The sequence below is a fragment of the Oncorhynchus clarkii genome, chromosome 32 (assembly GCF_045791955.1).
Source record: "Oncorhynchus clarkii lewisi isolate Uvic-CL-2024 chromosome 32, UVic_Ocla_1.0, whole genome shotgun sequence".
NCBI classification, from domain to species: Eukaryota; Metazoa; Chordata; class Actinopteri; order Salmoniformes; family Salmonidae; genus Oncorhynchus; species Oncorhynchus clarkii.
This window is the reverse complement of record NC_092178.1, coordinates 6,198,448-6,270,536: the sequence shown is the minus strand read 5'-3', so window position 1 is coordinate 6,270,536 and position 72,089 is coordinate 6,198,448. Positions and strand designations below refer to the sequence as shown.

General features: G+C 43.0%; 2 protein-coding genes across 4 annotated transcripts in view; one reads left to right on the top strand and one right to left on the bottom strand.

Moving 5' to 3' along the window:
* Window positions 1-10,416, bottom strand: part of LOC139392267 (KH domain-containing, RNA-binding, signal transduction-associated protein 1-like) — a 22,654-nt gene extending 12,238 nt beyond the window's left edge. For 2 of the 3 annotated variants that reach the window (XM_071140127.1, XM_071140129.1), the window contains exons 1-4: window positions 10,076-10,416; window positions 7,311-7,435; window positions 3,568-3,684; window positions 2,993-3,139 (exon numbers count right to left, since the gene is read on the bottom strand). In XM_071140127.1, coding sequence (XP_070996228.1) covers window positions 2,993-3,139; window positions 3,568-3,684; window positions 7,311-7,435; window positions 10,076-10,172 — 486 coding nt within the window. In that variant the 5' untranslated portion in view covers window positions 10,173-10,416. The remainder of the gene's footprint in view (window positions 1-2,992; window positions 3,140-3,567; window positions 3,685-7,310; window positions 7,436-10,075) is intronic. The other variant, XM_071140128.1, reaches the window with a different exon arrangement.
* Window positions 10,417-31,298: 20,882 nt separating this feature from the next.
* On the top strand, window positions 31,299-66,985 carry LOC139392314 (CD276 antigen-like). Its single transcript, XM_071140215.1, has 4 exons — window positions 31,299-31,582; window positions 34,626-34,988; window positions 53,242-53,520; window positions 64,246-66,985. Exons 1-4 carry the CDS (start codon window positions 31,492-31,494, stop codon window positions 64,503-64,505), a joined length of 993 nt encoding a protein of 330 aa, XP_070996316.1. The 5' UTR covers window positions 31,299-31,491; the 3' UTR covers window positions 64,506-66,985.
* The last annotated feature ends 5,104 nt before the right edge of the window (window positions 66,986-72,089 follow it).

Sequence of the window (72,089 nt, the reverse complement as noted above, 5' to 3'; positions counted from 1 at the left end):
GAAAGGCAAAAAACAAACACTCTTCCGAAGGAGGGCTGGTTCCGAGATAAACGGCATAAATACATTTCTTACTTTTAATACTTTGACTGTTTTATGGATATGATAGGTAAGGACCTTTTGAGTTTAATTCGGGAGATGGTCACTCTTTAAACAACCGCTCTCGTGGTGCCCCAAATTCCTAATGGGTTAATAATTACATGATTAATTTAAAATCGGGTAACAATTATACACAGTTGATTCGATAAATAACCCTCATCAAATTAATGAAAGTAAAGTCACAACAAAATACTGCATAGCTACAGATATAGGATATTCATTTGACCAGTTTCTCACAGCAGGAAAATATTCCTGCGGCCAGAGGAAATGGGAATTATCGTGGACCTTTTTGTAGGGGTTGATACATTTTTAGTTAGGGCAAATTAAGTCAGAAATGTTCAAGTGGAAATTACAAACTTTAGAAGCCTCGAATACACTACAAGTTCGCATTTCCTTCTGTACAGGACATTTCCTGCAACTACAGGTTGATCAAATTAATATCCTACATCTGTAGGTTAACAATATTAAAACGAGTTCATCAGATTCCAGAATTCCAACCATAATTCTCCAGCTTTGAATCCTTCCAAAAGTATTAGAGGCAACATGGCAGTCCCCAATGCTACAGGAATGGGCCACCAGAATTGAGCTGGGGGACATTTTCTCAGAATGCTGTTACTCAAGGTCTCCACAGAAACAGATCTGGGATAACAGCAACCTCTATATGCAAAACGTTTCTAAGAATTTTTCTAAATATTAGGAGGTACCTTTTTTTTGTAGTATCAGTGCTATGTTCTTGGCCTATGCCGAACAAACGCCTTCACAACCTGTATGTGTAACCTGTTCATTTCAATGAAACCTGGGAGTAAGCAACACAGCTTCGCGAGACGTTCGCACTGCACAGTGTAAAATTCCACTCTATTTTCAAGAAATCCGCTCATGCTGGCATAGCTACGGATCCAGAGAAGCAGTTAAAAAGACAACTATTTTCCAGATGCCCCAGTGTAACTCTGCAGTTAGAGGAGTGTCTCTGGGCAGCACTGCCCTCCTCTTCTAACACAGGAGGCTTACGGATATTTAGAGCCATATGGGGGCACCCTGCTGGCACGGTGAAAGTGACCCAATTCTTTTTAAGCTGATTGTTTAGAGGCTCAGACTCGCTGCCCTATCAAGGTTGGTTATTCCAGGTGAGCAGACGCATCGTCGGATGACGTGGTGCTTGCTTTGTGTATCGTGTCAAACTGTTCAAACAGACCAATCAATAGCATTTGATAACTGTTAAGGGAACCAGAACCATTTCATCCAAATAATGAAAAAAATATGCTATTTTCTTTATGTCTTGAAATGTAGCCTGCACTTGCCTAAGAAAAATACTACAGGTTTTTTTGCAACTGATCATGACCTTGACATGGTACACTGTTTCTTAAATGGTTCTTCCTCAGCTCTTCAGGTTCCCTGGAGAGCTCTTGCCAGATACAATAACCTTTGAGTGAAGTGTGGGGTTCTTGACATGGCATCAAATGGTTCTTCAGAATTCTACAAGGTTCTTGAAAATGTATGGAAGCCTGCAGCTGTGTCCCTTTCATAGCACACAGCAAATTGGGCAGTCTTAGCTAGTGTTGATTTTTCAGTGTAACGTTTCTAGTGTTGATTCAAGAGTTAAATCAGGTGGTGTAAAAAGAACCCCAGTGTTGGTGTTAATAACCAGAGTTTAACCACACATCATATTTCCCAGCATGCTCTATTGCAGGTTGATTTTTTTAGAAGTGTTTGTTTCAATATCTGTTTCTGCAGGTACATTGATTGATTGATTAATCAATGTTATGCTTCACAAATATTATTTATTTAATCTTTATTTAACTAGGCAAGTAAGAACAAATTCTTATTTTACAATGGCAGCCTACCCCGGCCAAACCCTAACCCGGATGACGCTGGGCCAATTGTGTGCCGCCCTATGGGTCTCCCAATTAACGCCTGGAATCGAACCAAGGATCTGTAGTGACGCCTCTAGCACTGAGATGCAGTGTTTTAGACCGCTGCGCCACTTGGGAGCCCCTAAACATAAATTAAAGCATTTTTCTAAACTATTCCAATCTGTTACTTGGACTTATTGCACCCGTTGCTGAAATGCTAGTTCCAGATTAAATGGTTTATGTAGTGTGATATTTTAAATCCTACCCTGGCAGTCATTCTGATTGCATGTTGCAGGTGAATAACAAATCCAAATGTTGGATATCCCCACACTCACTTCGCAAGCCAGTATAATGTGATTTGCAGTTTGATGCAGCCTGTAAACTAGGCCCTTAAAAAAGGGAGTAAACTAGGAGTTTCAGGATACTGTATTAGGGTAAAACTAGGCCCTTAAAAAGGGAGTAAACTAGGAGTTTCAGGATACTGTATTAGGGTAAAACTAGGCCCTTAAAAAGGGAGTAAACTAGGAGTTTCAGGATACTGTATTAGGGTAAAACTAGGCCCTTAAAAAGGCCTTGTGAAATATGTATTGTAATTTCAATGACAACATTCACTTAGGAGGCCACTTGGTGAAGGCCACAAGACTAAAAAATGAATACAACAATCATGTCTCTGTCACTAGCAAACACAGCCATGGTGGTAACAGTAACTAGAAAATTCACTTGAAAAAGGGACCCTGGGAAATATGTAAATAAGGCGTAAAACCATACAGCAACTCTGGTCCTAGAGGGCCGAAACGTTTCAGGTTTTGTTTGGTTCTTCATAGAACCTTCCCATTTTGTGGTTTTTTTCAGAGATACTAAAATGGTTCCCGTACAGCACTGCTCTGAGGAACCATAGTTGGATTCAACTTGCAACTTTATTATTATTATTATTATTATTATTATTATTATTTCTTTTAGGGGCAGACAGGGAAAATAAAAGTTACGAAACAAAGCACTGGAACTTACGGAACCACCACACTTAATAAAAGTCTACTTCCACTCACAGGAAACAGGAACTTCTTGACTTCCTCCATGGCGTGTGCCATACGTAGGTAAGCCTCGGGCACGGGGGCAAACACCTCGATGAAGACATGCAGCTCCATAGACAGGTGTGCGTACTTGGCCTCGCCACCTTTCCTCAGACCCTCCTCCTGAAACACAACAACACAGGACAGTTAGAGAGTTAATTGAGGAAGACCAGCCACCTCGGTCTGGGTGTGTAACGTGCCAGGTGAGTGTAACGTGCCAGGTGAGTGTAACGTGCCAGGTGTGTCTGTAACGTGCCAGGTGTGTCTGTAACGTGCCAGGTGAGTCTGTAACGTGCCAGGTGCTGTGTGTAACGTGCCAGGTGCTGTGTGTAACGTGCCAGGTGCTGTGTGTAACGTGCCAGGTGCTGTGTGTAACGTGCCAGGTGCTGTGTGTAACGTGCCAGGTGCTGGGTAACGTGCCAGGTGCTGTGTAACGTGCCAGGTGCTGTGTAACGTGCCAGGTGCTGTGTAACGCGCCAGGTGCTGTGTAACGCGCCAGGTGCTGTGTAACGTTCCAGGTGAGTGTAACAGGTGTGCATCAGCTCACTCACCTTCGCCTTGTCCCTCATGGAACCTTTGCCCAGTACAGAGATCTTGGCCCCAGTCTCTTCCTGAAGGCGTTTGATTGTGTTGCCCTGAGGGCCAAGAATCTTCCCCACAAAGTTGAACTGGAAACAGGACAAACAAGACAGGTTTAGACCACAGAATATCTGCGAGGTTCCTTGTGTACCAGCGTGCAGGGAAGCATATGGCTGTGTGTTCTGTTGTGTTCTGTTGTGTTCTGTTGTGTTCTGTTGTGTTCTGTTGCATAAACCATAGTGTTTCAGTGTGGGTCATTAGTGGTGCATGGGTCACCCGGACCCACACATAACTGCTAATAACCCACACGTAGCTGCTAATAACCCACACGTAGCTGCTAATAACCCACACGTAGCTGCTAATAACCCACACGTAGCTGCCCGACTATACATGTGATTAAGTGGAAGTCAGAGGCCACACCCGACCCCGACCTGCTAATATAGAACATGCTCTGTAGGCTACAGTCAGAGACGGCAGAATTATTTTTTGACAGGGGAGGGTGCACAATTTTTTGACAGGGGGGGGTGCACAATTTTTTGACAGGGAGGGTGCACCATTTTTTGACAGGGAGGGTGCACCATTTTTTGACAGGGAGGGTGCACAATTTTTTGACAGGGAGGGTGCACAATTTTTTGACAGGGGGGGTGCACCATTTTTTGACAGGGAGGGTGCACAATTTTTTGACAGGGGGGGTGCACAATTTTTTGACAGGGGGGGTGCACAATTTTTTGACAGGGAGGGTGCACAATTTTTTGACAGGGAGGGTGCACAATTTTTTGACAGGGGGGGTGCACCATTTTTTGACAGGGGGGGGTGCACCATTTTTTGACAGGGGGGGTGCACCATTTTTTGACAGGGAGGGTGCACAATTTTTTGACAGGGAGGGTGCACAATTTTTTGACAGGGGGGGGTGCACAATTTTTTTACAGGGGGTGCACCATATTTTTTTACAGGGGGTGCACCATTTTTGGGGGGCCTAAATTAGATGTTTCTGCTATGAATTCCCAACATTTTTGGGAGGCTATTTGATAGTCAACTTGCCTATAATTAGATAGATGCAGCTTCTCTTCTGTCGTTACATGCTGCCCTATAGAAAACGAAATAAACTCTTGCTCAACAGAATGTCATAAAGGGATTGAAGCCTTCATTCAATCTAGTTGACGTCGATACATTTCTCTGTCATTTCTTCTTCTTTTGCAGAGCAAAGATATTTTTTTTCAGCCTGTTCCCAAAACGATTTGGCGATTAGCCTGTAGGCTATTTCGCATGCGTACAGTTAGGACCTAAAGATTAGGCTTAATGCCAGATAGCCTCAAATAATGGAGGGGAAAAACCTTGATTTAGCCAAAATATATAAAATTGCACAATAAATATGCATTTATGGATTTTTTTAAGGTATCGGTTTTTTCTTTATTCCACCCACCCTTCATCCACGCAACATGTCATGACCCTAAACACGCCTGCCCTGCGGATATAACCACAGGAACAGCGGGTTTTAAGTCAACCCACACATCACTATGGGTCATATTGCCTTTCCCAATACAAATGTGTCAGACCTTCAATCGTGTAAGGAACTGGGCAACAAAAGCATTTGAAACATGAAGCAACTGTAATGGAACAATTGTGCAAGCCGCAGACTGGTAGAACGGCTGTACAACCACACCCTGTGGTCAGGCAGCCCGTGGTCAGGCAGCCCGTGGTCACACATCGTGCAAAGTTCTGCCTACCATGTAATCACCATATAAATAGAGCTTTAGTGCTACTTAAAATAGCGAGGGGCCAGGAAATGGATTAATAATTTTTTTTTAAAACACTTCTTATTATCATTCTCTCTCCTTCTAATCAGCTGATGACTCAGAACTGGGACCCTGGGTGAACAGAATCTCTAACCGATTAGTGAACCTTACTCAAATACAACCAGAACTACTCTAGACATCAAAGCTCTGATTTAAGGAACCCTGTGTAAAGAAACTATCTTAGTTCTACTGTATCTTAGTCTGTTCTACTGTATCTTAGTCTGTTCTACTGTATCTTAGTCTGTTCTACTGTATCTTAGTCTATTCTACTGTGTCTGTTCTACTGTGTCTGTTCTACTGTGTCTGTTCTACTGTATCTTAGTCTGTTCTACTGTATCTTAGTCTGTTCTACTGTATCTTAGTCTGTTCTACTGTATCTTAGTCTGTTCTACTGTATCTTAGTCTATTCTACTGTGTCTGTTCTACTGTGTCTGTTCTACTGTATCTTAGTCTATTCTACTGTATCTTAGTCTGTTCTACTGTATCTTAGTCTGTTCTACTGTATCTTAGTCTGTTCTACTGTATCTTAGTCTGTTCTACTGTATCTTAGTCTATTCTACTGTGTCTGTTCTACTGTGTCTGTTCTACTGTATCTTAGTCTATTCTACTGTATCTTAGTCTGTGCTACTGTATCTTAGTCTGTTCTACTGTATCTTAGTCTGTTCTACTGTATCTTAGTCTGTTCTACTGTATCTTAGTCTGTTCTACTGTATCTTAGTCTATTCTACTGTATCTTAGTCTATTCTACTGTATCTTAGTATGTTCTACCGTATCTTAGTCTATTCTACTGTGTCTGTTCTACTGTGTCTGTTCTACTGTATCTTAGTCTATTCTACTGTATCTTAGTCTATTCTACTGTATCTTAGTCTGTTCTACTGTATCTTAGTCTGTTCTACTGTATCTTAGTCTGTTCTACTGTATCTTAGTCTGTTCTACTGTATCTTAGTCTGTTCTACTGTATCTTAGTCTGTTCTACTGTATCTTAGTCTGTTCTACTGTATCTTAGTCTATGCTGCTCTGGCATTGCTCGTCCAAATGTCTTATTTCCATTACTTTACTTTGGAGTTGTGTGTGTGTGTGTGTGTGTGTATTGTTGTAAAATTGTTAGACATTACTTGTTAGATATTACCTCACTGTTGGAGCTACACAACACAAGCATTTCACTACACCTACAATAACATCTGCTAAACACGTGTATTTGACCAATTTGATTTGATTTGACAAGTGACAGATCAATGTATCGGTCCACCCAGCTAAAGCCTAGAGCTTTTGAAGCCTACACAAGCCTGCAGTCTCAGGAAGAAAAAAAAAATGACTCATCACGGAAGGAAGCCTAGTTCGGCGAACCACTTAACACTTATATGTGTCATATGCCTACTAGTGATGGGAGGCGTCAATACAGGTACATATTTTGAAATAATGTTTGACGATATATATCGTATAGTTGTGACAATATTGCAATATTATTTTTTTTTGCGCTAGTTGGCTACATCTGCACTAAAACTCCAGTATTTTTCATTCATAGCTTGTTCTCCATCATTTAAACAGGGAGACAATTCGTTTTCAGTACTTTTATTTCCGTGACTGATCAAAGCTGGTTTTTCTCATGGCTCTCTCGTGTCCCTCTGCAGCAGACATATGATGAGCAATATGTTTGGAACATCGAACTGCAGTAAAATCACAGTATCGAATCACAATACATATAGAATCATGAGGAATTCTATACATATCGTATCGGCACCTTGGGGAGGGGGGGGTGGGGGGGGGGGGGGGCAAACAATAGTAAATTGGCCAACGTTTAGACACTCCTACTCTGTAATCTCGTTCGACCCCCCCCCCCCCCCCCCCCACCCCACAGTCACCCATGCAATTCAAGCCCTGCTGCTGAATGAAGGGGAAAGGAGAGGTGGAAGGCTTACCCTCGGATACTGTTTGACGGGTATGAGCACGCGTTCCTTCAGTTTGATATTCTTGACGGTGAAAAGGTCCAGATAGGAGTCTCCTCCTTCCTTCTTGGGTTCGCCTTTCTGGATTCTCTCGATTTCTACAAGGGATAATTAAATTCATTCTCACACGAAATCTTACTATGTTATAACAATTTAGATCCCATTTAATGTAATCACTGTGAAAACATTAAAAACGCAATAGGTTAAAAAAAAAAATTGGGGTGGGGGGGGTGACCAAATTCACATAGAAATGTGAGTGATAGATCTGTAGATACGATCTATGTGAGATATTTCTATGCTCTCTATTCTTACTTTTACTTTCGATTTTGTACATCAGCTTCAAACAGCTGAAAATGTAAGAATTTTGGGTTATTGAAAATATATTTCACAGCGGTTAAGATGGTACAATGATTCTCTACACACTACACTATCTTTTTTGGGGGGGGGGGGGGGGGGGGGGAGTCAAATAATTTCAGTTTATCTAAACTAGTCCAAGTTTTCCAACCAGGAAATGGCAGAGCTATTTCTGCATATTGCACCTTTAATTGCCAGACCATTGACTTGTTAGAAGTCATAGAGCCATGGAAGAGCCTTAAAGTCTATAGTACGGTACAACGGCATTCATTTCGGACCACCGCCTCACTCCCTGCGACGACAGTGTCTCAGCATGCCACATGCAAACGTGTCAACTACGCTACCAGCTGGGAGCCAGAGGTCTGCTAGCAGCAGTGTCTGGGTGGCTGCTGTGCTGCACACACATTGAACCATGTGCCACTATGCATCTATTGTTCTGTTCTTATTTAACCAGCCAGTCACAACACTACTACAGTCACGTACAGGCTCTGTAGCACGCTAGTCATATCTAGCACTACAATCTGAATGATTAGCAGGTCTGGACAAAGGTACCACAAGGGACACATCCACGGTGAGATAAACAGTAGCTACCTTATGCAACCTGTTTTACACCTGTCACATGTATATAGCCATTGCGTTCAGACAGCATTTGGTTGACATTTACATTTTTAAAAAGGTGACAGGACAAAGTCACAGCCGGGTCCCAGTCTGGGTCTTTAGGATGAGCTCGTGACAGATTATCTTTATCGAGGTCAGTAACATCAAACACGGCATCGGGCTGATTTAACCTGGCATTTCCAGGTTGCATTGTGATTCACTGCGATACAGTATCTCCATTTATCTAGCGGCAATGAAGAAGCATGCCTTCATGTGTGATCACAAAAGACACTGACTGGTATTGATAGTGTTGCACACGCGTCCCAACTACACACGCACACAATTTAGGAAAAACTGACTAACGCTTTATTTCTCCTCTCACAATTTAGGCCATCCGGCTACACAATTATCTATCAAACTAGATCCGCACCCCCATCAAATGGTAGGCTAGAGTACAGCGCTAGATTTTAATTCCAGAAGGTCCGTGTTGTAATGAGAAACACATGGGTGGAAAGGACCTATGGAGAAAACATATTTCATCATGGAAAAAGTGTGTCAGATCCAGCTGGAAGTCGAGGCTATACACCTTCCGGATACGTTTAACAACTAACTCACTGCTGTGCTTCTCCAGACAAAAACCTTTCAACGTCTTACCTGTAATATTTTGATCATCTGACTTAACAGAAGGGGCGGGTTTCCAAAACACAAATTAAGCGCAGGCCTGGACTAAAACCTACTGTAATTTCAATGAGGACTCTCCATTGAAGGTCATTTTTTGGTCCAGGACTAGACATAAACGGTGTCCGGGAATCCGGCCCATAAACACATAGCGTCTATCACTGACCGAATAGGAACAGGACACGTGTTTTTGCAGACAAACGCTACCATACATTCTTACACTGTGGCGATACAAATATTGTTACACACGCAGTTACAACGTGTCAACATATCGACACACGTGTTATAATGTATCGAATTGAAGCGGTTACAACAACGTAGCCTAGTTGTCTTTTCCACGCTCACAACTTTCGCTTCAATAGTAGGCTATACAAAATAAACAACCACAACTGGTAAGCGTTGACATGTGATTATACACATTTCAAAGTGACCCGCATCCAGCTCTGAATATCATTCTTTCTATCCAAAATAAACTATATTTTAGGCCTACTAACCAGAGAACAGCAAACATTCTTTTCAGTTTTGGTGATAGTGATTTGCTGTGACCTACTATACCACACACACACACACACACACACACACACAATAAAGGGCTGTACTGTATCTGCCAGACAACAACAAAAAAGACCCGAGAGCATCCTATCATACTCCTCTCGGGGTTGCGGACATTGGCTATAGAAAGCCCATTCGGTCCATGTATAGAGGGAGCTGCAGCTTTGAAAGTAGGATTTCGGTTAGGCTACTTCTTGCGCATTTTCAAGTGAGTTCGGTATTTCAGAAAGGGGAAGTTCGTAAACTCGACTAGAAATGGTTCCCATTCAACCATTTGTTTCCAACGCTTGCTAAAACCGTGTCTAGATCACGTGTCACACTGTAGCCGAACTGCGGTGTGGCGACGGGTCGTAGAAAGGCTATGAAAGGATGTGTTGTTTGCAGGGTTTTACAGAACCGCTATACCCGTCCCGTTTGGTGCACACAATCCAGCCAGGGTGCGTCCTTTTCAAAACGCACAAAGCAACAACAACAAAAAAACTTAACGCTATCCATAAAATATACATCCTTTTGAATGAAGGACGCGGCAAAATGTTGCTAATGACATTTGTTTTTACCTGCGGATAAAAGTTTCATCGCGTGCGTAAATGACACGTCCAGACTGTCTTTCTCCGCGAGGAGCTCCGGGAGGTATTTGCCTTCTTGATTCTCCATTTTGAGTTGGAAATCAGTTAGAAATGCGAATTGTGCAATTAAAAACAAACTTCGGGTGGATAGAAAACATAAACAACAACAGTAGAATAAACAGTCCAGTAAAATGATGTAATCAGTGCGTAAACATCCACTTATTCGTGCAGATTAATTTCGCTGCTTCGCATGTATTGCTCTCGCTGTTACCGCACGGCTGCTGACGAGGGCGGCTGGGTGCTCCTGTCGCGGCGCTTTGCCTGTTGAAAATGGAGACGGATGCATGCGACTGTCGAATAAAGAATTAACGGAAGTGAGCTCAGTGAGATAGGTTTACTGCCCGCTGCTTTGGCGCCACCCAGTGGCGATTTTGGCATATAAATCTTGGTGGGGCAAAAAAAAAAGTGTTGTGCATGCCAGCAAATCCACTACACTACACAACACAACACTAAACAATACATTACATTACATTAGTTGCACCATAACGGTGACAAACGGTGCCCACAAATGGCCTACATAAAGCTGTCCCAACTGAAGCCCCAACATCTTACCACTGCTACTCCTGTCTATCAGCTGAGGCTTGTCTGGCAGCGAAACAGTTCCTTCAGCCTCATTTAGTGTCTTTAAAAAAACATAGCTGATATGGCTGACTTGCTTAAAGAAATGTTGTTTCTAATGACAATTGAAATGTACAAACTATGGCATAAGGGGACGACAAGTGGATAAGAGGCAATCCGTAATTTTGATTAAGACATTAATGAGCGAGCTCGGACAGACATAGTCAATATAACTATTTGTTTAGCACTTTTTAAATGTACAGCGACAGAATTCAGAACATGGCCGTTCTTACAGTATTCTTCCTGTACACCAAGTCAGAAATGTAGAATAAGTAAAGGGGGCATAAAAGCAGACAATGAAAGCTCTTACAATATTCAATGATTTCATGTCTCTTAAACAGGCTATAGGCTACATGTGCACCACCAAGTCAGAACCACCAAGTCAGAACAGTAGGTGAAATTAAAAGGGTAAATAGACAAAATTATTAGGGTAAGGCACATGGGCTACTAACATCTTACTACACAACATACACTTAGTATTACTTTCTTAGCTACAGTATAATATCTCCCTGTCATATTACATCATTTATGCAGCAACATACAAGGCATTTTTGGACTCACCTTGTTGTGCTGTGCTCACTTGAACAGGAAGGTGGGCAGGGTGGTCCGTCATGGCCAAATTTTGTCGTTAAAGCCTGGCATTCTCTGGATTTATGTTGCTTTGAAGACAACTGGGAAAAAAACAAGGTTGAATCATGATGACGGCCTTGATCTTCAAGTCTTAGCTCTAGAAAGAGGCCGGATTTACAATTCCGAGTTGGATGACCATTCAATACGTATTTTTTCCCAGTTTTCTTGAACTCACTGAAGTCAAGTTTTCGCAGTTCCGAGTTAACAGCTGTTTTGAGCGCAGCACAAATCATGCTTCATTGACAGCATGGCCAATGTTGAATGTTTATCATTTTAAACTTGGAAAAGAGAAACTTAAACCCAGATTTGGGACCACACAGCCACTCCACTGTACAGCAGGCTAGTGATTGCTTTGCAATGCTTGTAGTTAGCCACTGTCACTGATTCCTTCCAAACCACTCACTGTTGAATTTGCAATTTCCAAATTGTTTTGTAATGTTTATGTCCAATGGTTGATCGAGCACCAATACGTTTTTATCTATAATTTATCTTCCTTATTTCTCTTCATATGAAGGATTTAAAAAGGATTTACCAGTAGATTGTCGACTTGATTCATGATGATGACTACTAGCAAAGATGATGAAAGTATGACGTTGACATGATCTGTCCAATCAAAGCTACTGTACATACTTTATTTGACATCATTGTATTTGTGGCCAATGACTTTGAGACTTCTTGGATGGGCACTTCCAATGTAACTCTATAGCAGCACCCAAGGGGCTAGAATTTTATAGCTCTTCCCTTAGACTTGGCGGTGACGTAGAGTGTCCCCGTGAGTGAAAGAACACTGAGCCAATCACGGCGCAACGCTCCATATTTTCTGCTGGCTTGCCCCACCAACACACAAAGCACTGAGGCAGAATGAAACACATGCATTTTGGAGCTGCCTTACTCAAGAAAACAAAAAATAGACCATGTTTGTATGCAGCGTTATTAACTAAATGATATATATTTATTTTTACACTGTTTGCAAACTTATATGTGACAGGTATTAGTGCCAAAATAACATGCAAAAACAGAAAAAAGTTTCATATATTTTTGGGGGCATATTTTTTTGCTAAAACAGGTGGGGCTCTGCCAGAATGGATTTAACTCATCGGTTCAGCAAAGGCCAAACATTGATATATAGGGCTCTGAGTGTCTTGCCGTGTGTTGCAACATTCAGAACATTTGAGATGCTTATCTTTCCTGCAAAAATTCTCTCTCTTTCTCTCTCTCTCTCTCTCTCTCTCTCTCTCTCTCATATAGTTGATGGATTGGCGTAGAAGCAGCCAGAATATCATAACAGTTGAACCACTAGATTTTAAATGTGCACATGAAACTGTCTCCCCCGGGGACAATAAAGTCAGTAAAAGTGAAGTAACTCTGCTACCAAGCAGCTGACAAGTTTCCCTACTCTACGCCTCTCAATACACCCAAATGTTAATTAATCCAAAGGGGTAGGAAAGAGAATGGAAAGACAAAAAGGTCAAAACCAGATCAGAGTCCAGGATGTACAGAGTGGCAGACAGGCTCGTGGTTAAGGCAGGCAGAATGGTCAGGCAGGCGGGTACAGAGTGGCAGAAACAGGCAAGGTCAAAACTGGGAGGACAAAGGAAAAAGGAGAATAGCAAAAAGCAGGAGTTTGGGGAAAAACGTTGGTTGACTTGAAAACATACACAACGAACTGGCACAGAGAGACAGGAAACACTAGGATAAATACACTGGCACAGAGAGACAGGAAACACAGGGATAAATACACTGGCACAGAGAGACAGGAAACACAGGGATAAATAAACTGGGGAAAATAAACGGCACCATGAGGGGAGAAAATCACAAGGACAGGTGAAACAGATGAGGGAGTGACAAAAGTATTGGGTCAGTGTCACATTTTTGGTTGTTTTGGCTCTGTACTCCAGCACTTTGGATTAGAAATTATACAATGACTATGAGGTTAAAGTGCAGACTGTCAGCTTTTATTTGAGAGTCTTTTCATCCATATCGGGTGAACCGTTTAGATATTACAGCACTTTCTGTACATAGTCCCCCCATTTCAGGGGACCGAATGTATTGGAACAAATTCACATATAAACTCAGCAAAGAAAAGAGAATTCCTAAAAATCCAAATAACTTCACAGATATTCTGAACATGCACCTGTGGAACGGTCGTTAAGACACTAACAGCTTACAGACGGTAGGCAATTAAGGTCACAATTATGAAAACTTAGGACACTAAAGAGGCATTTCTACTGACTCTGAAAAACACCAAAATAAAGATGCCCAGGGTCCCTGCTCATCTGCGTGAACGTGCCTTAGGCATGCTGCAAGGAGGCATGAGGACTGCAGATGTGGCTAGGGCAATAAATTGCAATGTCCGTACTGTGAGACGCCTAAGACAGCTGACAGGAATGTCAGTGTTCTGCCATAACCAGAGAAGAGCCCGGATCTCAATCCCATGGAGCACGTCTGGACCCTGTTGGATCAGAGGGTGAGGGCTAGGTCCATTCATCCCAGATATGTCCGGGAACTTGCAGATACCTTGGTGGAAGAGTAGGGTAACATCTCACAGCAAGAACTGGCAAATCTGGTGCAGTCCATGAGGAGGAGATGCACTGCAGTACTTAATGCAGCTGGTGGCCACACCAGATACTGACTGTTACTTTGATTTGAACCCCCTTTGTTCAGGGACACATTATTCCATTTCTGTTAGTCACATGTCTGTGGAACTGGTTCAGTTTATGTCTCAGTTGTTGAATCTTATGTTCATACAAATATTCACACATGTTAAGTGGACGTTTCTTTTTTTGCTGAGTTTATGAGTATTAAAGTACTCAAACATTGAATATTTATACCGTATTTCACCTAGTGAAATAGTAAAATAAATAAATAATGAATATGGAACCAATGACAAGATTAAGCTCGCGACTCTACAAACTGGTTGGATGCGTTTTTTAGTTTGTTTTGGTTGTGTTTCAGATCTTCTTTTTCAGATCTTCTCTTCCACATGAATGTGGATGCTACCATGATTACGGGTAATCCTAAATGAATCGTGAATAATTATGAGTGAGAAAGTTACATATATATATATATACACACCAGATATCCACAAGATATGATTTCCTCTGACAATGCAGAAACGTTGAATAAACCTTTATTTTAATTGTTGGTTTAATTGTCCCTTGCCCTTTGGACAATTAAACCAACAATTAAATTAAAGATTTATTCAACGTATGGTCTGTACTTTATCTCTTTAAATCCAAAGTGCTGGAGTACAGATCCAGAAACAACAAAAAATGTGTCACTGTCTCAATACTTTTGGACGTAAGTAAATGTAAAAATATATAAAAAAATATAGAAATATATAATATATATATATATATATAATATAATACATAATATATATATATATATAATGGAAATATCCAACAAACCTGAGCGCTGCCGGTATTCCAACCCTGGCTTGAGGGAGGTTCCTGTATGACTGGGGATGTGACCCGGAAGCCTCCAAACAATTCATTTTAGGATATATGCTGCCCCTCTGTGGTCAAAAGCAGTCATTACTTTTTACCTTTATTTAACTAGGCAAGTCAGTTAAGAACAAATTCTTATTTTCAATGACGGCCTAGGAACAGTGGGTGAACTGCCTGTTCAGGGGCAGAACAACAGATTTTGTACCTTGTCAGCTCGGGGGTTTGAACTTGCAACCTTCCAGTTACTAGTCCAACGCTCTAACCACTAGGCTACGCTGCCGCCCTGCACTTGTTCACTCCCTTTCACTCCCTTTGCCTTCAGTCCATTGCCACAGGAAGTAGAGGTGCTGCACTCCTGAAAATGCAGAATTAAACAAATATATGAATACAAGTATATACTGCATATATTTTTTTAATAAAACATTTTTTCTTACAAAAGTAGTGCCCTGGGCCTTTACTAGTACTGGTGGACTGAAATAGATATCTGTAGCACAACCCCCCCCCCCCCCCCTCCAAAAAAAAAATGCAGCATCTCTGCTTTGGCAAAAAAAAAAAGGTAATTGGAAAAATTAAGAAGAGTATCTTGTAGGATTCAATAGTTGGAATTGTAAGAGTTGAAGCCATGTACCTTTCTCTGTGATGTCGTTCTAATGGAATCCAGAAAGAACACAACCCTGTCTCTTTCTCTGTGATGTCCTTCTAATGGAATCCAGAAAGAACACAACCCTGTCTCTTTCTCTGTGATGTCCTTCTAATGGAATCCAGAAAGAACACAACCCTGTCTCTTTCTCTGTGATGTCCTTCTAATGGAATCCAGAAAGAACACAACCCTGTCTCTTTCTCTGTGATGTCCTTCTAATGGAATCCAGAAAGAACAAAACCCTGTTTTCAAACATTTACATGGAAAGGTGTGAAGTTATGGGCAAAGACACAAAACATCCACATCAAATTAAATATTTTTCTTAATCAAATCACATGGAAAACAACCACTTTCTTTGCAGTATTAGTTCACCATCCTCACAAACTACTTACCGTTTTTCTCAGTCGCTTTGGTGCATTTCTTAGATAAAAAGTGCAATTCTTGATACTACTTGTACATATTCCAAATCATCTAGTCACTTGTGCACATCATTAAAGCAATTTCTTATTCCTTTGAACAAATTGCAATTGATAATGTACAAGTGTCAGCTTTTTTACACATTATCAATTGCTCATGTCATGTTGATCAAAATATAGTAGATGGTTCTCTGTTGAATAGTCTTACCCCTCAAAACATCTAGGCATTAGTTCCTTGCTTAAGCCATTACATGCAAAATTGTTGAACTATTTGTCATAAACTGTCAAGCATAGATTTACACATTTCTATTAGACCTTTTGTACAAAAACCTGAATTGATGAATTGTGCAGGTGAAATTGACCCTCAATCATGAAGGAATGTAAAGTGTTAGTTCAACCAACAATCAACCAGTTGTCTAAATTGCTCAAAGGTGCATCTCATGAAGAATCAATTGGCAAGCATACAGTGCCTTGCGAAAGTATTCGGCCCCCTTGAACTTTGCGACCTTTTGCCACATTTCAGGCTTCAAACATAAAGATATAAAACTGTATTTTTTGTGAAGAATCAACAACAAGTGGGACACAATCATGAAGTGGAACGACATTTATTGGATATTTCAAACTTTTTTAACAAATCAAAAACTGAAAAATTGGGCGTGCTAAATTATTGTATGAAACAGCTGTACCGTGTACCATTCCAAAGGAATGAGGACAGAGTTAAGGAGCTACGGTACCAGTATCTACAGGTAAAACATATATCTATGTAACTACTTTACAGCAACATTTTATAGTGATACATAGTACAGTAAGCATAAACTGCACACATTCCCATTGCTGTGGAAGGAACATGCAATATATGTACATTTTATGTCACTCTTCCTCACCAAAACAAATTCAACTGTGTGTTCTGGGATATAGCGTATAATGGAGTTGGACTCAAGTGAACCCTCTCACAACTTTGTATACGTGGATGAGGCTGGCTTCAACCTGACCAAATGCAGAAGGCGGGGTCGGAATATCATCGGTCACAGAGCTACTGTGGATTTGCCAGGCCAACGGGGAGGAAATATCACCATGTGTGCTGCTATTTCGGAGCATGGTGTCCTAACCCATATCCCCCTTATAGGGCCATACAACACCCAGCATCTACTAAACTTTTTAGAGACTCTCTACAGGGCTCTCATCCCTGATGATGAGAGGGGTCTGTTTAGAGGGGATTTGCCAAAGTATGTGGTCATTTGTGATAATGTGAGTTTCCATCGATCAAACATCATAAGGCAATGGTTTGTGACCCATCCGAGGGTGCTCATAGAATTCCTCCCACCTTATTCACCATTCCTTAAACCAATTGAGGAGTTCTTTTCAGCATGGAGGTGGAAGGTGTACGATCGTCAGCCACACACACAGATGACCCTGCTGGCTGCAATGGATGCAACATGTGAGGACATCACAGTAGACGCCTGCAGAGGATGGATAAGGCATTCCAAAAGATTCTTTCCACGTTGCATTGGAAGGGAAAATATCCGGTGTGATGTGGATGAGAATATGTGGGCCGACAGACAGGAACATCTGGATGTGTAGAGACAGCACAACAGTGCTGCGGGAAAAGTTGTGCCTTAGGGGTGGTTTCCTGTGTTTCTTTCCAATTTAGTTTTTTTTCCCCTTTGTGCCCCTTGGGTTGTCCAGTCTTTTTCAATCAATAACCCACATACAGTATAATATGTAAATAGTACTGTTGAAATTGATATATGCCATAGAAGTGCAGCCTTGTGCATTTTCAATACAGTAACTGTCATCCAAACTGTAGCCTAAGTTTACATCGGGTAATACTGTCAAAGTACACAGTTACATTGACAACATGCCTAAACATTTTGAAGACCTTGTTCGTGAACAATGACTCAATGACTTATCATTCTGATGACACTGACATGATCATTGGCATGAATATTTACTTTTGAGAGATGTACTAAGGATTTTTAGTGACTGACTAGCTTTAGAAACACATCTATTGTATATTGCAGTTTGTACAAATTGTTCTGAGAAATGCACTTATTATTTTGCACATGTTAGGGATGATGTGAAAAATGCACGTAGTATTTTGCACATGTTAGGGATGATGTGAAAAATGCACGTATTATTTTGCACATGTTAGGGATGATGTGAAAAATGCACCAAAGCGACTGAGAAAAACTGTAATATAAATGGACATTATGTACATCATCTAGGTCTGTACCTATCACTTATCAAGTAGAGTGAATAAGTGACAGAGTGAATAAGTGATAGAGTGAATAAGTGACAGAGTGAATAAGTGACAGAGTGAATAAGTGACAGAGTGAATAAGTGACAGAGTGAATAAGTGACAGAGTGAATAAGTGATAGAGTGAATAAGTGACAGAGTGAATAAGTGACAGAGTGAATAAGTGACAGAGTGAATAAGTGACAAAGTGAAAAAGTGACAAAGTGAATAAGTGACAGAGTGAATAAGTGACAGAGTGAATAAGTGACAGAGTGAATAAGTGACAGAGTGAATAAGTGACAGAGTGAATAAGTGACAGAGTGAATAAGTGACAGAGTGAATAAGTGACAGAGTGAATAAGTGACAGAGTGAATAAGTGATAGGGTGAATAAGTGATATGGTGAATAAGTGATATGGTGAATAAGTGATATGGTGAATAAGTGATAGGGTGAATAAGTGATAGGGTGAATAAGGGATAGGGTGAATAAGGGATAGGGTGACACACACACACGACATTGCCATATAGGCCTTGGTCAAAAGTAGTAAGGAACAGTGTCACGAATATCACTGCAGGTGGCTCCCCTTCCCGTTCGGGTGGCGCTCGGCGGTCGTCGTCACCGGTCTACTAGCTGCCACCGACCCCTTTTTCCCTTTTCGTTTGGTTTTGTCTAATTGTTTTCACCTGTTCCTTGTTGTGGTTTTTGGGTTGGTGTTATTCAAGTTCAATTAGGCCGCTTGTGTTTGTGCGGGCTTGTTGCTGTTTATGTAAGAGGTGTATTTGATTATTGTTGGGTTTTCGCTGTCCGGTATATACCAGTGGTACTTGGGTTGTGTTTTACGCCTGTGTTCGGCATCACTCATTGTACGTGTTCCTGTTTTTGGACATTAAAGCATTTTCCCCTCGAATCTTCTGATCTCTGCGCCTGACTCCACACCCATCACTCTTTGAGCGTTACAGAAGCCCGCACCACAAAAGTATGGAGTCAGCAGGAGCAGCGACCACCCCTCTCCCGACGATGGAGGAGCGTGTCCTTCATCACACGTCCATCCTCCATCGCATTGGATCAGCGATGGATTCGGTGATGGAGAGGATGGACCGCTGGGAGAGGAGTGGTCTCCCTACTTCCCCTCCAACCCTCCCACCTGCAACTCTACCATCCCCTCCAGCGGGATCCGGTACCAGCGCCCTGCGTATTGCACCTCCGAGGGAGTACGATGGAGCGGCGGCGGGGTGCCAGGGATTTCTACTACAACTAGATCTCTACCTGGCCACCGTTCGGCCGGCTCCCTCGGACGAGGTCGTAGTGTCCTCGTCTCTTGTTTGACGGTTAGAGCCCTGGAGTGGGCCAATGCCGTCTGGAACGGGCCCGACTCGGCGAGGGGTCACGACCCGGAGTTCAGCCGCCGTCCTCGGGCCGTGTTCAATCACCCTCCGGAGGGCCGAGCGGCGGGTGAGAGATTATTCCATCTCAGGCAGGGGACGAGGAGCGCACAGGACTTCGTGCTGGAGTTCCGGACCTTGGCCGCTGGAGTGGGGTGGAATGACAAGGCCCTGATAGACCATTACAGGTGTAGCCTGAGAGAGGACGTCCGCAGGGAGCTGGCTTGTCGGGACACCACGCTCACCCTGGACGAACTCATAGACCTGTCGATCCGGCTCGACAATCTGCTGGCTGCTCACGGACGTTCTGAAAGGGTCCTGTCTGTTCCACTTCCTGGCCCTCCCGCTCCCATACATATGGAGCTAGGGGGGGCTGCATCTAGTGAGACTGGAGGAGGAGGCTCCTCCTGCACCAGCTGTGGCCGGAGAGGGCACACTTCTGGTCGGTGCTGGAGGAGTCCATCTGGGAGTCGACAGGGCAGGTAGAACACTTCTCGTTCACCCCAGGTGAGTCCGCACCACACTCACCCAGAGCTTCGTGTTGGTCACATGTTTTTATACATTTTTTTCCTTAAGTTTTCTCCTTCTCTCCATCGTAAGGCGCTAGTCAATTCAGGCGCAGCTGGGAACTTTATAGATCGCGGACTCGCCCAGAGGTTGAGGATTCCGTTATTTCATTTAGACCCCCCCCTTCCCCGTGCACTCCTTAGATAGTCAACCGTTAGGGTCAGGGCTGGTCAGGGAGACCACGGTTCCTCCGGAGATGATTACGTGGGGGGATCATAAGGAGCGGATTAGTCTGTTTCTTATTGATTCACCTACGTTTCCGGTGGTGCTTGGGATCCCCTGACTGGCTATTCACAATCCTATGATTTCGTGGAGACAGGGAGCTCTCCAGGGGTGGTCTGATGAGTGTTCAGGTAGGTGTGTAGGAGTTTCCATCGGTGTGACGACGGTGTAGAGTCCAGACCAGGTTTCCACCGTGCGCATTCCCGCTGAGTATGCCGATTTGGCTATCGCCTTCAGTAAAAAGAAGGCGACCCAATTACCACCCCTTCGACAGGGGGATTGCGTGATAAACCTCCAGGTAAACGCTGCACTGCCCAGGAGTCACGTGTATCCTTTGTCCCAGGAGGAGACGTTGTCTATGGAGACATATGTCACTGAAGCTCTAGGACATGGGTACATTCGGCCCTCCATGTCACCCGTCTCCTCTAGTTTCTTTTTTGTGAAGAAAAAGGAGGGTGGTTTGCGTCCGTGCATTGATTATCGAGGTCTCAATTCCATCCGGTCTCCCTACGGCCCTGCAGACTGCGGAGGCTCTTTTCACCCATGTCTTCCGGCACTACGGGGTGCCCGAGGACATCGTTTCTGATCGGGGTCCCCAGTTTACATCCCGAGTGTGGAAGGCGTTTATGGCACGTCTGGGGGTCTCGGTCAGCCTGACCTCAGGGTATCACCCGGAGAGTAATGGGCAGGTGGAGAGAGTGAACCAGGAGGTGGGTAGGTTTCTGCGGTCGTATTGCCAGAACTGGACGGGGGAGTGGGCGAGATACATCCCCTGAGCTGAAATGGCCCAGAACTCACTAAGCCACTCCTCTACCAACGTCAACGTTTCAGTGTGTGTACCAGCCGGTCCTGGCACCATGGCATCAGAGCCAGACCGAGGCTCCTGCGGTGGAGGAGTGGGTGCAGCGCTCTAAGGAGACCTGGAGGGCCGTCCAGGAGTCATTACGTCAGGCGAGTGGATGGCAGAAGAGGAGCGCTGACCGTCACCACAGTGAGACCCCCGTGTTCGCACCGGGGGACAGGGTCTGGCTCACGACCCGAAACCTGCCCCTCCGCCTGCCCTGCCAGAAGCTGGGTCCGCAGTGTGTGGGCCCATTCAAAGTCCTGAGGAGAATAAACGAGGTGTGTTATCGATTGTTACTTCCTTCGTATTATCGTATTAACACCTCGTTTCATGTGTCTCCTCAGGCCGGAGGTAGCTGGTCTCCTGCAGGAAGGTGAGGTTCCGGAGGTCCCTCCGCCCCCTCTGGACATCGAGGGGTCCCCGGCGTACACGATACGGGCCATTCTGGACTCGAGACGCCGGATGAGGGGCCTGCAGTGCCTCGTGGACTGGGAGGGGTACGGGCCGGAGGAGAGGTGCTGGGTCCTTGTGGGGGACATATTGGATCCATCTATGCTGAGGGAGTTCCATCGACCTCCATCCGGATCGCCCTGCGCCTCGTCCCCCGGTTCGTCTCCGAGGCGTCACCCATTGTACACGTTCCTGTTTTTGGACATTAAAGCGTTTTTCCCTCGAATCTTCTGCTCTCTGCGCCTGACTCCACACCCATCACTAATCGAGCGTTACAAACAGTATGCCATTTGGGACTTAGGAATATTTCAGCACCACATTCTTGTTTTAATGAGAGCTGATTGACATAGCGCCATGTTCCCTACATAGTGCACTACTCTCCTATGGTCCCTTATATAGGGACAGAGAGAGAGATAATCAAATTTTGATAAACTCCCATATCTATTGGGTGGAATACCACAGTGTGCCATCACAGCAGCAAGATTTGTGACCTGTAGCCCCAAGAAAGGGACTGTCACGCCCTGACCTTAGTTATCTTTGTTTTCTTTATTATTTTGGTTAAGTCAGGGTGTGACGAGGGTGGTATGTGTTTTTTTCTTGTCTAGGTTTTTTTGTACATCCATGGGGTTTTGGTTTGTCTAGGAATATATAGGTCTATGGTGGCCTGAATTGGTTCCCAATCAGAGGCAGCTGTTTGTCGTTGTCTCTGATTGGGGATCCTATTTAGGTTGCCATTTTTCATGTTGGTTTTGGGGGTTATTGTCTATGTGTAGTTGCCTGCGTCAGCACACGGTTTAGCATAGCGTCACGTTCGTATTGTTAGTTTGTTTAAGTGTTCTTCGTTAATTAAAGAAGAATGTATTCCTATCACGCTGTGCCTTGGTCTCCTCATTATGACGAACGTGACAGAATAACCCACCAAACCAGGACCAAGAAGCGTGAAAGGGAGGAATGGCACTTGGTGGAAAAATGGACCTGGGACGAAATACTGGACTGTAAAGGATCCTGGACGTGGGAGGAGATTTTGGCAGGAGAGGATCGCCTACCATGGAGGCAGGTGGAAACAACGCTGGAGGAACGGCGAAGTAAGAGAGGACAGCAATGACGTCGGGGAGGTAGGCCACAGAAACCACAATAAAAAAAATTGGGGGGCACATGGAGCAGTCGGCGAAATTGAGGGGTGAGTCTGAGATTGTCGAGGAGTAATTGGACAAATTGGAGGAGAGTGAACGGAGGGGAGATTATGAGACATTCGAGGAGTTGTTGATGAAATTGGAGGAGAGTGAAGAGAGAGAGCTGTTGGTTTGGCGTAGTATGAGGAGCGTGTTAGCTGTCCGATGCCACCTGTGTCAGTTCCTCGTACTCATCCTGAAACATGTGTTAAAGTTCCGGAAAAATTGATGCCGGCTATACACACCAGGTCTCCAGTGTACCTTCACAACCCGGTGAGTCCTGTTCCTCCTCCCCGCACTCGCCCTGAAGTGCGTGTCACCAGCCCAGTACCACCAGTGCCGACACCACGCACCAGGCCTCCAGTGCGCCTCCAGGGTCCAGTACGTCCTGTTCCTCCTCCCCACACTCGCCCTGAAGTGCTTGTCACCAGCCCGGTACCACCAGTGCCGGCACCACGCACCAGGCCTATAGTGCGCCTCGGCAGTCCAGTACGCTCTGTCCCTCCTCCCCGCACTCGCCCTGAGGTGCGTGTCCACAGCCCGGTGCCACCAGTGCCGGCACCACGCACCAGGCCTACAGTGCGACCTCGGCAGTTCAGAGCGTCCGGCAACAGTACCCAGTCCAGAGCGTCCAGCGACAGTACCCAGTCCAGAGGTTCCAGCGACAGCTCACAGACCGGAACCTCCAACTACGGGCCACAGTCTGTGGTCTCCAGCGACAGTCCCCAGTCCGGAGTCGCCAGCGCTGGCCCCCAGTCCAGAGTCTCCAGCGACGGTCCCCAGTCCAGAGTCTCCAGCGACGGTCCCCAGTCCAGAGTCTCCAGCGACGGTCCCCAGTCCAGAGTCTCCAGCGACGGTCCCCAGTCCAGAGTCTCCAGCGACGGTCCCCAGTCCAGAGTCTCCAGCGACGGTCCCCAGTCCAGAGTCTCCAGCGACGGTCCCCAGTCCAGAGTCTCCAGCGACGGTCCCCAGTCCAGAGTCTCCAGCGACGGTCCCCAGTCCAGAGTCTCCAGCGACGGTCCCCAGTCTGGAGTCTCCAGCGACGGTCCCCAGTCCAGAACATCCAGCGATGAGCCACGCAGCGACGGTCCCCAGTCCAGAACATACGGCGATGATCCACGCAGCGAGGGTCTCCAGCCCGGGGCCTACGCCGAGGATCCGCAGTCCAAAACTTCCGACGATGATCCACGGGTCAGTGCTACAAGAGCGGATTAGTGTAAACAAGGGGGCGGCGTCCAGATCCAGAGCCACCACCGAGGTTAGATGCCCACCCAGACCCTCTTTATATAGGTTTAAGTTTGCGGCCAGGAGTCCACACCTTTGGGGGGGTACTATCATGCCCTGACCTTAGTTATCTTAGTTTTCTTTATTATTTTGGTTAGGTCAGGGTGTGATGAGGGTGGTATGTGTGTTTTTGACTTGTCTAGGGTTTTTTGTACATCTATGGGATTTTGGTTTGTCTAGGTGTATATATAGGAAATGGGACCTAAATAGGATCCCCAATCAGAGACGACAAACAGCTGTAAAACCTTTTGAGGATCTGGGGACTCATGCCAGATCTTTTCAGTCCTGAGGGGGCATAGGTTTTGTCATGCCCTCTTCACGACTGTCTTGGTGTGTTGAAATTTCAAGCAGAACTATGACTAAACAGAATACTATTATGTTACTGTATGGATGTATGAATCTTATTATAATCATAGTACTGAATATAATGCGTGTAATTATAATCAAGAATTACAACAAAGACTGTCTGTTCCTTGGTAGAAACAAATGAAGTTATCATCAGACTGGCTAGAACGCTGTGTTCCTCACGGGACATCTTATCTCTACACAGAGAGACCTCGGGCTGGTAGTAAATGATCTAACAGGTGGTGGACGATGTGGGAAGGCTTGTGAACTATACTGCCATTGTATCGGACAGGAGGAAGGACCGTTTAAAACTTATGACGTCATTTTTAGTTTATAACCTGTTGTAAATTGTACCATGATCAGTATTCTCGAGAATAAACGCTTTTGATTGATTTTGAGACTGGTCTCTGTCTATTTTATGCAAATAAGTATCTTACAAATTCTTAGAAATGGGCTGAGTGTATTGATTGAATTGGTTAATAAACATATAGGAATCAAAGTCCTTTGACAATTGGTCCTTCGAGACGGATTTCCAAACCTGCCTCTGTCGTCCGAAGGTAGTACGCCGAAAACTGTGCACAGGCGGGTCTAGTCCCGTTATTTTAAGGCCTGGCCTCTGAATTGAGGTTAAAGAACATGTTGGTATTACAGACTCAGACAGGGAGAGCTTGAAAATGTCAATGAAGACATTTGCCAGTTGGTTCGCACATGCTCGAAGTACACGTCCTGATAATCAGTCTGGCCCTGCAGCCTTGTGAATTGAGGTTAAAGAACATGTTGGTATTACAGACTCAGACAGGGAGAGCTTGAAAATGTCAATGAAGACATTTGCCAGTTGGTTCGCACATGCTCGAAGTACACGTCCTGATAATCAGTCTGGCCCTGCAGCCTTGTGAATGTTGACCTGTTTAAAGGTCCTACTCACATTGGCTGCGGAGAGCATGATCACACAGTCGTCCGGAACAGCTGATTCTCTCATGCATGTTTCAGTGTTACTTGCCTCGAAGCGAGCAGAGAAGTTATTTAGCTCGTCTGGTAGGCTCGTGTAACTGGGAAGCTCTCGGCTGTGCTTCCATTTTTAGTCTGTAATAGTTTGCAAGCCCTGCCACATCCGAGGAGCATCGGAGCCGTTGAAGCATGATTCAATCTTAGCCCTGTATTGACGCTTCGCCTGTTTGATGGTTTATGGGAGATGTTGGAATTTTTTCAGTACGTAAAGCTGAAACCTGTATAAAAAGTGTGTGCGAAGGCTGAAAAGATAGATGTTTCGTGAACCAGCTCGGCTTATATTACTTTGTAATAAAGTCTAATTGAACTCACAGGCTCCGGTATTTGAGAAATATTATTGACTGAATATTTCCATGGCAGAGGGCATAGCGGGATTTTTTTTATAAGCTTCCCGGGTTAGAGTCCTGCTCCTTGAAAGCGGTAGCTCTACCCCTTAGCTCAGTGCGAACGTTTCCTATAATCCATGGCTTCTGTTTGGGGTATGTGCGTACAGTCACTGTGGGGATGACATCATCAATGCACTTATTGCTGAAGCCAGTGACTGATGTGGTGTACTCCTCATTATCAACGGAAGAATCCCGGAACATATTCCAGTCTGTTTTAGCCAAACAATCCTGTAGTAGAGCATCTGCTTCATCTGACCAAGTCATTGGTGCTTCATGCTTTAATTTTTGCTTCTAAGCTAATATCAGCAGGATATAATGATGGTCAGATTTGCTAAATGGAGGGGGACGGAGAGCTCTGTATGTGTCTCTGTGGGACTAAAGGTGGTTTAGAGGTTTTTTTCCATCTGGTTGCACATTTAAAATGCTGATAGAAATATGGTAAAACTGATTTAAAGTTTCCCTGCATTAAAGTCCCCGGACCACTATGAGCACCGCCTCTGGGTGAGCGTTTTCCTTTTTGCTTATGGCGGTGTACAGCTGATTGAGTGCGGTCTTAATGCCAGTATCTTCTGTGTTAGTATGTAGACAGTATGAAAAATACAGATGAAAACTCTGTTGGTAGATAGTGGGGTCTACAGCTTATCATGAGATACTCTACCTCAGGTGAGCAAAACCTCGAGACTTTCTTAGATATCGTGCACCAGCTGTTGTGTTCAAATACACATAGGCCTCCATCCCGTGTCCTACCAGAGACTGCTGTTCTGTCCTGCCGATAGTGTATAACCCGCCAGCTGTGTGTTATTAATGTCGTCGTTCAGCCACGACTCAGTGAAAACATAAGATATTACAGTTATTAATGTCCCGTTGGTAGGATATACGTGCTCTTAGTTCGTCCCATTTATTTCCAGCGGCTGAACATTGGCTAACTGTACGGATGGCGAAAACAGATTAGCCACTCGTTGCCTGATCCTCACAAGGAACCCCATTCTCCTTCCGCGACATCTGTTCCTTTCTCCTGCGAATGACGGGGATGAGGGCCTGTTCAGGTGTTTGGAGTATATCCTTCCCGCCCGACTCATTAAAGAAAAATGATTTGTTCAAATCGAGGTGAGTAATCTGATGTCCAGAAGCTCTTTTCGGTCATAAGAGATGGTAGCAGCAACATTATATACAAAATAAGTTACAAACAATGCAAAAAAAATATGTAAAAATAGCACGCTTGGTTAAGAGGCAATAAAACTGCAGCCATCCTCTCAAGGCGCCATCTTACCAGTGCAGCAATAACAGTGGGGATTTTAGCATGTCATTTTTGGTGGGGCAAAACTAAATAATTGGAGAATGCATGCCAGCCAAGCCACTACACAACACAGTACTAAACATTAACTGCACTAAAACGGTGCCTTAAATAGACCAAATTGTTAGGGTGATGCACATACTAACATCTTACCACTGTAACTGTTTTCTTGAGGTGAAGGAGAGGCGGACCAAAATGCAGCGTGGTGGTTATTCATGTTTAATTTATAAAGACACTATACATGAATAAACTAACAAAACAATAAACGTGCGAAAACCTAAACAGCCCTATCTGGTGCAAACACAGAGACAGGAACAATCACCCACAAAACCCAACACCAAACAGGCTACCTAAATATGGTTCCCAATCAGAGACAACGACTAACACCTGCCTCTGATTGAGAACCATATCAGGCCAAACATAGAAATAGACAAACTAGACATGTAACATAGAATGCCCACTCAGATCACACCCTGACCAACCAAAACATAGAAACATACAAAGCAAACTATGGTCAGGGTGTGACAACCACACAACGTATTTGTTAAGGTTTTCTTCCGTCGAAAGAGAGGACCAAAATGCAGCGTAATTATCTCGATACAACTTTAATAAAGATAATAACGAACAATACAAAAGAATAAACGTAAAGTGAAAAACCTAAACAGCCTTATCTGGTGCAAACAAACACAGAGTCAGGAACAATCACCCACGAAACACTCAAAGAATATGGCTGCCTAAATATGGTTCCCAATCAGAGACAACGATAAACACCTGCCTCTGATTGAGAACCACTCCAGGCAACCATAGACTTTCCTAGACTACTATACTATACCACAATCCCATAACCTACAAAAAAAACCAAGACAAAACACACCACATAAATAACCCTGGCCTGACCAAAATAATAAAGAAAACACAAAATACTAAGACCAGGGCGTGACAGTATTACATTCTTAGCTACAGTATACATATCTCTCTGGCATATTACATGATTTATGTAGCAACATACAAGACATTTTTGGACTCACTTAAACAGGTGGTCCTCCGTGTTACCAGTTGTTTTGACCGCGACACAAATCATGCTTCATTGTTGAATGTTTATCATTTTAAACTTGGAAAAAGAGCGCCTTAATCCCAGATTTGGTACCACACAGCCACTGTCACTGATTCCTTCCCTAACCACTCGTTGAATTTGCGATGTTCAACTTGTCGTGTAATGTTTATGTCCAATGGCCGATGAGCACCGACACATTTTATCAATACTTTCTCTCCATTATTTCTCTTCATACAACAAGGATTTAAAAGGATTTGCCAGTAGATTGAATACTTGACTCATGATGACTACAAGCAAAGATTGTGAAAATATGATGTTGACATGATCAGTCCATTCGAAGCTACTGTACATATTACGTGATTTAACATCTTTTTATCTGTGGCCAATGACCTTGAGACTTCTTGGATGGGCACTTTATAACATCAGCAGCCAAATGGCTATAATTTTCAATGTCTCCTCTTACACTTGGCAGTGATTTAATGTCCCCATCGGTGTTCCTCAAGGTTCCGTTTTAGGACCACTATTGTTTTCACTATATATTTTACCTCTTGGGGATGTCATTCGAAAACATAATGTTAACTTTCACTGCTATGTGGATGACACACAGCTGTACATTTCAATGAAACATGGTGAAGCCCCAAAATTGCCCTCGCTAGAAGCATGTGTTTCAGACATAAGGAAGTGGATGGCTGCAAACTTTCTACTTTTAAACTCGGACAAAACAGAGATGCTTGTTCTAGGTCCCAAGAAACAAAGAGATCTTCTGTTGAATCTGACAATTAATCTTAACGGTTGTGCAGTCGTCTCAAATAAAACTGTGAAGGACCTCGGCGTTACTCTGGACCCTGATCTCTCTTTTGAAGAACATATCAAGACCATTTCAAGGACAGCTTTTTTCCATCTACGTAACATTGCAAAAATCAGAAACTTTCTGTCCAAAAATGATGCAGTAAAGTTAATCCATGCTTTTGTCACTTCTAGGTTAGACTACTGCAATGCTCTACTTTCCGGCTACCCGGATAGAGCACTAAATAAACTCCAGTTAGTGCTAAATACGGCTGCTAAAATCCTGACTAGAACCAAAAAAAATTATCATATTACTCCAGCGCTAGCCTCCCTACACTGGTTTACTGTCAAAGCAAGGGCTGATTTCAAGGTTTTACTGCTAACCTACAAAGCATTACATGGGCTTGCTCCTACCTATCTCTCTGATTTGGTCCTGCCGTACATACCTACATGTACGCTACGGTCACAAGACGCAGGCCTCCTAATTGTCCCTAGAATTTCTAAGCAAACAGCTGGAGGCAGGGCTTTCTCCTATAGAGCTCTATTTTTATGGAACGGTCTGCCTACCCATGTCAGAGACGCCCCCCCCCCCCCCTTGGGTTGTGCCGTGGCGGAGATCTTTGTGGGCTATACTCAGCCTTGACTCAGGATGGTAAGTTGGTGGTTGAAGATATCCCTCTAGTGGTGTGGGGGCTGTGCTTTGGCAAAGTGGGTGGGGTTATATGCTCTCTCTAATTCTCTCTTTCTCTCTTTCTTTCTCTCTCTCGGAGGACCTGAGCCCTAGGACCATGCCTCAGGACTACCTGACATGATGACTCCTTGCTGTCCCCAGTCCACCTGGCCGTGCTGCTGCTACAGTTTCAACTGTTCTGCCTCATTATTATTCGACCATGCTGATCATTTATGAACATTTGAACATCTTGGCCATGTTCTGTTATAATCTCCACCCGGCACAGCCAGAAGAGGACTGGCCACCCCACATAGCCTGGTTCCTCTCTAGGTTTCTTCCTAGGTTTTGGCCTTTCTAGGGAGTTTTTCCTAGCCACCGTGCTTCTACACCTGCATTGCTTGCTGTTTGGGGTTTTAGGCTGGGTTTCTGTACAGCACTTTGAGATATCTGCTGATGTACGAAGGGCTATATAAATTAATTTGATTTGATTTGATTTGATGAGTGACAGAACACTGAGCCAATCACGGCGCAAGGCTCCATATTTTCACAACAACTATTGCTCGAGTCCTAAAGAAACACCAAGTTACAATGAAACAGTTATACACTGTACCGTTCGAGAGAAACAGTGAACGGGTAAAAGAGCAAAGATACCAATATGTCCAGGTAAGACGTCTGAGGTTACGTACACAGCTATACAAAATAGTTACAGTAAAAAAAAAACCTAGCATTTCTACAGTAAAACTGTGCACTTACTGTTTTTCAGAGAGTAATGGAGGTGGAAGCACTGGAAAGACCACATTCATTTGTATTTATCGATGAAGCTGGATTTAACCTTGCCAAAACACGGCGCAGAGGAAGGAATGTTATAGGTCAAAGGGCCACTGTGGAGGTTCCAGGCAAAAGGGGGGGAAATATCAACATGTGTGCTGCAATGGCCAATGATGGTTTGCTTCTCAACACACCACTCATTGGCCCATACAACACAGAAAGGCTTATAGCTTTCCTAGAACAGCTCTATGCTCAGCTAGTGCCAGCAGAACAGGGGGAGCCAGTAAGAAACCCCCAAGTTTTTGTCATAGTTTGCGATAACGTTGCTTTTCACCACTCTGCAGCTGTCACAGATTGGTTTGCAGCACATAACAGATTTATGGTTTTGTACCTGCCTGCATATTCACCCTTCCTCAACCCAATAGAGGAGTTTTTCTCTGCCTGGAGGTGGAAAGTGTTTGGTCACCACCCACATGACCAAATGTCTCTTTTGGAAGCCATGCGTGCCGGATATGAGGACACGAGTCCAGAGGACTGCCAGGGATGGATAAGGCACTCCAGAAGGTTCTTCCCCAGGTGCATGGCAAGAGAAAACATTAGATGTGATGTTGAAGAAAACATGTGGCCTGATGCTAGAGAGAGGCAGGATTAGCCCCTCAATTATTTGTTCGAATTACAGTATGTACTTTTAGTTTCTACCTTTTTTTTCTCATTACTGTAATTCCGTAAATTACTACAGACTATTGAAGCAAACTGCTAATTTTCATTTACCTTAAAGAATTGTTCTGTTCTAAAAATTTTCATAAATCATGTGAAAGAATGTCACTCTTTTCTTTGAAGAAAATATTACTTTGTATGAAGTCACTGAAATTGTTCAAACTGTAAAGATGAAAAGTTTGTATTTTCTGTATTGGTGTTTGATGCTAGTGTTTTTACTCTCAGTGTGTTCTGAGTGACAGTGTGTGTTATCTCAGTGAGGGTTGTGCATAGTGTTAGGTGACTGTTGGTAGTGCAGACTGTAGTTAGAGTTTTGCACATGTGACTCCAGTTGTGCCCACTGTAGTTTAGTAATCGGAAAAAACGGTAAGACGTGTTACGGTATACTCCATTTGAGATCGCCTATCCCGATGGTGAAGTCAATTTTACAGCGTCCCATCAAACGATTCGAGATGTCGGGGTGGTTCTTTATTCTGCTCATCGCTGCACTCAGTGACATTGGTAAGTTTTAATATAAAGACATTTTCAGATTGTTTTGTAATTCTATATGAAAAGCACACGTATTGAGATACCGTAGCTGTGCCAGTTCCAACGGGTTTTAAATCAAAGTAATATTTCATTATTACACAGTAATAGCCTACGCAGCCTTCTGCCGTGGGTATTGTTTAAAACAGTTTAAAGTAGCTGGGCGAAGGACGTTCTTGCAAGGCTACTGTAGCGATTTAAAGACAAAATATAATTTACAAGTGTACAGCGAAACCTTTAAAGGGGAAAATAGCTATTCTGGTGAACAGCTGGATAAGTCTGGAGAAATGTAAGAGAGAGTTCGACATTTACTCTAAAAAGAAAAGTTTCCTGCCTTTAGGAGTTCTACGAAGTGAGACTGGGGGTTCTTCAAATAACCCCTTTTAATGGATCCTTGAATAACCTTTTCAGGAAAATTACCCCCCTATCTCCCACCATAATAATAGAGTCTAGTGTAGCTTGTAGAGTTGATAAACTCTTAGATATATTTTTAAAGAAGCTTGGATCATCATTATTTGGACCGATTAGGTTAATGAGCCATATCTGTTTATTGTCCAATAACATATTTAAAACAATCCATCTACCTTGAGGATCTGTTTGGACAATTTGCAAATTTGGATCAAAATTACTGTTAATTAAAACCATCACCCATTTTGAATTTCTTCCCAGTTATTTTTCCACAAAACTTAATCTAAAATTGTTGAATGAGTTTCCTGTAAACAATAGATATTCCTTCTCTTTTAGCCAGGTAAATACTGATCGTCTTTTCTTATTATCTGCTAGCCCATTACAATTGTAACTGGCTATACTTATTTCACCACTTACCATAATGATACACAACTTTCAATTCTATTTATCAAAATATATGTTTGTAAACGTACCATTAAAAAGTAACATGATGATGGAGTGTCTATATAGCTGTACCATGATATTTGCATTGCTACCTCCAATTGGTCCCCACTATTTCACCCACTAAAAGCCCTCCTCATCCCGAGTTGGATTGTCATCCCAATGCCCGGCAGACCACCCCCGACCCACCCGTATCCGTGAAGAGACTGTGATCCATCCTTCGAAAAGAGCACACAGTGCCATTTACAGAACAGAAGTAGATGAACTGCCAAATGCATTTCCATCGCCCTCACCTCGATTTGTATTATATATAGCCGTCAAAACATATATATATATATATATGTATATTTGTTTTAAATCCTGTTTCTTATTTCCCATAATTAGCTATTAATATTTGTAGTAATGTAGGCAATTTATGCAAAAGATTTTACCTCTCACCAGTCTCACCATTACATTATTGCAAGCAATTATTATATTAGCAAACAATTATTGTGAATCATTCTATATTGACCTTAACATATTTTACTCCTTCGCAACAGTTGTGGGATACGCACATACACACACACACACACACACACACACACACACACCCACACACCCACACACACACACACACACACACACACACACACACACACACACACACACACACACACACACACACACACACACACACACATACACCCACACACACTAAACCCTTTACCCCCACACAACCATAAACTCACATTCTCAACAGTTACACCATCCCAGCGCCCAACTCAAGAAAGGTCCTGCTTTACAAATGCACTTACTGTTGCAGCTGCAAGACTGTGCAGAAAAATGGGCAGAAATGGGTAGATTTTATGAACCATTGTCACGTCCTAGATGATGGAGGTCAAACTATTTCCCAGAAACACCCAAAACACGGTCCGCCCATATTGACCCTATTCCCAAGCAAACTAAGGCAAGCCTTTGATACTGGGACAGGAGGGATGTGTTTTCTGCTTGTCATATTGACATACTCTATTTGATTGGTTTGATGAAAAACACAAACCATGAGGAAGCACCAGCAGTCGGTAATGCATTGCTTACTGGTTAAGTGTGGTGCATTGGGACAGAAACCTGTCGGTGAAAAATCATTGCATATAAAAATGATTTTATACAGTATAGATATAAATATAAATGTTGAAAATCTTATTTCCATTTAGCTGATGATTGTCTGTATCCGGCTCTGATGTCTCATCTCTGATCTCTGTGTAATGAAACAGGCAGGGAAGAGGTAGCTTGTCCATCCATGGTGGTCGGCGAACCCTCAAACTTCCGGCCTGTAGCCCTGCGAAGCATAGATTGTGCCACAAATTCCATTTGTGGGAATAATCATTCGTTTTGAGTAAATATTAGGATTGGGGAGGGTGTACAAATAATTTTACAGTACAAGGGAAGGGTGATGTGAAAATATTTTGGCTGAAAATGAGTAGATGTATTTGACATCCAGTTGGACCAGCTCCAGTACTGTACTGTCCAAAACCACTCTTCCATTCATACACAAAGCAATGGAAGCAATGATTAAAAAATAAATAAAAAATATATAACTAACTAACTAGTGTTTATTTACTATTAAAAGTAAAACTGTTGGACTGTTTGATGTCGTACACTAAGACAGTTGAACTCATGAGGCTTTTAATAATATATTATTCAAGAATCAATGATGATATATCATTCATTTAAAAATACAGGAATTGGATGTAGAAATCTCAGATTTCCCCTTTATTCCTCGCCTCTTTGCAGGGCAATCTAACGTACTGTATCTTCCTACATTAGACTTCTACACTGGCCGTGGATCAGAGCTGGTAGGCAGGTTGTGTTAACTGAGTGAAATTGAAGATGTGTGCATTCATGGACATGAATTATGTGCGTTGTGGAGCCTACGGTTTATGGAAACCGAGTACTGATGAAAAATCCAGCCTACGGTTTATGGAAACCGAGTACTGATGAAAAATCCAGCCTACGGGTTATGGAAACCGAGTATTGATGGGAAATCCAGCGCCTCTGCTTTACAAACCATCACACACTACCACATCTCTCCCCTTTGTTATAAGTTAATATCTTACTAACCTTTTTGTCCCTACCATGACACACACACACACACCCAGACACACAAACTCAAGTCTCTCCTTTGTTCCCTCAGATGCCTTCGAAGTACAGGCGCCCCAGCCCAGAGTGGTAGCCGTCTATAACCAACCGGCTGTTTTGGGCTGTGTGTTCCCCCCTAGCCTTGACCTTGGTTCCCCCCTGGAAGAGGGTCTCGTGGTGACATGGCAGAGGGTAGAAGATTTGCGGGTGGTCCACAGTTTCTACTACGGAACAGACCAACTGGCGCGCCAGAGCGGGGAGTATCACAACCGCACTGGACTGTTCCATTCCCAGCTCCCTGGGGGAAACGCATCCCTCAGGTTGGAGAGTGTAGGTCCAGGGGATCAGGGAAGATATCTCTGTTCGGTTAATAACATGAAGGGGACAGGAAAGGCTGAGGTCCAGCTCAAATACGCAGGTAGGTTCTCTTTTCTTCTCCCTTCTCTATTCCTCCTAATTCTCCTGATGTATTTTGTTCAATTATCCATTATCCCCTGGGTATTTATACTGTATCTGTGTTCTCTGTTTGTGTGTTGCCAGTTCGTCTTGTCTTGTCAGGTCTTACCAGCGTGTTTTCCCATCTCCCTGCTTTCTCATTTCTGTTTCATAGTTTCCCCGGTTCTGACCATTCTGCCTGCTCTGACCCCGAGCCTTCCTGGCATTCTGTACCTGCCTGACTCTGACCTGTTTCTGAACCTCTGCCTGCCCTTTGACATGTCTTTTGCCTGCCCCCTGTTTGGGTCAATAAACATCTGTCTGCATCTGTCCCTTATCCTGAGTTCTTGTAGTACGAACTGGCCATGACTGACCCAGCAGACTCAGACCAGCTCCACAATTTTTATTTTTTTATTTGTTTATTTCACCTTTATTTAACCAGGTAGGCAAGTTGAGAACAAGTTCTCATTTACAATTGCGACCTGGCCAAGATAAAGCAAAGCAGTGCGACACGTACAACAACACAGAGTTACACATGAAGTGAAACAAACATACAGTCAATAATACAGTAGAAAAATTAAGTCTATATACAATGTGAGCAAATGAGGTGAGATAACGGAGGTAAAGGCAAAAAAAAGGCCATGGTGGCGAAGTAAATACAATATAGCAAGTAAAATACTGGAATGCTAGATTTGCAGTGGAGGAATGTGCAATGTAGAGATAATGGGGTGCAAAGGAGCAAAATAAATAAATACAGTAAGGGGAGAGGTAGTTGTTTGGGCTAAATTATAGATGGGCTGTGTACAGGTGTAGTAATCTGTGAGCTGCTCTGGCAGCTGGTGCTTAAAGCTAGTGAGGTGGATAAATGTTTCCAGTTTCAGAGATTTTGTAGTTCGTTCCAGTCATTGGCAGTAGAGAACTGGAAGGAGAGGCAGCCAAAGGAGGAATTGATTTTGGGGGTGACCAGAGAGATATACCTGCTGGAGCGCGTGCTACAGGTGTGTGCTGCTATGGTGATCAGCAAGCTGAGATAAGGGGGGACTTTACCTAGCAGGGTCTTGTAGATGACCTGGAGCCAGTGGGTTTGGCGACGAGTGTGAAGCGAGGGCCAGGCAACGAGAGCATACAGGTCGCAGTGGTGGGTAGTATATGGGGCTTTAATGACAGAACGGATGTCACTGTGATAGACTGTATCCAATTTATTGAGTAGAGTATTGGAGGCTATTTTGTAAATTACATCGTCAAGGATCGTAGGATGGTCAGTTTTACAAGGGTATGTTTGGCAGCATGAGTAAAGGATGCTTTGTTGCAAAATAGGAAGCCAATTCTAGATTTAACTTTGAATTGGAAATGTTTGATGTGAGTCTGGAAGGAGAGTTTACAGTCCAACCAGACACCTAGGTATTTGTAGTTGTCCACATATTCTAAGTCAGAACCGTCCAGAGTTGTGATGTTGGATAGGCGGGCAGGTGCAGGCAGCGATCGGTTGAAGAGCATGCATTTAGTTTTACAAGTATTTAAGAGCAATTGGAGGCCATGGAAACAATGCTGTCTCCAAGCAAGGAGCCACCATTGGAAGACACAAGGAGTTATTGCAATGTCTTATGAAGGGACTCCATACCCTGGCAGAATGCCGTGACCAGGCGTTCAACGTATTGCTGGAGCAATTGCGCAGATTCCCTACTGGGCAACGGGTCACACCAGTAATCTCCCAGCCTACCTCATTGTCCTGAGAACCCCGCTTACCTCCTCCGGAGCGCTACGCTGGAGATTCTGGAACCTGCCGGGCTTTTCTCTCCCAGTGCTCCCTCATTTTCGAGCTGCAGCCTTCTTGGTTCCCCACTGACCGCTCGAGGATAGCGTACATCATAACGCTGATGACTGGGAGGGCACTCGCCTGGGCTACGGTGGTGTGGGAGCAACAGTCCACCGTCTGCCTCAGTCTGGAGGCTCAGAAGGTGTTTGATTCTCTGTTGTCTGGGAGAGAGGCTGCTCGTGACTTGCTCCAGCAGGTCTTAAGGATCCATGGACTGCCCATAGACATGGTCTCCGATCGGGGTCCTCAGTTCTCGTCCGGTTCTGGAAGGCGTTCCACACACTCAGTAGGTTGTCGGCCAGTTTCTCCTCCGGGTTCAACCCCCAGTCCAACGGCCAGTCGGAGCGAGCCAACCAAGACCCAGAGATGACTCTTCGCTGCCTGGTCTGCGCCAGCAACTACATGGAGCCAGCAACTAGTGTGGGTTGAATATGTCTGCAACACCCTTCTTTGCTCTGCCACAGGTCTCTCGCCTGTTGAGTGTTCCCTGGGTTATCAGCCCCCACGCTTCCCAGAGCAAGAGGTCGGCATACCCTCGGCCCAAATGTTTGTCCGCCGCTGTCGTCGTACCTGGAAGAGAGCCCGGTCAACTCTTCTCAAGACCACCTCCAAGAATCGACGACAAGCGTACCGCCACCGGACCCCGGTTATCGTCTCGGGCAGAGGGTACAGCTGTCCCCCCAAGATCTGTCCACCATGCTGAAAGGGATATTCAATCTCATCTTTAAATAGGTGCCCTTTTTTGCAAGGCATTGGAAATCCTCCCTGGTCTTTATGGTTGAATCTTTGTTTGAAATTCACTGTTCGACTGAGGGACCTTACAGATAATTGTATGTGAGGGGTACAGAAATAAGTTGGTCATTAAAAAATTATGTTAAACACTATTATTGCACATAAAGTGAGTCCATGCAACGTATTATGTAACTAGTTAAGCACATTTTTACTCCTGAACTTTTTTCAGTACAGATGCATCAAAGCTGTGACCGAGAGACTGAAAAACAACTTCTATCTCAAGGTCTGACGGCCTTGAGTTAAAAGCAACTTTTATCTCAAGGCCGTCAGACATTGAGATAGTCACCACTAGCAGTCCTCTGACCAATACCCTGCCCTGAACTTTAGTCACTGTTACTAGACGGCTACCACCTGGTTACTCAACTCTGCACCTTAGAGACTGCTTCCTACAGACAAGGAACACAATAACTGGTCACTTTAATAATGTTTACATACTGTTTTACTCATTTCATGTGTAAACTCAGAAAAAAGAAACGTCCCTTTTTCAGGACCATGACTTTCAAGGATAATTCATAAAAATCCAAATAACTTCACAGATCTTAATTTTAAAGGATTTAAACAATGTTTCCCATGCTTGTTCAATGAACCATAAACAATTAATAAACATGCACCTGTGGAACAGTCATTAAGGCACTAAAAGCTTACAGACAGAAGGCAATTAAGGTCACAGTTATGAAAACTTAGGACACTAAAGAGGCCTTTCTACTGACTCTGAGAAACACCAAAAGAAAGATGCCCAGGGTCCCTGCTCATCTGCGTGAACATGCCTTAGGAATGCTGCAAGGAGGCATGAGGACTGCAGATGTGGCCCGGTCAATAAATTGCTATGTCCGTACTGAGACGCCTAAGACAGCGCTACAGGGAGACAGGACGTACAGCTGATCGTCCTCGCAGTGGCAGACCACATGTAACAACACCTGCACAGGATTGGTACATCCGAACATCACACCTGCGGGACAGGTACAGGATGGCAACAACCCCTATATGAGGAGGGGATGCACTGCAGTACTTAATGCAGCTGGTGGCCACACCAGATACTGACTGTTACTTTTGATTTTGACCCCCCCTTTGTTCAGGGACACATTATTCCATTTCTGTTAATCACATGTCTGTGGAACTTGTTCAGTTTATGTCTCAGTTGTTGAATCTTGTTATGTTCATAGAAATGTTTACACATGTTAAGTTTGCTGAAAACAAACACAGTTGATAGTGAGAGGACGTTTCTTTTTTTGCAGAGTTTATATAGTGTATTCTAGTCAAGGCCGTCCTATTCAACTTCAGATATGCTACATTTCAAGTCTCTTCATCTTATTGGTGTTCTTTAGTAGTGGTTTCTTTTCAGAAATTTGACCATGAAGGCCTGATTCACGCAGTCTCCTCTGAACAGTTGATGTTGAGATGTGTCTGTTACTTGAACTCTGTGAAGCATTTATTTGGGCTGCAGTTTCTGAGGTCCAGTTAACTCTAATGAATGTATCCTCTGCAGCAGAGGTAACTCTGGGTCTTCATCTCCTTTGACGGTCCTCTTGAGAGCCAGTTTTATCATAGCGCTTGATGGTTTTTGCGACTGTACTTGAAGACATTTTACGGATTGACCGACCTTCAAGTTTTAATAAAACAATGTTGGACTGTCGTTTCTCTTGCTTATTTGAGCTGTTCTTGCCATAATATGGACTTTTACTGAATAGGACTATATTCTGTATACCACCCCTACCTTGTCACAACACAACTGATTTACTCAAACGCATTAGGAAGGAAATAAATTCCACAAATTAACTTTTGACAAGGCACACCTGTTAAATGAAATTCATTCCAGGTGACTACCTCATGAAGCTGGTTGAGAGAATGCCAAAGCTGTCATCAAAGCAAAGGGTGGCTACTTTGAAGAATATCTCAAATATGTAATGTATTTTGATTTGTTTAACACTTTTTTTGGTTACTACATGATTCCATGTGTTATTCCATGGTTTTGATGCCTTCACTTTTATTCTACAATGTACAAAATAGTAAAAACAAAGAAAAACCCTTGAATGAGTAGGTGTGTCCAAACTTTTGACTGGTACTGTATATATGTAGAGAGAGAGAAAGAGAGTTAGAAAGAGAGAGAGAGAGAGAGAGAGAGATACTTTTTTGTATATAGTGCATGTGAACTACCCTTCAAATGAATGGTTTCTGCTATTTCAGGCACATCCGTTGCTGGCAGGTGTATACAATGAACCACACATTGATGCAATCTCCATAAATAAACAGTGGCAGTAGAACTCAGTGACTTTCAACGTGGCACCGTCGTAGGATGCAAATTTCCAGCAAGTCAGTTAGTCAAATGTCTGCCCTGCTAGAGCTGCCCCCAGTCAACTGTAAGTGCTGTTATTGTGAGGTGGAAACGTCTAGGAGCAACAACGGCTCAGCCGCGAAGTGGTAGACCACACAAACTCGCAGAACGGGACCACCGAGTGCTGAAGCGTGTAAGAATCATCAGTTCCTCGGTTGCAACACTCACTACCGAGTTCCAAACTGCTTCTGGAAGCAACGACAGCACAATAACTGTTCCTTCGGGAGCTTCATTAATGAATCACCATGCGCAATGCCAAGGAGAGGTGTAAAGCTCGCCACCATTAGGACTCTGGAGCTGTGGAAACACGTTCTCTGGAGTGATGAATCACTCTTTGCTGTCTGGCAGTTCAAAGGACTAATCTGGGTTAAGTGCATGCCAGGAGACCACTACCAACTGCCAGCTGTGAAGTTTGATGGAGGAAGAATAATGGTCTATTTTCTTGGTTCAGGCTAGGCCCCATAGTTCAGGTGAAGGTTAAATGTCAACTGTACAGCATACAATGACATTCTAGACTATTCTGTGCTTCCAACTTTGTTGCAACAGTTTCCTGTTTCCTGTTCCCACTTGACAATGCTGAGCACAAAGCGAGGTCTGTACAGAAATGGTTTGTCGAGATCAGTTTAGAAGAACTTGACTGGCCTGCACAGAGCCCTGACCTCAACCCCATCAAACATCCTTTGGGATGAATTGGAACACCGACTGCGAGCCAAGCCTAATCGCCCAACATCCGTGGCCCGACCACAATGTTCAATTATATTATTGTTACTATAATATCATGTAAAAATATAACATAACAGAACGGGACTTATAATCATATAAGGGGAGATGTTTGTACTGTTTAACCTGGGGCGGCAGGGTAGCCTAGTGGTTAGAGTGTAGAGGCGGCAGGGTAGCCTAGTGGTTAGAGTGTAGAGGCGGCAGGGTAGCCTAGTGGTTAGAGTGTAGGGGCGGCAGGGTAGCCTAGTGGTTAGAGTGTAGAGGCGGCAGGGTAGCCTAGTGGTTAGAGTGTAGGGGCAGCAGGGTAGCCTAGTGGTTAGAGTGTAGAGGCCGCAGGGTAGCCTAGTGGTTAGAGTGTATGGGGCAGCAGGGTAGCCTAGTGGTTAGAGTGTAGGGCGGCAGGGTAGCCTAGTGGTTAGAGTGTAGAGGCGGCAGGGTAGCCTAGTGGTTAGAGCGTTGGACTAGTAACCGGAAGGTTGCAAGTTCAAATCCCCAGCTGACAAGGTACAAATCTGTTGTTCTGCCCCCTGAACAGGCAGTTAACCCACTGTTCCTAGGCTGTCGTTGAAAATAATAATTTGTTCTTAACTGACTTGCCTAGTCAAATGAAATATCTATATTGGCAATATGCCTACAGCCTATGTGGAGCATAACCAGAGAACATACAGTAGACCAACTCATATTCTGTTCTTCTGAAATACATTTTGTTCATATCATAGCGGTGTTTCTTTGGACCTGACACAGATGAATTATGGATTTATTGTGATGGTTAGACTTTTTTTTATGTAGCTGTTCCAAAGGTGCTAAATGTAAAGCCTGCTAATTAACGGTAAATTACCGTAAGACCCGGCAGTCATTTGTCTGACAATAACAAGCTGACAAAATGTCATGACTGCCACAGCTCTTCCCTGACCTAGATTCATTTTTGGCTTTGAAAGCAGACATGCTGACCTCAATTGAGTCCCTCTATTTTACTCTAGAAGTATGCTTAACCGGAGAGGTTCCGGAGAGGTTCCGGACATTTCTTGGCTTCAACTCATTTCCAGTTTTAGTGGAACTACACAGGACTAGATCCCGTAAGGAAGTGTGAATATTGCTGGGGGAAAAAAACATGTCTGTTATCTCAGTGGCTGTGAAAATACATGATTTAGATTACGTGGTAGGAAAGATGACAGTGTTTGAGTAAATAATATACGGTCAGCTAGCCTCGCCCTGACTAAGAATAACAAGTTCAGGAAAAACATTCATGTCATTTTGGTCTGGAGTCTTCCCCACCTCACTGGCTACCTCCCAAATGGCCCCATATTCCCTATCCAGACGACTGCTTTATACCAGGGCCAACTGAGCTACATTATCGAGCTACATACAGTGCCTTGCGAAAGTATTCGGCCCCCTTGAACTTTGCGACCTTTTGCCACATTTCAGGCTTCAAACATAAAGATATAAAACTGTATTTTTTTGTGAAGAATCAACAACAAGTGGGACACAATCATGAAGTGGAACGACATTTATTGGATATTTCAAACTTTTTTAACAAATCAAAAACGGAAAAATTGGGCGTGCAAAATTATGTAATGCCTGTCTGTTCTCTCACTGTTCCCACCTTCATGTAAAGCCTGTCTGTTCTCTCACTGTCCCCCCTTCATGTAAAGCCCGTCTGTTCTCTCACTGTTCCCCCTTCATGTAATGCCTGTCTGTTCTCTCACTGTTCCCCCTTCATGTAAAGCCTGTCTGTTCTCTCACTGTTCCCCCTTCATGTAAAGCCTGTCTGTTCTCTCACTGTTCCCCCTTCATGTAATGCCTGTCTGTTCTCTCACTGTTCCCCCTTCATGTAAAGCCTGTATGTTCTCTCACTGTTCCCCCCTTCATGTAAAGCCTGTCTGTTCTCTGTATTCCACTCCCATTGGCTTTTGTCATTCATCTCTCACACAGTGACCACACGCACGCACACACGGTCACTGTGGCGGTTAATTTCTTTACTATCAAATGAGGAGAGTCAAACTTATCACACAAGTCAGAGTTATTGTTAAACTAAATCTTTATTCTCTTAAGGGAGCAGGTCAATACAACACACATATATAAAGTGTTCTACGAAAATGATGGCTGGTCGACAAATCACCCCCAAATAATTCGTTGAGAGCCCTGAGACAAAAAGTACAAAGGTATTTTATAGCCAAGAAACACCCCTTTCAACCTACATGACGAACAACAGATGTACAGAATGGGTCACAAGGTTAAGATTTGTATGAAAGATACCTATAATTCACAGTAGACAGTATCTGCTGTAAATACAGTTGTCATTGTGTAGAGACCAGAGACCAGAGTCTATCACTTTCTGACCTTAGTTCCTTTGTTTTGTCTTTGTTTTAGTATGGTCAGGGCGTGAGTTGGGGTGGGCAGTCTATGTTTGTTTTTCTATGATTTGGGGATTTGTATGTTTCGGCCTAGTATGGTTCTCAATCAGAGGCAGGTGTCATTAGTTGTCTCTGATTGAGAATCATGCTTAGGTAGCCTGGGTTTCACTGTTTGTTTGTGGGTGATTGTCTATGTTGATTGCTTGTGTCATCACAGTTTTCATTTAGCTTCACGGTCGTTATTTAGTTTATTGTTTTGTATAGTGTGTTTCAGTGTTCAGTGTTTTCTTTATTACAATTCATCATGAACACATACCACGCCGCCTTCTCGCCTCTCCTCTTCAGGTGAAGAGGAGGACGACCGTGACAGGTACATCTCTCCCTGGTACGGTACAGAACAGAAACATTAACTCATGTTCTCTGGAATGCTCTTTAGGTTTTTATCACCCAAAAGATAAATAAATCTCCAGTCAGTGTTAAATCTCCCAGAGGCCCATCCTCAGTAGAACACACACAGATGAGTGCTCTATAACAGCCCCTTGTTCTGTTGCATAAAGCAACCATTTGATGCTATAATAGCATTATAACATCATCTTGTAATTTCCACCATAGCACACACACACACACATACACACACACACACACACACACACACACACACAGAAAATTCTAACATTGAGAGTGTTAAGTTTAACACTGGTCCAGTGTCTATGCAGGTCCACACTTTTCAGTGTTAAATGAACATACTGCTTTGTGTTAAATTCCCTTAGGTAAGGGGTAATTATTCCTTAAGGTAAACCCAGGGCCCAGTTGCATAAAACTTCATCCCTTAAGGAATACTTGTCCATTACCTAAGGGAATTTATCTTAAATAATAATTTACCCTTACCTAAGGGAATTTATCTTAAATAATAATTTACCCTTACCTAAGGGAATCTATCTTAAATAATAATTTACCCTTACCTAAGGGAATCTATCTTAAATAATAATTTACCTTTACCTAAGGGAATTTATCTTAAATAATAATTTACCTTTACCTAAGAGAATCTATCTTAAATAATAATTTACCCTTACCTAAGGGAATCTATCTTAAATAATAATTTACCCTTACCTAAGGGAATCTATCTTAAGTAATAATTTACCCTTACCTAAGGGAATCTATCTTAAATAATAATTTACCCTTACCTAAGGGAATCTATCTTAAATAATAATTTACCCTTACCTAAGGGAATCTATCTTAAATTATAATTTACCCTTACCTAAGGGAATCTATCTTAAATAATCATTTACCCTTACCTAAGGGAATCTATCTTAAATAATAATTTACCCTTACCTAAGGGAATTGTTTAAGGGCGCTGCGTAGAGCCCCTCAAATATTTCCTTAGGCCAAGGCATCATTTAAGGGTTTTTTAAGGGGTAGTTTGAAGGCATGTAGAGCCGAAAGACTATCTGGTTACCATGGAGAGGACCAGATTAGCCGACGGAATGTTCCATCACAGAGAACACAGTTGTTTTGTGATCGCCAAATATACAGTGCCTTGCGAAAGTATTCGGCCCACTTGAACTTTGCGGCCTTTTGCCACATTTCAGGCTTCAAACATAAAGATATAAAACTCAGCTCAGCGGCTCAGCCGCGAAGTGGTAGACCACACAAACTCGCAGAACGGGACCACCGAGTGCTGAAGCGTGTAAGAATCATCAGTTCCTCGGTTGCAACACTCACTACCGAGTTCCAAACTGCTTCTGGAAGCAACGACAGCACAATAACTGTTCCTTCGGGAGCTTCATTAATGAATCACCATGCGCAATGCCAAGGAGAGGTGTAAAGCTCGCCACCATTAGGACTCTGGAGCTGTGGAAACACGTTCTCTGGAGTGATGAATCACTCTTTGCTGTCTGGCAGTTCAAAGGACTAATCTGGGTTAAGTGCATGCCAGGAGACCACTACCAACTGCCAGCTGTGAAGTTTGATGGAGGAAGAATAATGGTCTATTTTCTTGGTTCAGGCTAGGCCCCATAGTTCAGGTGAAGGTTAAATGTCAACTGTACAGCATACAATGACATTCTAGACTATTCTGTGCTTCCAACTTTGTTGCAACAGTTTCCTGTTTCCTGTTCCCACTTGACAATGCTGAGCACAAAGCGAGGTCTGTACAGAAATGGTTTGTCGAGATCAGTTTAGAAGAACTTGACTGGCCTGCACAGAGCCCTGACCTCAACCCCATCAAACATCCTTTGGGATGAATTGGAACACCGACTGCGAGCCAAGCCTAATCGCCCAACATCCGTGGCCCGACCACAATGTTCAATTATATTATTGTTACTATAATATCATGTAAAAATATAACATAACAGAACGGGACTTATAAGCATATAAGGGGAGATGTTTGTACTGTTTAACCTGGGGCGGCAGGGTAGCCTAGTGGTTAGAGTGTAGAGGCGGCAGGGTAGCCTAGTGGTTAGAGTGTAGGGGCGGCAGGGTAGTCTAGTGGTTAGAGTGTAGAGGCGGCAGGGTAGCCTAGTGGTTAGAGTGTAGGGGCAGCAGGGTAGCCTAGTGGTTAGAGTGTAGAGGCGGCAGGGTAGCCTAGTGGTTAGAGTGTAGGGGCAGCAGGGTAGCCTAGTGGTTAGAGTGTAGGGCGGCAGGGTAGCCTAGTGGTTAGAGTGTAGAGGCGGCAGGGTAGCCTAGTGGTTAGAGTGTAAGGGCGGCAGGGTAGCCTAGTGGTTAGAGTGTAGAGGCGGCAGGGTAGCCTAGTGGTTAGAGTGTAGAGGCAGCAGCGTAGCCTAGTGGTTAGAGCGTTGGACTAGTTATCGGAAGGTTGCAAGTTCAAATCCCCGAGCTGACAAGGTACAAATCTGTTCTTCTGCCCCCTGAACAGGCAGTTAACCCACTGTTCCTAGGCTGTTGTTGAAAATAAGAATTTGTTCTTAACTGACTTGCCTAGTAAAATAAAGGTCAAATGAAATATCTATATTGGCAATATGCCTACAGCCTATGTGGAGCATAACCAGAGAACATACAGTAGACCAGCTCATATTCTGTTCTTCTGAAATACATTTTGTTCATATCATAGCGGTGTTTCTTTGGACCTGACACAGATGAATTATGGATTTATTGTGATGGTTAGACTTTTTTTTTATGTAGCTGTTCAAAAGGTGCTAAATGCGTATGCTAATTAACGGTAAATTACCGTGAGACACGGCAATCTTTTGTCTGACAATAACAAGCTGACAAAATGTCATGACTGCCACAGCTCTTCCCTGACCTAGATTCATTTTTGGCTTTGAAAGCAGACATGCTGACCTCAATTGAGTCCCTCTATTTTACTCTAGAAGTATGCTTAACCGGAGAGGTTCCGGAGAGGTTCCGGCCATTTTTTGGCTTCAACTCATTTCCAGTTTTAGTGGAACTACACAGGACTAGATCCCGTAAGGAAGTGTGAATATTGGTGGGGGAAAAAAACATGTCTGTTATCTCAGTGGCTGTGAAAATACATGATTTAGATTACGTGGTAGGAAAGATGACGGTGTTTGAGTAAATAATATACGGTCAGCTAGCCTCGTCCTGACTAAGACTAACAAGTCCAGGAAAAACATTCATGTCATTTTGGTCTGGAGTCTTCCCCACCTCACTGGCTACCTCCCAAATGGCCCCATATTCCCTATCCAGACGACTGCTTTATACCAGGGCCAACTGAGCTACATTATCGAGCTACATATATCAACCAGCCCCCTCTCTTCTTCTCATCTCTGCACTGTTCTCCCTTCATGTAAAGCCTGTCTGTTCTCTCACTGTTCCCCCTTCATGTAATGCCTGTCTGTTCTCTCACTGTTCCCCCTTCATGTAATGCCTGTCTGTTCTCTCACTGTTCCCCCTTCATGTAATGCCTGTCTGTTCTCTCACTGTTCCCCCTTCATGTAAAGCCTGTCTGTTCTCTCACTGTTCCCCCTTCATGCAATGCCTGTCTGTTCTCTCACTGTTCTCCCTTCATGTAATGCCTGTCTGTTCTCTCACTGTTCCCCCTTCATGTAAAGCCTGTCTGTTCTCTCACTGTTCCCCCTTCATGTAATGCCTGTCTGTTCTCTCACTGTTCTCCCTTCATGTAAAGCCTGTCTGTTCTCTCACTGTTCCCCCTTCATGTAATGCCTGTCTGTTCTCTCACTGTTCCCCCTTCATGTAAAGCCTGTCTGTTCTCTCACTGTTCCCCCCTTCATGTAATGCCTGTCTGTTCTCTCACTCTTTCCCCCTTCATGTAAAGCCTGTCTGTTCTCTCACTGTTCCCCCCTTCATGTAAAGCCTGTCTCTTCTCTCACTGTTCCCCCCTTCATGTAATGCCTGTCTGTTCTCTCACTGTTCCCCCCTTCATGTAAAGCCTGTCTGTTCTCTCACTGTCCCCCCTTCATGTAAAGCCTGTCTGTTCTCTCACTGTTCCCCCTTCATGTAATGCCTGTCTGTTCTCTCACTGTTCCCCCTTCATGTAAAGCCTGTCTGTTCTCTCACTGTTCCCCCTTCATGTAAAGCCTGTCTGTTCTCTCACTGTTCCCCCTTCATGTAATGCCTGTCTGTTCTCTCACTGTTCCCCCTTCATGTAATGCCTGTCTGTTCTCTCACTGTTCCCCCTTCACGTAAAGCCTGTCTGTTCTCTCACTGTTCCGCCTTCATGTAAAGCCTGTCTGTTCTCTCACTGTTCCCCCTTCATGTAAAGCCTGTCTGTTCTCTCACTGTTCCCCCTTCATGTAAAGCCTGTCTGTTCTCTCACTGTTCCCCCTTCATGTAAAGCCTGTCTGTTCTCTCACTGTTCCCCCCTTCATGTAATGCCTGTCTGTTCTCTCACTGTTCCCCCCTTCATGTAATGCCTGTCTGTTCTCTCACTGTTCCCCCTTCTTGTAATGGCTGTCTGTTCTCTCACTGTTCCCCCCTTCATGTAAAGCCTGTCTGTTCTCTCACTGTTCCCCCCTTCATGTAAAGCCTGTCTGTTCTCTCACTCTTTCCCCCTTCATGTAAAGCCTGTCTGTTCTCTCACTGTTCCCCCTTCATGTAATGCCTGTCTGTTCTCCTACTGTTCCCCCCTTCATGTAAAGCCTGTCTGTTCTCTCACTGTTCCCCCTTCATGTAATGCCTGTCTGTTCTCTCACTGTTCCCCCTTCATGTAAAGCCTGTCTGTTCTCTCACTGTTCCCCCTTCATGTAATGCCTGTCTGTTCTCTCACTGTTCCCCCTTCATGTAAAGCCTGTCTCTTCTCTCACTGTTCCCCCTTCATGTAAAGCCTGTCTGTTCTCTCACTGTTCCCCCTTCATGTAAAGCCTGTCTGTTCTCTCACTGTTCCCCCTTAATGTAAAGCCTGTCTGTTCTCTCTATTCCACTCCCATTGGCTTTTGTTTTTCATCTCTCACACAGTGACCACACCCACGCACACACGGTCACTGTGGCGGTTAATTTCTTTACTATCAAATGAGGAGAGACAAACTTATCACACAAGTCAGAGTTATTGTTAAACTAAATCTTTATTCTCTTAAGGGAGCAGGTCAATACAACACACATATATAAAGTGTTCTACGAAAATGATGGCTGGTCGACAAATCACCCCCAAATAATTTGTTGAGAGCCCTGAGACAAAAAGTACAAAGGTATTTTATAGCCAAGAAACACCCCTTTCAACCTACATGACGAACAACAGATGTACAGAATGGGTCACAAGGTTAAGATTTGTATGAAAGATACCTATAATTCACAGTAGACAGTATCTGCTGTAAATACAGTTGTCATTGTGTAGAGACCAGAGACCAGAGTCTGTCACTTTCTGACCTTAGTTCCTTTGTTTTGTCTTTGTTTTAGTATGGTCAGGGCGTGAGTTGGGGTGGGCAGTCTATGTTTGTTTTTCTATGATTTGGGGATTTGTATGTTTCGGCCTAGTATGGTTCTCAATCAGAGGCAGGTGTCATTAGTTGTCTCTGATTGAGAATCATGCTTAGGTAGCCTGGGTTTCACTGTTTGTTTGTGGGTGATTGTCTATGTTGATTGCTTGTGTCATCACAGTTTTCATTTAGCTTCACGGTCGTTATTTAGTTTATTGTTTTGTATAGTGTGTTTCAGTGTTCAGTGTTTTCTTTATTACAATTCATCATGAACACATACCACGCCGCCTTCTCGCCTCTCCTCTTCAGGTGAAGAGGAGGACGACCGTGACAGGTACATCTCTCCCTGGTACGGTACAGAACAGAAACATTAACTCATGTTCTCTGGAATGCTCTTTAGGTTTTTATCACCCAAAAGATAAATAAATCTCCAGTCAGTGTTAAATCTCCCAGAGGCCCATCCTCAGTAGAACACACACAGATGAGTGCTCTATAACAACCCCATGTTCTGTTGCATAAAGCAACCATTTGATGCTATAATAGCATTATAACATCATCTTGTAATTTCCACCATAGCACACACACACACACATACACACACACACACACACACACACACACAGAAAATTCTAACATTGAGAGTGTTAAGTTTAACACTGGTCCAGTGTCTATGCAGGTCCACACTTTTCAGTGTTAAATGAACATACTGCTTCGTGTTAAATTCCCTTAGGTAAGGGGTAATTATTCCTTAAGGTAAACCCAGGGCCCAGTTGCATAAAACTTCATCCCTTAAGGAATACTTGTCCATTACCTAAGGGAATCTATCTTAAATAATAATTTACCTTTACCTAAGGGAATTTATCTTAAATAATAATTTACCTTTACCTAAGGGAATCTATCTTAAATAATAATTTACCCTTACCTAAGAGAATCTATCTTAAATAATAATTTACCCTTACCTAAGGGAATCTATCTTAAATAATAATTTACCCTTACCTAAGGGAATCTATCTTAAATAATAATTTACCCTTACCTAAGGGAATTGTTTAAGGGCGCTGCGCAGAGCCCCTCAAATATTTCCTTAGGCCAAGGCATCATTTAAGGGTTTTTTAAAGGGTAGTTTGAAGGCATGTAGAGCCGAAAGACTATCTGGTTACCATGGAGAGGACCAGATTAGCCGACGGAATGTTCCATCACAGAGAACACAGTTGTTTTGTGATCGCCAAATATACAGTGCCTTGCGAAAGTATTCGGCCCACTTGAACTTTGCGGCCTTTTGCCACATTTCAGGCTTCAAACATAAAGATATAAAACTGTATTTTTTTGTGAAGAATCAACAACAAGTGGGACACAATCATGAAGTGGAACGACATTTACTGGATATTTCAAACTTTTTTAACAAATCAAAAACGGAAAAATTGGGCGTGCAAAATTATTCAGCCCCCTTAAGTTAATACTTTGTAGCGCCACCTTTTGCTGCGATTACAGCTGTAAGTCGCTTGGGGTATGCCTCTATCAGTTTTGCACATCGAGAGACTGACATTTTTTCCCATTCCTCCTTGCAAAACAGCTCGAGCTCAGTGAGGTTGGATGGAGAGCATTTGTGAACAGCAGTTTTCAGTTCTTTCCACAGATTCTAGATTGGATTCAGGTCTGGACTTTGACTTGGCCATTCAAACACCTGGATATGTTTATTTTTGAACCATTCCATTGTAGATTTTGCTTTATGCTTTGGATCATTGTCTTGTTGGAAGACAAATCTCCGTCCCAGTCTCAGGTCTTTTTCAGACTCCATCAGGTTTTCTTCCAGAATGGTCCTGTATTTGTCTCCATCCATCTTCCCATCAATTTTAACCATCTTCCCTGTCCCTGCTGAAGAAAAGCAGGCCCAAACCATGATGCTGCCACCACCATGTTTGACAGTGGGGATGGTGTGTTCAGCTGTGTTGCTTTTACGCCAAACATAACGTTTTGCATTGTTGCCAAAAAGTTCAATTTTGGTTTCATCTGACCAGAGCACCTTCTTCCACATGTTTGGTGTGTCTCCCAGCAAACTTTAAACAACACTTTTTATGGATATCTTTAAGAAATGGCTTTCTTCTTGCCACTCTTCCATAAAGGCCAGATTTGTGCAATATACGACTGATTGTTGTCCTATGGACAGAGTCTCCCACCTCAGCTGTAGATCTCTGCAGTTCATCCAGAGTGATCATGGGCCTCTTGGCTACATATCTGATCAGTCTTCTCCTTGTATGAGCTGAAAGTTTAGAGGGACGGCCCAGGTCTTGGTAGATTTGCAGTGGTCTGATACTCCTTCCATTTCAATATTATCGCTTGCACAGTGCTCCTTGGGATGTTTAAAGCTTGGGAAATATTTTTGTATCCAAATCCGGCTTTAAACTTCTTCACAACAGTATCTCAGACCTGCCTGGTGTGTTCCTTGTTCTTCATGATGCTCTCTGCGCTTTTGACGGACCTCTGAGACTATCACAGTGCAGGTGCATTTATACGGAGACTTGATTACACACAGGTGGATTGTATTTATCATCATTAGTCATTTAGGTCAACATTGGATCATTCAGAGATCCTCACTGAACTTCTGGAGAGAGTTTGCTGCACTGAAAGTAAAGGGGCTGAATAATTTTGCACGCCCAATTTTTCAGTTTTTGATTTGTTAAAAAAGTTTGAAATATCCAATAAATGTCGTTCCACTTCATGATTGTGTCCCACTTGTTGTTGATTCTTCACAAAAAAATACAGTTTTATATCTTTATGTTTGAAGTCTGAAATGTGGCAAAAGGTCGCAAAGTTCAAGGGGGCCGAATACTTTCGCAAGGCACTGTAACTTTTACATTCATGCCAAGAGAAACAAATTGACTCAGAACATAATAAGACATGTTTACTTTACCAACTTTTTTTTCCTAAACTTGTTTTTTTTTCGATTACTGTAATTTACAGAGTTGGAGCCATGGATTGCGCACCTTTCGTTGTTTACCTACCTAGCTTGCTGGTGAATGTTTTCGTTTTGAAACCAGGTACAGAGGAAAGAAACATTCACCTCCACAAATGCTGTTTAGAATGTTAAACAGTACATACTGAATGAGGACTATTAGGAACCTCATGGGCACACTTAAGTTTTTCACAGTCCTGGTCCTTAAGGCTCCCTCTCTCCCTCCCTCCCACCCACCCTCTCTCTCTATGTCTCTCTCTCTCTCTCTCGCTCTCTCTGTCTCTCTCTCTCTCTCTCTCGCTCTCTCTCTCTCTCTCTCTCTCTCTCTGTCTCTCTCTCTCTCTGTCTCTCTCTCTCTCTCTCTCTCTCTCTCTCTCTCTCTCTCTCTCTCTCTCTCTCGCTCTCTCTCTCTCTCTGTCTCTCTCTCTCTCTGTCTCTCTCTCTCTGTCTCTCTCTCTCTCTCTCTCTCTCTCTCTCTCGCTCTCTCTGTCTCTCTCTCTCTCTCGCTCTCGCTCTCTGTCTCTCTCTCTCTCTCTCTCTGTCTCTCTCTCTCTCTCTCTCTCGCTCTCTCTCTCTCTCTCTGTCTCTCTCTCTCTCTCTCTCTCTGTCTCTCTCTCTCTCTGTCTCTCTCTCTCTCTCTCTCTCTCTCTCTCTCTCTCTCGCTCGTCTCCTCTCTCTTTCACTATACTTTTCTCTTTCTTCCCTGGAAAGTCCCAAAGAGCTATGGCCTAAACAATGAAAAGCCTTTCTGGATGTTTTAGTGTTTTATATAAGCAGCCTTTGTGGTTACTACCTTTGAAGTATGCAGCCTTTGTGGTTACTACCTTTGAAGTATGCAGCCTTTGTGGTTACTACTATATATTCTTATGCATATTTGTATTTGACTGAAGAGATGATATGGTATCTGTGATTACTGTGGGATATTTGGAAGAAGATGTCAACACATTTCTTGATAATTAGATGGGTCAATAGGGTTAAACTGGCCCATAGAGTTGGGGACTGACAGATGAATGGTTACTTTGTCCCCCTGTCTCCCCCTTCATGTAATGCCTGCCTGTTCTCTATTCCACTCCTCTCTCTCTGTCTGTCTCTCTCTCTCTCTCTCTCTCTCTCTCTCTCTCTCTCTCTCTATACACAGAGCCTCACCTCACCTGGAGTTGGGGACTGACAGATGAATGGTTACTTTGTCCCCCTGTTTCCCCCTTCATGTAATGCCTGTTTGTTCTCTCTATTCCATCTCTCTCTCTCTCTCTCTCTCTCTGTTCTCTCTATTCCATCTCTCTCTCTCTCCCACTCTCTCTCTCTCTGTCTCTCTCTCTCTCTCTATCCCACTCTCTCTCTCTCTATCTATCCCACTCTCTCTCTCTCTCTCTCTCTCTCTCTCTCTCTCTATCCCACTCCTCTCTCTCTCTCTCTCTAGCATTCTACACAGAGCCTCACCTCACAGTCCAGGCCCAGCACTCTTACACGACCTTCCTCTATGAGACTGAAGGTTACCCAGAACCAGAGGTCCGCTGGTTGGACCCGCATGGCCATAACCTCACGCATAACATCTCAGTGACCCAGTCGTCCAAGGCCCCGGGCCTGCTCCTCTCCCTCCGTACCCAGCTGGTGATGCAGGCTGGTGGGGCAGTCAACTACACCTTCTACCTGAGGAACCAGCTCCTGGAGCAGGTCATGGAGAGGTCACTGAGTTATGGTGAGCTGATGTTCACTGAATTGTTTGATTGAATACCTCGTTTCATTGATTAATGATAATAGTAATACTCTTTTAGGTTACATTTTTTTTAAGCGTTTCAAAATAGATGAACAAAACAAAAACAGAAGATTAACAGTTGATATTGAAAGCGGATGAATAACAACAGGACAAGAAAACAACATTGAAACTGGGAACGTCTCTGGTGGACATTCCTGCTCGCCAAATTGCATGCCCCTCAAAAGTTGAGACATGAGGCATTGGGATGTGTGACAAAACTGCACATTCAAGAGTGGCCTTTTAGTGTCCCCAGCATAAGGTGCAACTGTGTAATGGTCATTCTGTCTTGATATGCCACACCTGTTAGGTGGATTGATTATCTTGGCAAAGGAGAAATGCACACTAACAGGGATGTATGCACATTTGTGCACAGAGAGAAATAAGCTTATTATGGCCATGGAAAATGTATGGGATGTTTTATTTGAGCTCATGAAACATGGCACCAACACTTATTAACATGTTGTGTTTTCATTCTTGGCCCGGTCACAGTTGTAAAGGAGAACTTGTTCTCAACTTGCTGGTTAAATAAAGGTGAAATACAGGCCGTGCCTGTGGAGACATGTTTCCTACGAAACATAATATTGTTTCTAAAAGTGGAAATGTGTTCACACCATAACAAAGAAGACCCCACCTTCTTTTGTTGGTAAAATGGCTAAGTGATGGGGATGTAGCTATAGATACAAGACTGGCCATTCACGAGATCAAAAATATAGTTGGAACCATGTTTTCAATACAGTTTTTTGTTTACAATTTAATATATGATAAATATTTTTACTAACATTGGAGAAAAGCAAGCTCTCTCTCTTTATCACACTCCTCTCTCTCTCTCTCTATCCCACTCCTCTCTCTCTCTCTCTATCCCACTCCTCTCTCTCTATCTCTCTCTCTCTCTCTCTCCCACTACTCTCTCTCTCTCTCTCTCTCTCTCCCACTCCTCTCTCTCTCTCTCCCACTCTCTCTCTCCCACTACTCTCTCTCTCTCTCTCTCTCTCCCACTCCTCTCTCTCTCTCTCCCACTCCTCTCTCTCTCTCTCTCTCTCTGTCTCTCTCTCTCTCTCTATCCCACTCCTCCCTCTCTCTCTCTCTCTCTCTCTCTCTATCCCACTCCTCTCTCTGAAAAAGTATTTTTCTGTAGTTGTTGATCAGTCTCTCACATCGGTGACCTTTGATCTTTGATGCAGAACTGCTTTAACTCAGCGACATTTTGTGGGTTTTCAAGCTCGTTTCAAGTCCTTCCATGACATCTCAATTGGGGGGGGCAATTACTTTGTCTCGGCACTGTACATGTTGTGCTCTGATGGGATAAAACTGTTGAACTAATAAGCTCATGAGGTATTTGCCTTCAGAATGTATTCACATCCCTTTACCATGTCAACGTTTTGTTGTTTTACAAATTGGGGATTAAAATTGATTTAATTGAACAATTTTGTCAACGATCTACGCAAAATCCTCTGTGATGTCAAAGTGGAAGAAAAATTTGAACTTTTGAAGAAAAGAAAATGTCTTGATTAGATACGTATTCGACCTCCTGAGTCAATACATGTTAGAATCACCTTTGGCAGTGATTACAGCTGTGAGTCTTTCTGGGTAAGTCTCTAAGATTGATTACAGCTGGGAGTCTTTCTGGGTAAGTCTCTAAGAGTGATTACAGCTGGGAGTCTTTCTGGGTAAGTCTCTAAGAGTGATTACAGCTGTGAGTCTTTCTGGGTAAGTCTCTAAGAGTGATTACAGCTGGGAGTCTTTCTGGGTAAGTCTCTAAGAGTGATTACAGCTGTGAGTCTTTCTTGGTAAGTCTCTAAGAGTGATTACAGCTGTGAGTCTTTCAGGGTGAGTCTCTAAGAGTGATTACAGCTGTGAGTCTTTCTGGGTAAGTCTCTAAGAGTGATTACAGCTGTGAGTCTTTCTGGGTAAGTCTCTAAGAGTGATTACAGCTGGGAGTGTTTCTGGGTGAGTCTCTAAGAGTGATTACAGCTGTGAGTGTTTCTGGGTGAGTCTCTAAGAGTGATTACAGCTGTGAGTGTTTCTGGGTGAGTCTCTAAGAGTGATTACAGCTGTGAGTCTTTCTGGGTGAGTCTCTAAGAGTGATTACAGCTGTGAGTCTTTCTGGGTGAGTCTCTAAGAGTGATTACAGCTGTGAGTCTTTCTGGGTGAGTCTCTAAGAGTGATTACAGCTGTGAGTGTTTCTGGGTAAGTCTCTAAGAGTGATTACAGCTGTGACTGTTTCTGGGTGAGTCTCTAAGAGTGATTACAGCTGTGACTGTTTCTGGGTGAGTCTCTAAGAGTGATTACAGCTGTGACTGTTTCTGGGTGAGTCTCTAAGAGTGATTACAGCTGAGAGTGTTTCTGGGTGAGTCTCTAAGAGTCATTACAGCTGTGAGTGTTTCTTGGTAAGTCTCTAAGAGTGATTACAGCTGTGAGTCTTTCTGGGTAAGTCTCTAAGAGTGATTACAGCTGTGAGTCTTTCTTGGTAAGTCTCTAAGAGTGATTACAGCTGTGAGTGTTTCTTGGTGAGTCTCTAAGAGTGATTACAGCTGTAAGTGTTTCTGGGTGAGTCTCTAAGAGTGATTACAGCTGAGAGTGTTTCTGGGTGAGTCTCTAAGAGTGATTACAGCTGAGAGTGTTTCTGGGTGAGTCTCTAAGAGTGATTACAGCTGAGAGTGTTTCTGGGTGAGTCTCTAAGAGTGATTACAGCTGAGAGTGTTTCTGGGTGAGTCTCTAAGAGTGATTACAGCTGTGAGTCTTTCTGGGTGAGTCTCTAAGAGTGATTACAGCTGTGAGTCTTTCTGGGTGAGTCTCTAAGAGTGATTACAGCTGTGAGTCTTTCTAGGTAAGTCTCTAAGAGTGATTACAGCTGTGAGTGTTTCTGGGTGAGTCTCTAAGAGTGATTACAGCTGTGAGTGTTTCTGGGTGAGTCTGCAAGAGTGATTACAGCTGTGAGTGTTTCTGGGTAAGTCTCTAAGAGTGATTACAGCTGTGAGTCTTTCTGGGTGAGTCTCTAAGAGTGATTATAGCTGTGAGTGTTTCTGGGTGAGTCTCTAAGAGTGATTACAGCTGTGAGTGTTTCTGGGTGAGTCTCTAAGAGTGATTACAGCTGTGAGTGTTTCTGGGTGAGTCTCTAAGAGTGATTACAACTGTGAGTGTTTCTGGGTGAGTCTCTAAGAGTGATTACAACTGTGAGTGTTTCTGGGTGAGTCTCTAAGAGTGATTACAGCTGTGAGTGTTTCTGGGTGAGTCTCTAAGAGTGATTACAGCTGAGAGTATTTCTGGGTGAGTCTCTAAGAGTGATTACAGCTATGAGTGTTTCTGGGTAAGTCTCTAAGAGTGATTACAGCTGTGAGTGTTTCTGGGTAAGTCTCTAAGAGTGATTATAGCTGTGAGTGTTTCTGGGTGAGTCTCTAAGAGTGATTACAGCTGTGAGTGTTTCTGGGTAAGTCTCTAAGAGTGATTATAGCTGTGAGTGTTTCTGAGTGAGTCTCTAAGAGTGATTACAGCTGTGAGTGTTTCTGGGTGAGTCTCTAAGAGTGATTACAGCTGAGAGTATTTCTGGGTGAGTCTCTAAGAGTGATTACAGCTATGAGTGTTTCTGGGTAAGTCTCTAAGAGTGATTACAGCTGTGAGTGTTTCTGGGTAAGTCTCTAAGAGTGATTATAGCTGTGAGTGTTTCTGGGTGAGTCTCTAAGAGTGATTACAGCTGTGAGTGTTTCTGGGTAAGTCTCTAAGAGTGATTATAGCTGTGAGTGTTTCTGAGTGAGTCTCTAAGAGTGATTACAGCTGTGAGTGTTTCTGGGTGAGTCTCTAAGAGTGATTACAACTGTGAGTGTTTCTGGGTGAGTCTCTAAGAGTGATTACAGCTGTGAGTTTTTCTGGGTGAGCCTGCCTGCCGTCCTCTACCTTGACCTCTACTCTGGATTATCAACCCCTGCCTGCCTTGACCTGTCGTTTGCCTGTCCCTGTTGTTACAATAAACATTGTTACTTCCTACAGTCTGCACTTGGGTCTTACCTTGATTCCTGATAGAAACAGTTTTTTTAGGATTTAACCTTTGCTTAGCTCTATTCCGTGTTTTTTTTAAATCATTAACTCACTAGTCCTTGGTGATGACAAGCATACCCATAACATGATGCAGCCACCACCATGCTTGAAAATAATTTGTGGTACTCAGTGATGTGTTGTTTGCCCCAAACATAATGCTTTGTATTCAGGACATAAATGTAATTTCTTTGCAAATTTTTCCGCAGTTTTACTTCAGTGCATTATTGCAAACAGGATGCATGTTTTAGAATATTTTAATGTACAGGTGTCCTTCTTTTCATTGTGTCAATTAGGTTAGTATTGTGGCATAACCACAGTGTTGTTGATCCATCCTCGGTTTTCTCCTATCACAGCTGTTCTGTTCTAGTTCCAATGCTTACCTATATTACATACCTTGAATTTGGCTCCCCTAGTGTTGATCTGGAGTATTTTCCTTTAGCTAGAAAATGACCCGTCACATGACCTGTTAGGAGGAAGTTGGTCATTGTTGCCTCATGTAGAGCTCAGAGTGCTCTGTTTTAGTTATCTGCTTACAATCTTCACCCATCCTTTATGTTGTATACCTTAGGAAGCTTTGTCACTGAGTATTTTCATTCCTTTTTCATATATCTTTCGTTTCAGAGCATTATTTGTGGAATAGATGTAGAGCACTAGCTTAATTGCTACAGTTTGTTAGCTTAGCTTTTTGCTAGTTGTCAGTGTTATCAAAATATCAGGTTACGTTCATATCTAGTATGTATTTTAGGACAGATTACATTGTCTGAGGCAGACATTATTGTCTTTGTGTTTCAGTTTCACGCTCTTTCAACTCATATCTTGGGAACATGGAGATCATGCTTTGAGGGTTGTTGATGTGAAGGCGTTTAACTTGCTGTCATAATAGGCACAGTAACACATACGGAGGACAGTATAACAGCCATTCAACTCTGTAACTGTTTTAAAGTCACTATTGAAAGATCCCAGAAATGTTCCATACACACAAGGGAGGCTGGTCTCAAACGATCCCGCAGGTGGTCGGCAAACCCTCAACCTTTTGGTCCGTACCCTTGAGTGGCATCGACTGTGTGACAAAATCATGCTGAAGTGGCAAATATCCTCTTTATATCGATATCCTCGTTAATAAGCATAGGGTCACTACAGTTTGTTACTTGTTTGTGTGTGTCATTACGGCCAGCTGTTTTTATCCACAGAAGATGGTTAAATGGAAACACCCTAGCGGGAAATTGTCACATCTATTTTCTATGCAAACTTTCTAAATGTAGATTTTAAAAAACACTGGACAAGTTAATTGAAACATAACTACTGTCACCCTTTGGCCAAGAGTGAATTTCCTATTGTGCTAATGGTTAAGATGCCTGGTTCCCCCAGTGGGAGACTTAGGTTCTGTCACGGTCATCATAAAGAGGAGACCAAGGCGCAGCGTGGTAAGCGTACATTCTTCTTTAATTAACAAAAGAACAAACTATCAAAACAACAAAACGAACCGTGAAGCTAATATGCGTAGTGCAGACAGGCAACTAAACATAGACCAAGAACCCACAAAATACCCAAGGGAACATTGCTACCTAAACATGGTTCCCAATCAGAGACAACGATAAACAGCTGCCTCTGATAGAGAACCAATCTAGGAAACCATAGACATATAACCACCTAGACTAGAAAAAAAAACTAGACATACAAAAACCCCTAAACAATACAAAAATTAAAAACAAACTGCCCTCGTTACACCCTGACCTAACCAAAATAATAAAGAAAACAAAGATAACTAAGGTCAGGGCGTGACAGGTTCAGACCCCAGAGTCCATATTCCCATGCCAACTTGTCTGAAAAACATTTACTCCATATCTGACAAACATGGAATTAGCTAAGCCTTTAATTTGGGCTGAGTAGTGTTTACAGCACAGAAACCACAAACACCCTTCCATTGGGACATAGCCAGTGTATTTTCTCTCAACCACAAACCTATTATTAGAAAGACTAAATCTCCAGATGTTGCGTGTCAGTCTGTCTCGGAGCCGGAATAATGAAAACAGAAAGACAGATTTCCGTTCTTTACAGTTGCCACTATGCATTGGGGACTGGTAGTGTTCTCCTGGCATCTGCCAAACCTAGATTTGTCCGTTGGACTGCCAGATGGTGGAGCATGATTCATCACTCCAGAGCAGGTATCCCCAAACTGGGGTAAGGGGTACAGCTGTCGGGAGCCATATAAAAATGTGATTCACAAAAAAAAAAATATTTGGGAAAGAAATAATAAGAATCTTCACATAAATAAAAAAGTACATTTATATTTTCTAACGCGGTCTAATACATTTGGGTGATTTATTTTCTCTCATCTGAGTAGCTTCGTTTCACTGCCAAAAATAAAATGAAACCATCTGGTGTTCAGCGAAATAACAACACAATGTTAAATACAGGTAGCCTAGTCAAATAATGATCATCCAATCACATGAACCGTTACTCTCTCGTGGGAAACCTTCACTCTTGCGCAGACATTTAGAAACGAAACATGACAATTTGAAAAATAAGCCACGGGAGTTTTTGGAGCGAGAATAAAGACGACTTTCGAGTAACAGATACCATTAATAAGAAGGGGATAGAAGAGTCTTATATGGTGAGCTACCGAGTGGCTGGGACAGGCAAGACCCATACTATTGTGGAGGAGTGGCTAGGATAGGCAAGCCCCATACTATTGTGGAGGAGTGGCTAGGACAGGCAAGCCCCATACTATTGTGGAGGAGTGGCTAGGACAGGCAAGCCCCATACTATTGTGGAGGAGTGGCTAGGACAGGCAAGCCCCATACTATTGTGGAGGAGTGGCTAGGACAGGCAAGACCCATACTATTGTGGAGGAGTGGCTGGGACAGGCAAGCCCCATACTATTGTGGAGGAGTGGCTAGGACAGGCAAGCCCCATACTATTGTGGAGGAGTGGCTGGGACAGGCAAGCCCCATACTATTGTGGAGGAGTGGCTAAGACAGGCAAGCCCCATACTATTGTGGAGGAGTGGCTGGGACAGGCAAGCCCCATACTATTGTGGAGGAGTGGCTAGGACAGGCAAGCCCCATACTACTGTGGAGGACTGGCTAGGACAGGCAAGCCCCATACTATTGTGGAGGAGTGGCTAGGACAGGCAAGCCCCATACTATTGTGGAGGAGTGGCTAGGACAGGCAAGACCCATACTATTGTGGAGGAGTGGCTAGGACAGGCAAGCCCCATACTATTGTGGAGGAGTGGCTAGGACAGGCAAGCCCCATACTATTGTGGAGGAGTGGCTAGGACAGGCAAGACCCATACTATTGTGGAGGAGTGGCTGGGACAGGCAAGCCCCATACTATTGTGGAGGAGTGGCTAGGACAGGCAAGCCCCATACTATTGTGGAGGAGTGGCTAGGACAGGCAAGCCCCATACTATTGTGGAGGACTTAATTCTTCCTGCTGCCGCAGATATGGCTGGGGGAAAAAGCCAAAAAACTATACAGAAAATGCCTTCATCAAACAACACTGCTTCACGACGCATCAGTGACATGGCAGGAGAGGTTTTGAAACAATTACTGCTTCGCATACAAGCCAGTGAATTCTATGCGTTACAGCTGGATGAGTAGACAGACATGGCGGGCCTGGCACAGCTCCTGGTATATATATGTCTGTTACAGCTGGATGAGTCAACAGACATAGTGGAGTGGTAACGCGCGTGCAAGCAGTTGCTCCCGATGCCACTTGGGTACGCTGCAGCACCCACCGAGAGACTCTTGGGTCCACTGCAGAATCCACCGAGAGGCTCTTGGGTCCACTGCAGCATCCACCGAGAGGCTCTTGGGTCGACTGCAGCATCCACCGAGAGGCTCTTGCTGCCAAGGGAATGCCTGACAGCTGGAAAGAGGTTTTGGACACTACAGTAAAAATGGTTAACTTTGTGTGAAAGCAAGACCGCAAAACTTGTGTATTTTCTGCATTATGCAATGATATGGGCAGCGACCATGTAACGCTTTTACAACATACAGAAGTGCGCTGGTTATCAAGGGACAAAGTATTGACACGTTTTTTTTAAATTGAGAGATCAGCTTAAAGGTCTTTACTGACTATAATTTTCACTTGTCTGACCTCTTGCATGATGACGAGTTTCTCACACAACTTGCCTATCTGGGTGATGTTTTTTCTCGCCTGAATGATCTGAATCCTCTGTGGAGATGGGAGAATCTTCCAGAAGGACAACCATCTCTGCAGCACTCCACCAATCAGGTTTTTATGGTAAGAGTGGTCAGACGGAAGCCACTCCTCAGAAAAGGCACATGACAGCCCGCTTAGAGTTTGACAAAAGGCACCTAAAGGACTTTCAGTCCATGAGAAACAAGATTCTCTGGAAATCAAGATTGAGCTCTTTGGCCTGAATGCCAAGCGTCACATCTTTAGGAAACCTGGCACCATCACTACAGTGAAGTATGGTGGTGCCAGCGTCATGCTGTGGGGGATGTTTTTCAGCGGCAGGGACTGTGGAAAAAGTAATGGGGTCTTTAAAGTTTCCTCTGGGATGCTGGCCTTCTAGGCAGAGTTGTAAAGAAAAAGCCACATCTCAGACTGGCCAATAAAAAGAAAAGATTAAGATGTGCAAAAGATGGGCAGAGGAACTCTGCCTAGAAGTCCAGCATCCCGGGATTGCCTCTTCACTGTTGACGTTGAGACCGGTGTTTTGCGGGTACTATTTAACCTGTTGCGACGAGCAATCCCGTATCCGGAAGCGTAATTATAGCCTCAAGCTCATTACCATAACGCAACGTTAACTATTCATGAAAATCGCAAATGAAATGAAATAAATATATTGGCTCACAAGCTTAGCCTTTTGTTAACAACACTGTCATCTCAGATTTTCTAAAAATGCTTTTCAACCATAGCTACACAAGCATTTGTGTAAGAGTATTGATAGCCTAGCATAGCATTAAGCCTAGCATTCAGCAGGCAACATTTTCACAAAAACAAGAAAAGCATTCAAATAAAATAATTTACATTTGAAGAACTTCGGATGTTTTCAATGAGGAGACTCTGTTAGATAGCAAATGTTCAGTTTTTCCAAAAATATTATTTGTGTAGGAGAAATCGTTCCGTTTTGTTCATCATGTTTGGCTAAGAAAAAACCCCGAAAATTCAGTCATTACAATGGCGAAATTTTTGCCAAATTAACTCCATAATATCGACAGAAACATGGCAAACGTTGTTTAGAATCAATCCTCAAGGTGTTTTTCACATATCTATTCGATGATAAATCACTCGTGGCAGTTTGGTTTCTCCTCTGAACAAAATGGAAAAATGCACGCACCTGGAGATTACGCAATAGTTTCGACGGAGGACACCGAGCGGACACTTGGTAAATGTAGTCTCTTATGGTCAATTTTCCAATGATATGCCTACAAATACGTCACAATGCTGCAGACACCTTGGGGAAACGACAGAAAGTGTAGGCTCATTCCTTGCACATTCACAGCCATATAAGGAGACATTGGAACACAGCGCATTCAAAATCTGGGGTACTTCCTGTATGAAATTTCATCTTGGTTTCGCCTGTAGCATTAGTTCTGTGGCACTCACAGACAATATCTTTGCAGTTTTGGAAACGTCAGTGTTTTCTTTCCAAAGCTGTCAATTATATGCATAGTCGAGCATCTTTTCGTGACAAAATATCTTGTTTAAAACGGGAACGTTTTTCATCCAAAAATGAAATACTGCCCCCAGAGGTTCAAGAGGTTAATGAAGCTGTCAGTTGAGGACTTGTGAGGCGTCTGTTTCTCAAACTAGACACTCTAATGTACTTGTCCTCTTTCTTAGTTGTGCACCGGGGCCTCCCACTCCTCTTTCTATTCTGGTTAGAGCCAGTTTGCGCTGTTCTGTGAAAGGAGTAGTACACAGCTTTGTACGAGATCTTCAGTTTCTTGGCAATTTCTCGCATGGAATAGCCTTCATTTCTCAGAACAAGGATAGACTGACGAGTTTCAGAAGAACGTTCTTTGTTTCTGTCCACTTTGATCCTGTAATCAAACCCACAAATGCCGATGCTCCATATACTCAACTAGTCTAAAGAAGGCCAGTTTTATTGCTTCTTTAATCAGGACAACAGTTTTCAGCTGTGCTAACATAATTGCAAAAGGGTTTTCTAATGATAAATTAGCATTCTAAAAATATAAACTTGGATTAGCTAACATAACGTGCCATTGGAACACACATTGGATGGTTGCTGATAATGGGCCTCTGTATGCCTATGTAGATATTCCATTAAAAAATAAAATTGTCAGTTTCCAGCTACAACAGTCATTTACAACATTAACAATGTCTTCACTGTATTTCTGACCAATTTGATGTTATTTTAAAGGACAAAAACAAGGACATTTCTAAGTGACCCCAAACTTTTGAACCGAACTGTATATACCGGGTGTGTTTAATAATGACATATTATATTACTACCTTCTTCAGGAGGGTACTATAGGAGGGTACTATAGGAGGGTATTATAGGAGGGTACTGTAGGAGGGTATTATAGAAGGGTACTATAGGAGGGTATTATATTACTACCTTCTTCAGGGTGGATATATACTGAGTTTGTTTAATAATTCTGTGACTGTTTATCATTTGTTCTTTTGTGTCAACAGAGTCAAGCAGTAGAAACTATGACGACTGTCCCAGAGACAGATCCACACTGCTGATGTTGTTCATCCCTGCTGGAGGCTTGGTTATTTTCCTCATATTCCTTTACTTTCGACGCAAACGGAAAGCCACATCTAAATCACAAAATATGACAGAAATAACTGGGCGTAAACGAAATTGTGACAAGAACACTAGTCCTCTAGAGGCAAGGACATCCAACTGCGAATCGGACGTCTCACCTCCAAGCCCAGTACATGAAGTTTAAGAGACTCCTTGTTCATTCTCTGCCAAGTCCAACGTGTGTTTCTGGTCTAGTAGCGTCATGGTAACATCCCTGGAGCTGAGAATGCTGGAAATCCAGTTGTCAGTCTGACAGTAACAACGAATCACAGTTTCATTAGGTGGTGGTAACATTAAATGACTATTTTTCTCTCCATTGCCCAACATGGGTCAGATTACTGGAAAGAGAACCAGACACAAAGCTTCTATTGAGAGACCTGAGGGGAAACAGTCTGACAGATTTGGTGGGAGGGGCCTCAACCACAATCCAGAACAGTGTTTATGGGAAATGAGTGGGAAATGCCATTTGTGCATTGAAAGTATTCAGAACCCTTGACTTTTTCAACATTTTGTTACATTACAGCCTTATTGTCCTCATCAATCTACACACAATATCCCATAATGACAAAGTAAAAACAGGTTTTAATAAATTTTGGCAAATGTATTAAAATAAAAAAATTAACAAACAGATAGCTTCTTTTCCTAAGTATTCAGACCCTTTGCTATGAGACACTAAATTGAGTTAAGGTGCATCCTGTTTCCATTGATCATCCTTGAGACATCCGTGAAGACTCGAGGCTGTAGTCACTGCCACAGTTGCTTCAACAAAGTACTGAGTAAAGGGTCTGAATACTTATGTTAATGTGATATTTAAGTCGGTTTTTTATTCTAAAATCCTGTTTTGGCTTTGTCATTATGTGTTTTTGTGTTTAGATATTTTTTAGATATTTTTTTTAATCAATTTTAGAATAAGGCTGTAACGTAACAAAATGTAGAAAAAGTCAAGGGACACACCAGTATTGTTCAATATTTGCCCATTTATTATTTTTACAAATCTTCAATCTCCTTCAAATTGGTTGTTGATCATTGCTTGTTTATCTTCCCTTAACCTTACCATCCCTTACCTAATTGGATAAACTAATGGACAGCAACTCTTAGGCTTCTACTTCCAGTTTGTACATTCTATATACATTTTACGGACACTGTATAGTTTAAAATAGTTATCTTTTGTCCCATCCTTCAGCTCCCCTCAACCCCTCCCATCTATCTCTGAACACCATCCAGTCCCACCCTTCAGCTCCACTCAACCCCTCCCATCTATCTCTGACCACCATCCAGTCCCATCCTTCAGCTCCCCTCAACCCCTCCCATCTATCTCTGAACACCATCCAGTCCGATCCTTCAGCTTCCCTCAACCCCTCCCATCTATCTCTGAACACCATCCAGTCCTTCAGCTCCACTCAACCCCTCCCATCTATCTCTGAACACCATCCAATCCCACCCTTCAGCTCCACTCAACCCCTCCCATCTATCTCTGAACACCATCCAGTCCTTCAGCTCCACTCAACCCCTCCCATCACTCTCTGAACACCATCCAGTCCTTCAGCTCCACTCAACCCCTCCCATCACTCTCTGAACACCATCCAGTCCTTCAGCTCCACTCAACCCCTCCCATCACTCTCTGAACACCATCCAGTCCTTCAGCTCCACTCAACCCCTCCCATCACTCTCTGAACACGATCCAGTCCGATCCTTCAGCTTCCCTCAACCCCTCCCATCTATCTCTGAACACCATCCAGTCCTTCAGCTCCACTCAACCCCTCCCATCTATCTCTGAACACCATCCAATCCCACCCTTCAGCTCCACTCAACCCCTCCCATCTATCTCTGAACACCATCCAGTTTTGATTCCTATTGGCCGTATATTTTTCAACTGTGCTGTGATGTTTCACAAAAGTTCTGAAACGTTCTATATTCAAACTTTCTACATATTGTAAATTAGAGATAAATATGTTTGCTAAGAGTATTATACTATTATTTCAATTAACTATAACTTTTAAAATCACCCAGCAGGGCTATTTGCAGAGCTAGTTCCAGGTAAATATTGCAATTCTACAGCCATTCCTGGACCTGTGACTAAAAACAAGCTACATAAGGACAGCACAAAAACAAATGATCTAATGATTCTGTCTCTTCGCAGAAAAATCTGCAGAGCTGGGATGGTTCTATCCCCCATATAAATAACATTCCATTGGTTACAAGAATTTTGTATAATAGTTCAAATTGGAAAAAGTTTTCAATCCAGCATTTGTGTATCAGTTCATAAACCATGTGCCATGGAATTTGCGCATTGAAAATTTATTCCCAACAATTTTGCAAATCCATATTGCACAGCTGTCAATGTTTTTGGTCCTTAATTGAAATTGAAATGTTTATTTATTGCAATTATCTTTAGCCAATTTAATTCTTTAATGCAGGGTCGAAAGTAAAGTTCCTTACCTTTTCCCCTCCTTCCACTTTCCTCTTGCATTTTTTGCAATAAATTGGTACCAATTTTGAGTGGAGCAGACATTTCCATCTTTTTTTGTTGTGTGTGAACTAACTCCACCTGTCCTATTTATGATGATACCGATTTCTTTTTATTTTAATTGTTTTATATTTAATACATTTGTATATTTGAGTTTATATTTGTTGTAATATTAGTTCTGTGTTTTCTGTTGGATTAAACTGAAATTGCAATCAAAGCTGATTAGTAAGAATGTCTCAAGAATGTAAGAATGTCTCACCCCATGTTAAAGAATGGCCTTTTTCCCTTTATTCAGATTAGAAGTGTGGCTTGTTTGAAAAATAGCAATATTTTGGAGATTATTTTTATTTTCAAATAACCTAAAGTGAGAGGGTGTAATGTGAATAAAGGGAAGAAGGCCGTTCTTGAACATGGGGTGAGACATTCTTACTAATCGGCTTTTCAAGACGATTTATGTCATAACTGTAACTAGGCCATTGGATTGTTTTTGTTTCAGTCTTGTTACACGTCCTTTTACTGTCACAACCTGTGGGTTAGGGTGAAACCAGACAATGTAATACAAGGAGTCAGCCTGAGGTCAACAAAACAACAGTATTGAGTGTCTGACTTGGCTTTAGCCAGACAATAGTTTCCCAGGCTTTAGCCAGACAAAAGTGATCTAGACAGACAGGTTGCCTCCAACAATGTTTTTATTTAATATATGTATTTTTTTAGGTGGTAGATCAGCTTCAATATTGCAAATAGATACCTATATAACGTAGGTAGATGACGTGCATACCTATATAACGTAGGTAGATGAGGTACATACCTATATAACGTAGGTAGATGACCTACATACCTATATAACGTAGGTAGATGAGGTACATACCTATATAACGTAGGTAGATGACGTGCATACCTTTATAACGTAGGTAGATGACGTGCATACCTTTATAACGTAGGTAGATGACTTAATGACGCAGCGGAAAACTTTGCTCTAGACGTGCAACACAGCATTCCTAACCTCACCCACAATGTCTGCTGTGTGGATTGAGCAGTCAACAAGTCGAGTAGTCATTTGAAAGAGTAAGAACATTTCAGCGAGACAACTCAAAAGGTGATCCATTTACCCCAAGATAATGGAATTCATTGTCCTTGATAATCAACTGTTCTCTGTCGTGGGTGATGTTGGCGATTGCGACATGGTCGATGCAGCGGTACACGCTACCAAGTGCTCTATTTTTTCAGATGTTGCCCTACCGGAGTTACACATGTCATGACGGGGCCCTTTCAAGGTGTAGATCGTGGCTAAGGAACAGTTATGTTGAGTGTGTTTAATGTAGTGACCCTTATAAAGGACAGGAAACACACATAACTAGATCTCTGAATGTGTACATTTCTCAATTATGGGGTTTGCATCTAATTATTGTATAACATTAATGAGTAAAGATGAAACTATTTGTGAACTGACGTAATGTAATGTTAAACTTTAATTTGAGAGAATTGTATTCCCTGTAAACTAGTCAGTGGCCACGTCCCCGTGAGCACAGACATTATCAGGTGTCACCCTTTTGTTATTGTTACGAATAAAACCCACTCCTGAGGAAATTCACATCAGACAAAGCAAAACCAGCTGAGGTTGCAAATGGTTGAATTTCAAAGACTAGAAAACCACACCAAGTGGAGCATTGAAATGGTTAAACTCTGAGACTATCGATCCCTACAGAATAAGAGCTAATCTTAGATATCATTAATAGGCTTCAGCTAGAAATGATGTAAACCTAGGGTGAAAATACAGATAACCGCCAAAACATCTATTCTAAAAACAATGGACGCCTGACGTTACCCATTACAACAGACACTATCCCGAGCCGCTGATAAAGCTACAACCATGAAAGACGTTGTGACTTCTGGGGATGTAACCAGAGAGTCTCTGATGAACTGACTCTCCAGCAGACGGACCGACGATTCCAACAGAGAAGACAACAATGAAATACGGGCGGAAATATATTTATTGCAATTATTCCTGAATGAGCGGCTGTTCATGTGCAAAGGATTAGTATTTCAATGAATATAATTACCCACTGTGTGAATACGTTTTGTCTTTCCTGCTCCTTTATCGGTCCACACCCCCTTTCCTTTGCCCACCAAGCCGTCATATTGGTTTAGCCCACTACGGAATCTTCCCTATCATTTGTTAGTAACTAATATCTACTGTTTGTTTGTTTGTTTGTTTGTTTATGCATTTCTGTGATTATTTAGTTAGTAAATAAATGATTAAGCCAATTGGTGTATGGATGATTCGTGGTTTAGTCTGGGTTCGTGCAGATAACCAACAATTCTAAGATGCTTGAAATGAGACTGACGTGAGGTAAAGAATAATTAATTAATTAGAAGACTAATTGATCAGATATTAAAATATCTGAAGAGTTATATTCAGACAATTATAACTTTGTAATCTGAAGATTTTCCGTGGTGCCCCGACTTCCTAGTTAATACAATGTACATGATTAGTTTAATCACGTAATAATAATTACAGAGAATTGATTTGATAAAATAACAGTCTTCCAATTTAATGATAGCCAGAGACACGACACACAGTAATAGCATCACTGCTATTAGCTTCACGACATACTATGGAACGCCGTTTGGGTCTTTGTGTATCAAAACAGATACACGTCAAATAACACTATTTGACGTGTTAAATAAGCTTTTAATTTGAAACGTCAAATTACACAGTTCTATTATAGAATGTTGTGTGTTCTGAATTTGCAAATACACAGTTCTATTATAGAATGTTGTGTGTTCTGAATTTGCAATTACACAGTTCTATTATAGAATGTTGTGTGTTCTGAATTTGCAATTACACAGTTCTATTATAGAATGTTGTGTATTCTGAATTTGCAAGCCAAGCGCCACCACTACTATCAGTAGCACTGTCAAAGCTGTACAAAAAATTCTGCAAACAAGCAAACACCGGCCACGAACGATGTGTTTACAATACCGCGTTGGTAATGAAGTATCGACGGCAACTTCTGGCGTAGCTAGCTTGCTTTAGCTTGATAGCTAGGTAGTAACAATACAACTAACCTGAAAACAATGACCAGTAGAAACTGCAGTCATTTTCATTATTCTTAGCAATGATTTAGGAATCCTTGTGACTAAGTATTAGCTAGGTAGCCACTTGTTGTTCACCTGTTGAAATTGAACTTCAGTTCATGAAAATAAATAGCTAGCCAGTGTCGTGGCAGAATCAGAATTCTTTAGGTAACATTTATAAATAAGATGTTTTATTCATTTTATTGCATGCTTATGTGAGATATTTGTCATTAGAATGTCTTCTTTTGGATAATACTGTTTGCATTTTGCAGTTATCCCATTCCTGCTAGGACTAAGTTACATTGGGCCCCAGAGAGGGGAAAGGTTAGTCTTATCTGTGAATGTGTCTGTAAACTATTCCTTAACCATGTGAAGGGATGGTGTGATAAATGGGGAACCAGATAGATAGGTGGCTCCACAATGTCTGTGTGCCAGTCACTGTCTCTCTGTGATCTTGTCCAGGAGGGGGTGTATTTGATATATGCCATTGGAAGAGGTAGTGTTTTGGTTCTGAGTGGTATCAAGAGCGAGATAAGAACACAGTTTAGGAGACCAAAGCTGAATGATAATTTATAACCAATGCTGTCTGGCTATGTGTGTCTTTGCTATAAAGGATCTCAGTTGCAATGTGTAAGCACTCTCAGATAATTAATTTATAGACACTGAATTGATCTGAGAGTCACAGGGTTGTGATGGAGCTCATAATTAAAGATGGACTTTATGATAACTCTGTCTTGTGTGTGGTTTGCTCTCTTGTGATTTGGTAATGTAGGAAATTTCCACTACACCAGCTACTTAACCGTGTTAACCAAAGCTAACATTATAAGCAGCCAACTAGCTTCATCTGGCTAGTGAGGGTCAACCGGACATGGCCATGTGTTGTGAAGCTAGCCACAATAAGGATTAGGCACAGTAGTGGAATTTGCGGTTTGCATTCAAAATAAAAGTACCTCTTTGAACGTGATGCAGAAGGTAAAAATTGGTGGAATCTTGCCATATTTAGACTAGATACTGTTAATTAAACAAGGTTGGAATGTGAAGCAATGAAATGGGGTATCAGTCTACTTGGTGACACAACTGTGAAGCGTTTACGCAAATATTAGCGTTGGAGCTCTTATCGCGAGACTGTGACTGAGTGAAATCACCTCCCCAGTCAGCCTATTGTGTGGATTGACATTCATGTTGCACTGTACAGCTTTACCTAAGGATTGGGGATCAATGAAATGGAGTATCAGTCTACTCAATACCCAAGATGTTTTTTCCTCAGAGTTAACAAGATGGTGCTGATAGAGATGGCAGTTTCGCTTCTCGTCCTTAGGAAACTGTGCAGTATTTTGATTTTTTATGTATTATTTCTTACGTTGTTAGACCAGAAAACCTTAAGTGTTGTTACATACAGCCGGGAAGAACTATTGGATATCAGAGAGACGACAACTTACCAGCACTACGACCAGGAATACGGCTTTTCCAAAGCGGATCCTTTGTCTGCCTCTCCCAGGGCATTTGAACTGATTCCAGAAGCCCACCCAAAAACAACGCCGCCGGAGGAGAGGGAGCCTGAGCGGTCTTCTAGTGACGCTTTGGAGGCGTGCACACCACCCACCGCTTCCGAGTATATTACTCGCTAATGTCCAGTTCCTAGTTAACAAAGTCAACGAATTCAGGGCTAGAGTTGCTTTCCAAAGAGATATCCGGGATTGTAACATACTCTGTTTCACGGAAACATGGCTAGCTTGGGATATGCTGTCGGAGTCGGTACAGCCCACGGGATTTTCAGTGCATCACGCCGACAGGAATAAACATCTCTCCGGTAAGAAGAAGGGCGGGGTGTATTTTTCATGATTAACGACTCATGGTGTAATCGTAACAACATACAGGAACTCAAGACCTTTTGTTCACCCTGACCTAGAATTCCTCACAATCAAATGCCGAACGTATTATCTCCCAAAATAACTCTCCTCGGCTATTGTCACAGCGGTGTCTATCCCCCATAAGCTGATACAAAGACAGCCCTCAAGGATCTTCACTGGACTTTTTGCAAACTGGAAAGCATATATCCTGAGGCTGCATTTAGTGTAGCTGGGGATTTTAACAAAGCTAATTTGAGAACAAGGCTACCTAAATTCTATTCACTCGTGTACTGCATATCGAATGCAGTACACGAGCGGGTAACACGCTCGACCA

Bases quoted from the DNA above. Each gene is read 5' to 3' on its own strand.
- LOC139392314 (XM_071140215.1), top strand. From the start codon at position 31,492: ATGGTGAAGTCAATTTTACAGCGTCCCATCAAACGATTCGAGATGTCG. The intron at 31,583-34,625 runs GTAAGTTTTAAT...TTGTTCCCTCAG, and splicing joins CGCTGCACTCAGTGACATTG to ATGCCTTCGAAGTACAGGCG. The intron at 34,989-53,241 runs GTAGGTTCTCTT...CTCTCTCTCTAG, and splicing joins GGTCCAGCTCAAATACGCAG to CATTCTACACAGAGCCTCAC.